At 36.2% G+C, this 72,089-nt stretch overlaps 3 protein-coding genes, 3 long non-coding RNA genes and 1 pseudogene across 8 annotated transcripts in view; 4 read left to right on the forward strand and 3 right to left on the reverse strand.

Moving 5' to 3' along the window:
* LOC113005349 overlaps positions 1-3,401 on the forward strand; it is a 10,344-nt pseudogene extending 6,943 nt beyond the window's left edge.
* Positions 3,402-34,600: 31,199 nt separating this feature from the next.
* Positions 34,601-48,157, reverse strand: LOC105203009 (inosine-5'-monophosphate dehydrogenase 1b). Of its 2 annotated transcripts, XM_026140803.2 has the most exons (3): positions 47,531-48,157; positions 37,626-38,048; positions 35,682-36,926 (listed from the first exon to the last, which is right to left on the reverse strand). In XM_026140803.2, the coding sequence occupies exons 2-3, from the start codon at positions 37,944-37,946 to the stop codon at positions 35,682-35,684; spliced, it is 1,566 nt and encodes a 521-aa protein (XP_025996588.1). In that variant the 5' UTR covers positions 37,947-38,048; positions 47,531-48,157. The 2 variants fall into 2 exon arrangements, with proteins under 2 accessions (XP_039302439.1, XP_025996588.1); XM_039446505.1 differs by lacking the exon at positions 47,531-48,157 and having other exon boundaries at positions 34,601-36,926; positions 37,626-37,946.
* Positions 48,158-51,120: 2,963 nt separating this feature from the next.
* On the forward strand, positions 51,121-53,330 carry LOC105201262. Of its 2 annotated transcripts, none has more exons than XR_851018.3 (2): positions 51,121-51,695; positions 52,165-53,330. It is a non-coding gene; the product is annotated as an uncharacterized LOC105201262 (long non-coding RNA). The 2 variants fall into 2 exon arrangements; XR_851019.3 differs by lacking the exon at positions 51,121-51,695 and adding an exon at positions 51,720-52,070.
* A 787-nt stretch (positions 53,331-54,117) lies between these two features.
* Positions 54,118-55,258, reverse strand: LOC120356798 (putative nuclease HARBI1). Its single transcript, XM_039446506.1, has 2 exons — positions 54,741-55,258; positions 54,118-54,434 (listed from the first exon to the last, which is right to left on the reverse strand). The coding sequence occupies exons 1-2, from the start codon at positions 54,821-54,823 to the stop codon at positions 54,140-54,142; spliced, it is 378 nt and encodes a 125-aa protein (XP_039302440.1). The 5' UTR covers positions 54,824-55,258; the 3' UTR covers positions 54,118-54,139.
* Positions 55,259-58,210: 2,952 nt separating this feature from the next.
* On the forward strand, positions 58,211-60,112 carry LOC113005350. The gene is made up of 4 exons (XR_003269446.2): positions 58,211-58,442; positions 58,510-58,647; positions 58,717-59,243; positions 59,321-60,112. It is a non-coding gene; the product is annotated as an uncharacterized LOC113005350 (long non-coding RNA).
* A 191-nt stretch (positions 60,113-60,303) lies between these two features.
* LOC113005351 lies at positions 60,304-61,672 on the forward strand. Its single transcript, XR_003269447.2, has 2 exons — positions 60,304-61,121; positions 61,198-61,672. It is a non-coding gene; the product is annotated as an uncharacterized LOC113005351 (long non-coding RNA).
* A 9,534-nt stretch (positions 61,673-71,206) lies between these two features.
* LOC113004674 overlaps positions 71,207-72,089 on the reverse strand; it is a 2,256-nt gene continuing 1,373 nt past the window's right edge. Inside the window, exon 2 of the mRNA XM_039447257.1 lies at positions 71,207-72,089. This exon is cut by the window's right edge and continues 557 nt beyond it. The gene's annotated coding sequence lies outside the window, so the exon portion shown is untranslated.

Genomic DNA, 72,089 nt, shown 5'->3' on the forward strand with positions numbered 1-72,089 from the left:
CTTCAATCACTGTCAACATGTGAATTCTACTAAGAGAACTTTCGATTTTTATAAACTTAACAAAGTAGCGAAAATTGTCTCTTATAATTGGGATAAAATGATTGATGTTAATTCTCTGCTACAGGGATGAAATTGTCTTGTGATACTCACAGGTTTATTGATAAGCCACTTAACATAATTCACGTATTATATTTGTATATTGCTGTTTTATAAATTTATTTTTAAAACTAGGTATTAGTGGAGATTAGTAGATGCGTTGATTTTAATGAGATACCCATTTGAAAGTAACAAAGCTAAGGAACTCGACGTCCAAATTTTTAAAATTTTTTTATTGTGGCATTCTAGAAGCAAGTTGCGAAATCGTTACTGAAAAAGGTCCTGATGAGTTATATGAAGGCAGTCCAGTCAGTAAACGTGTATGTTTAAAGTAAATATTTTTCTATTATTCATTATAATAGTGAAGAAATAAACCAAAGTATCTGTGATTTTGTTTGAATCTAGTAAATTTGTTCACTTGCGAAAGTGAGCAATGTTATTACATTTTGACGAATAAAATCGCAGATATCTGCAGTGAATTTCCTCTGGAATTTTATTAAGTGTACGTGAGAAATAATGTTTACAATAATTTTGATCCTCCATTTAAGGATAACTTTATTTCTATTACTTATAAATGACAAATATATCTAAAATGTCATTTGATAAATAATTTTTTAATTTTCTAGAAGCACCCTCCGAGAATAAACATTTTCAGATACAAAGTGGTACAGAGTTTCGACACGATATGATTGAAGCCATTTGTAACGGTAATCAATGTAAAAGAACATTATCTTTACGTTATCATTAAATCTTACTGTAAAATTCAATAAATTATCTTAATAAAAAAACGTGTATAAATTTTATTGTTACTATAATCACACTATTTTTGAATAAATAAGCAGCATACTATACTTACCAGCAGTGAGTGCCGCAATATCTAAATTAGCATTAAAAAGTGCTGTTTGAGCTCTTAAAAAGGCTGTTTTGTATTTACACTGCTGTATTTGTGAAAAGAAGAGAAAAGAAAATAATTGTCAATACTATCTTGATTACAGGGTTGGTCGGGAAGAAGGAAAAAGAAATTGTGTAATTGTGCACTACAGGGGACCCAACTCCAATCGTGTTGACCTTAACATATCTTGTAGAGACAAGGATACTGAACAACTTTTCCTTAAAAATTAATTGGCGCACTCCTAGAGATCATGGGATATATTCAGGGAAAGAAAAAACAGTTTTTCTCAATTATTTTAGAAAATATGCATTTTACAAAAAGATGTGTCAAACGAAATGAAGCTCGTGATAAGCTTTACAAATAATGTTTTATATGTATTTTATGTAACTCTAACACTAAAACCATTTAAAAAAACTTTGATAAATTTGAAATTTTTACATGTACAGAGAACGCGTGAGTGGTGGAGGGGCTTCCCCTGCATCTTCTCCCCGTATTTCTTCTAATCTAACTCACATCGTCTTAATCGGATTAGGTTAAGTTCGGTTATAAAAAATACGGGGAGGGGCGGAGCCCAAGCATTTACATTTCACGCAAAACTACTCAAAATTAAAAAAAATATTTTTAAATACTTTTTACTATAGCAACTACAGTATTGAAGTTAGGTAAAATATGTATATAACGTTTTTTATAGAGCTCATTACGAGCTTCATTTTTCGATTGACACATTTTTTTGTCGAATAAATTTTTTCTGAAATAATTAAGAAAAACTGGTTTTTCTTTCTCCAAGTATATCTCGAAAACTAGACGAGAGCGGCAATAAATTTTTAAGACAAAGTTGTTCGATATCCGTGCCTCTATAACATATGTCAAGGTCAACATGATTGGAGCTGGATCCCTTATAGTGCACAATTACCGAAATTGGTACCCGAGAATTGTAAGGAATAAATGTTGAAAAATTTTGCCAAAAACTGTATTGTTTTTTTTACTTCGTCGGCACTTGTTTCAGTTTTTTACTCAAATCAGATTTAAAAAGTACGTAAATGAAGTATTTAATATTGAAAAAATATTACATTATATTAATAAATTATGAAATGAGAAATGTTTAAATCAATAAAAATGCTTTCACTCGTTTATTTTAATAAGTTTAAGCGTCAATATCAAGATAAACGTTATTTTGTTTTGAATCAAATAATTTTAGTTTATCATGTCAAATAAAAAGTAAGACAATTATATAATCAGGTAAAAATATCAAAAATACTAATACGAAATACATAATTTACGTACTTGATACATATCAGGTTTGTATCGCGTTAAAATGGAGCATTCGAAAATTGTTACGTTTCGCCATTTCTATTTCTTTTGACTCCGCCTTTCGACTCGCGTCGCTATAGTAACGATGCGGCGCAATGGCGAGTAGCGAGTATGCGTAAAAATGGCTTACCGTAGCGATACGTGTAGAGCGCTCCACTTAAAATCATCGTTATATTTATATCGCGCGTGTTTTGAATGGGAAATCAAATCGCGATCGAAGATAATTCTAAGTTAAAGTCTAAACGGAACACTGGCAACAAGCTAAATACCATCCTTCAAGGTTATTAAAGGTCGACAAAGGCGTTTGGAAGAGAAACTCAAGCAAGCTTCGGACATGATGGCACGCGACGTGACGTTTCAAGTAACCTCAGAAAAGTACAAGATATTGATCAGCACTATTCGCTTCTACATAGTCAGAAAGGGCATTCTGCAGAGGAGAAAACGCGCGGCCGTAGCTCCAGTAATCTCAGTATGACTAGTCAACCGAGTAGTCCCATCAGTCTACCATATCAGATGATGAATTATCGTTTGTCAGAGAGCCTACAGTAGCGCTGTACAAAAAAACAGTGAGTTTTTTTTTAGATTTCGGTTTTGAATCGGACAAATTTTTTATCGCCACATCCTAGAGCTGTTCCAGATCGTCTTGTCGATTTTTATACTTTAGCTCCTTTACCAAGTATTTTATTTTCCTTTTTTTTCCATTTTTTAATTCGCGTCTCATTATTCATTCGTACTCGTAGAGGCGCGTTCACACGCTGGTTTACAAGACTTTTATGTTCACATAATTTGGGTTTCGAACAGCTCCGCTCATGTATATACAAAGAAGATACTATATGTAAAAGTTCTGACACATTAAGTTAAGAAACTTGCAGACGATCGTGTCTTACACCATGTTTATGTTAGATTTAGTGCCCTTAGAAATACTGCTTGAAACCCAGTTTTTTTTTAAGTACAAAGATACTGGTTATTATAGAGTGTACTGGAGTACGATCGTATACCCATGTACGGTTTAATAGCTGGGCCAGCGTCGGGCCAACGTTGGACACCAACTCCCGACTGTCGGCCCAGTGTTGGCTGCGATGTCGCGCCGACATCGGCATAATATCCAAATGATAAGACCGGCCCGACATTGCACGCCAGTGTTGAGCCGACACTGGTAACCGACGTTGGCCCAATGTTGTATGCCAATGTTGAGCCAACATTGACATCGGCTTAATGTCGTATGCCAACTATGGGCCGACATCGGTGGCTGACGTCGGCCCAACGTTGCATGCCAGTGTTGAGTCAACATTGATAACCAATATCGGCCCAATGTTGCATATCAATGTTATGTAAATTACATACAATCTATAATTATCGCGGCGCAACACTGATTCAAGCAAGAGGTAGTTTAACTTTAATTTTAGATAAAGTCATACACTAAACTTTTAAATTGTTAAACTTCAGTTAAAGAAAAAAATAAAATTTATAAATCAAAAATATAAATATAATTCTTTTATTTGTTATATTTCTTTTCGAGTTAAAAAAAAACAGTCTTATTATATATATATTAATACAAACAACAGCTTCATAATATATATTAATACAAACATCCTCATAATATATAGTAATACATATATAGTAATATATTATAATATAGTATATAATATAAGTGATACAAATTAACTGAGATACTTCGTACAAAGAAACAAAGAGATTTTATTTTCTATTTTATATATTTAAAAAAAGGATTAAGAGTTTTAATGAAAATATAAATGTGGAAGATGTAGTAAAAAAAAATGTAAAACTTTCTCAACTGTATTAGATATTATTTTTACAAAAATACATGTATGTTTTAATAAATAAATACATTTTAAATAAAAAATTATTTTTTTTTAATATCAAATTATTCAAAATTAATTTAATTGTCATTAGACTATTTTTGCAGAAAATTATTAACCGAAAGATGCAGAACATTATATTGAAAATAATAATTCTTAATAAATTATTTACATGTATAAAAAGCACAGAAAAAAATTAAGTTATTATTAAGTTAAAATACAATTAAGTTCTCGCTAATTTTGAATCAAAGCTTTACTTGATAAAAGATTAATGAAGAGATGCAAAAAGATCGCCTATATCGTAAACTTTGCTCTTTACGCACACAGCTTCTTTTAGAGATAATACATTTGATACCAACCTCACAATACATATCATAACGAAGTTTCTCAGTTAATTTGTATTTATTTAGTTTTCTTCTGTCTCCTGTGTACGATTCGTCCTTCCTTTTCGTTCTCCAGCTCTATCGGATGCCCCCGTAAACCAGCGACTTGTTTTAGAAATTATTTCTTTTTCAGGGACAGCCAATTTTTCGACTAGAACGTCTGTAATAAATTATATTATTTTTCCACACTACATGCGCGCGCGCGCGCACACACACACACACACACACACACACACACACACACACACAAAACAAATATAATAAAAATAAAAAGCACCTTTCATGCATAGAAAAACTCTCGTATTACAAAAACTTCTTTTTTTTTTCCATTACTAGTTTCGCGTCCACAAGCAGAATATTGCAACTGAATTTCTTTAGCAAGAAGAGATGTTAATATTATTCCAATACACTTTGTTACATTTTCTATACCCATAATTTGGCTTGTCATCATGGTTTTCTGTAATATGTAACAATACGCAATATTATATTTTTTTCAATCATGTTTATTTAATGAATAATTCTTATAAAAACTTACAAATGATTTCTCTTTTTCGATGTTTGATAAATGCTTGTCGAATTCTAAAAACTGTTCTATTGAGTTAAGTGGTAACGAAACTGCTAAGCTCTGTCTGCATTCTGTTACTAATGTACCCAATGGTTGATTATTGAGCGCTAATGTATTTTTTATATCATTTATATTTTTATAGAGATCGTATGAGATACTCCTTTTTACACTTTCAATGTGTTGTCGTATTGATATTTCCATTTGTTCAATTCGCTCTAATATTTGCGTAAAACGATCATTATTGTATTTTTTTTCTCTGAAATGTAAGAATTTTATATATATAACTAAAGAATATTATGTATGTGTGAATTAAACTATTTGAAAAATAACTCAAGTTCTTTTTATAAACAAAAAATTTTACAATTTAAAACAAAAATGGAAAATTGCTAATAAAAAAGATAACTATATTCTAGACTTATGTAATTTTATAAACAAAAATGTATATAAGTTTAAAAATACTGCAAAAAAAGTAACATTATTATGTGTGGATATTATTTAATTCTTATTTAACATTATCAGCAATATTATTATTTCCTTATTTACGGACAAATACTTTATATTCGTATTTTACATATTTCTAAATGTTCAACAATTACCTTTTAATGCAGGTACATATGATGGTATATTATGTAAGACAGCTGAACTATCATTCTCTTTGAGAACCACAATGCCAGGATCATTATTTGTATCTGTTTCCTCAGCAGTACTAGTCATAGCTAATAAATTTGTATATGCTTTCTTAAGTCAACGTTTGCCTTGATCATAATTAGCTACAAAAATAACATAAACAAATTTATAATTACATTTATAAACTATATGCTACTATAAATTTAATTGTATATAATTGAAGATATTAACGATATGGCTTCCATTTTTAGCGTACCTGCTTCTTTTAATATTGTAACTTCCCATGACTTCCAATTTTGTTCTGGATTTTTCGATATTTTTGTCCATCTGTCGACTTTAGGCCAATCTTTTTCTTCTGGGAAGTAACACATCCACTTATCCATAAACTTTAACCATAAACGTGGAACTAAATCTACTGATTCTTTAGACAGCGTTCTTAATTTTTCTAAACTGCACTAAACAATAGAGAGAAGGCTGTATATACCATGCGGTCGACAACCGAGATTACAGAGAATGAACGTTCGGATTATCTCGGAGAATTTCGGAGAGCATCGAGCAACGTGCGACGACGTGCAACAGAGAGAGCGACAGAAGCTATATCTTCTCTCTCATCTTCCTTTTATATTTGTCAATAGTCCTAGGCTGCGTTCGGGAATATACACCGAGTGACTTGGAGTGTCGTTTTATCTTTGTTATTTACTAAATGCTAAACAAGGATAAAATGATATTCGGAAGCACTCGGTGTGTATTTCTGAACTCAGCCCTAGCATTCTAGAGAATTTCCTTTGCCTCGAATTGATGCGCGCGCGCAATAAATATATGTTGCACGTGTAATAACATATAACGGATTGAGAGTTAGTTGCCGTCGTAATACCAATATTGGCGCAACGTTGGCCCAACGTTGGCCCAAGAGTCATCGTCGAGCAAGAGTCGGCTAACGTTACCTGGGCCTACGTTGGGCCGCGGTCGGATTGAAAGTCAGTTGCCGTCGTAACACCAGTGTTGGCCCAACGTTGGCCCAAGAGTCGTCGTCGAGCAAGAGTCGGCTAACGTTGTCTTTTTTTTTTTTTTTTTTTTTTTTTAGTTGGGAAACGCCTTTATGGGTCCCCGGTCCTGTGGGGACAGGAACGCGGGGTATGTGAGACTCGTCGACCTGACTAGCCGACATACTCACTAAAACCCAACTTTTTCCGGCATCTGGGCTCGGGACGGATCGCGGGATCGAACTAAGCATGCACCGCGATCCGTCCTAGCCCAAACGGGTCCCCGCCCGAAGGCAGGAACCCCCCTCCGGAGTTAGCGGCCAGAACTCGACCGAAGTCGAGCCCCAGCCGCCCGAACCGGGACGCCGGGAGTGCGTCGGGCCCCCTTGGGAGAGGGCCCTAGGTACGCACTCCCGCGCCCCAAGCCCCGAGGCGGGTCAGCCGGGCAACTACCCCGCCGCTGATTCCGCCCGAGGCGTACCTCCTCAACGGTGGGGAGGGTGGGACCCTCTGTCCGGTCTAGCCGGCGCTGTGAGGGTCCCCCCTTCCCACCGTTCCTTCTCGGCTCGGCTCAAACCCCCGTAGGGGGAGCCATCAGCCGCGCCGGTGGGCCCTCCCGGCGACGACGCGCATGACGCCGCCACCGAGAGGGCCCCCCAGCGAACCCCGGGAGGGCAGGAAAAGAGCGGCGGAGCCAGCCCTGTTCCCACCCCCGTCCCTCCCATTAACGGTGGAGAGGGCAGGGCCCCCTGTTCGGTCTAGCCGGCGCAGTGAGGGTCCCCCCTCTCCACCGTGCCTCCACACACACACACGTTCACATCCAAAACTACAGTCTAAGGGGGAGGAGGAGGCCCCTGCTGCTGGTGTTGCTGCAGGTACCTTCTACGCCTCCCCCCCCTTCTTCGCCTCCTCTCCGGCGGCGCCTCGGGATCTTCCTCCCGTGCCCGCTCCGCTGCCTCCTTCTGCGACATGACAGCGTCGCAGAAGGAGGCCACCGCTGCCCAGTCGTCGACACCGGCGAGCATCCGCCCCACAACATTAGGTAGGTCGAGGCCGACCCCTATTCTATCGGTGAGGGCACGGCGCTCAGCAGCCCAGGCAGGGCATGTCTCCAGAGTATGTTGCGCCGTGTCCCTCACCTCTGGGCAGTGATGGCACCTGGTGGTGGCCTCCCGCCCGACCTTCTCGTGCAGGTACTCTCCGAAGCAACCATGCCCGGAGAGCACCTGCGTCGCGTGGAACGAGAGACCCCCGTGCCTCCTGCCCACCCATTCACTGAGAACAGGGCCAATGGCCTCGACCACCCTTAGGCCCGCCCTGGCGTGGGGCAAGCGTCCCCGCCAGTGCTCGACGACCTCTCGACGGGCTTGTCTCCGTCGGGCCTCCACCATTTCCGGCGTGGCGGGCTCACCCCCGCGGGCCAGTTCCGCCCGCCACTCGTACGTCTCGGCCAGGGAGCAAGCCACGTAGACCCACGGAGGCGAGCACGCCAGCAAACACACCGCCTCCCAGGAGATGGTGCGGTACGCGCGCGAGACCCTGATGGCCATCTTACGCTGCTCTCTTTGGAGCAGCCTTACGTTGTCGTTGTTGGCCACCAGAGCCCCGCACCAAACGGGCGCCCCGTACATCGCGATTGACCGCACCACCCCCATGTAGAGGCGGCGAACCTTCTCTGACGGCCCGCGCAGGTTGGGCATTAGCCTGCTAAAGCTAGAGATAGCGGAACCCAACCTGGCGGCCATCCATTCGAAGTGGGGCCGAAAGCCCCACTTAGAGTCGAGGATCAGTCCCAGATACTTTATCTGGGACTTCACCTCGACCCGTGTACCTTCGATGAGGAGGCTCCTATAGCCCGGGCCCTTCTCGCCTCGGCCCCCGAGCCAAAGCACCTCCGTCTTGCTCAGGGCCACTTTCAGGCCCAGGCGACGGATCCTCCTCAGCATGACGCCGAGCCCGTCCCTCGCGGTGCGTCTCGCCTCGCCCCAGGTTTGCCCCGAGACGACAACCAGGGTGTCGTCGGCATAGGCAACCAACGACACCCCCGCAGGGAGGCGGAAGTCCAGGGCACGGTCGTAGCCAATGTCCCATAGAACCGGACCCACGACCGAGCCCTGCGGCACTCCCCTGCTGACCACTCTGATTAAGTTGTTGCCGTCTCGGTCCCTGCACGCGACCACGCGGTCGCCAAGGTAGGCCCCGATCACCTCCTCTAGGTAGGGAGGGACCCTCTTTCTACGGAGGCCCTCCCTAATCTTACTCCAGGGCAGGGTGTTGAACGCGTTGGCGATGTCCAGACTTATCGCCAGCACCACCCTGCCCCGGCCCACAGCGCGATCGACCAGGTACTTCAACCGTTGGATAGCTCCAACGGTTGATCTCCCCGGTCGAAAGCCGTACTGGACGTACTCCAGATCGGGACCCACCGTTGACATGTGCTTGACGAGGCGCGACGCTATGACCCTCTCGAAAAGCTTGCCCACCTCGCCTATCAGACAGATAGGCCGGTGGGCCGAGGGGTCATCCGCGGGCTTCCCAGGCTTGGGAATTAGGACGAGCCCGGCCTCCTTCCACTGCTTGGGGAACCGCCCTAACTGCAGGCACCTGTCAAAGAGGTGCCTGAGGCGGCTCCCCAAAACACTGAGGGCGATAGCCCATACTCGCCCCGGCACACCGTCGGGGCCGGGAGCGGCGTTTCTCCTCCTCATTCTTTTTATGGCCCTGGCCAGTTCCTCCTCGGTGACCCTGAGGTCTTCCGACCATCGAGTGCGTTCCCTGACCAGGGCCGGGTCTTCGCGGGGGCGGGCCTCCTCTTCCGGGTCCGTCGGGAAGAGGGCGGCGACAACTTCTCTGAGGACGGCTAACGTTGTCTGGGCCAACGTCGCGCCGCTATTGGATAATAACAGTCGGCTTGCCGTCACGTCGCCAATGTCGGCCCGACACTGAGCATCGGGCAAAAGTCGGCAAACCCTACATGGGTACTTACATGTATTATAATAACGCTATGTAGAGCCAGTGGCAAGTGACGCAGATGATATTCTCGATGTAATTCTCGGTTCGCCTCTTGTATGAGATTCGCGAATAGTGAAAACGGATTTGTTTGCCAGTAGAATGATTTTTTGATAAAATCAAAAGACGCGAATCATTACGGAACATGATTATTTCTATAATGCATTATATAAATAAATTGGATAGAATGATAGATGTGAAATGAATAACTTAGTGATACAGAATGGTCGCTTATCAAATAAGAGAGGAAGAAAGCGGTTTTGTTTTTCGATCTTGTCTTTTAGCATAAGTTTATTATTCTTCTAAAACTAAAAGACGTAAACAAATTTGAAAAAAATTTAGTTGTGTTCTTCGGAAAATTTAGAGCTGAAAAAAAGATAGGAACGTCTTTTTTATACTTTCTCCCTAACACGTTAACTTTCTTTGATTTCTTTGATATGTGCTACATTTTCTAAGATCCTCGATTTACTCGGCTGTTTGGAAGGTATTCTATTTTTTTTTATTTTGTTTAAGCGTATTTTTTCGGACAATAAATTTTCGCAAATCTACTGCAAATTGTGAATCGAGAATAGATTTAACTTGTGGAAAATATTCAGTTTTTTTATATTTTAAACAATTATTAACTATTTCCATATTTTGTAAAACGAAACGAATGTACAGATACATTGTAAACATACCTATATGTTTTTATGTGCATATGATAATTATAACATTGATGTTAATTATAAAATTCTGAATTTGTTTATTGCAATACATACGTTTAATTTGATTTCAAGTTATTAGAAGTTTATTTCCATATTTTGTGACACGAAACGAATGTACAGATACATTGTAAACAAACCTATGTTTTACATATTTAAAGTATGTTAAAATAAAATAAATTAATTTCAAATCTACATTCAAAAGTTTTCTAATTTTACCTATGAAGAGGGGACCTTATCTGCGCGAAACGGACGAGATTCCGTCCGACCTGTCCGCCAATTCTCGTTAGAGTATAGATAATTTTTGGAAAAATAATTTGTTTTTCAAAAAAATGTCTTATATAGTTGTATTGTTCAAGAAATAATAAGCAATCTTGGTTTGTGCCTTTAGGAAAAATTATCAAAATCATATCAAAGTTAATTTGATTATTTCAAATAAAACTAAACATTTCTTTCTGAAAATAATATATTTTGTTAGAAATATTTTTTAAAAATAACTTAATATTTTTTCAAAAATTATCTGATTAGATTAAAATAAATAATTCTGTTTATATTATTCTACATAATATTTATTATAACTTGTATATTCACTTTAATACGTAGACCTAAATTCACATTTACATATATTCGTAAATATACAGGGTGTTTCAAACCACCCGTACACCCCTTTTCTCTTCGCAGGATTAGGACCAATCAAAAATATGTTCAGACGAAAGTTGTAGGGTTTCAAAAGATCTATTCAATGATCTTATCAGTTTGACCTTGGATGGCGTCGCCAAGGTCAGATCGAAATCACATTAAGTTTTTTAAATGGAACACCCTATTTTTGATTCCAGATTCTAATAGCTGGTGTCAAGACCTTTCCAAAACACTATAAGAATGTTTATTTTCGTTGACTACTTTCCCAGTTGTGCGGCTTGAAAGTTACACTACCGCCAGCATCAGCATTACTCAAGATGTACCATGTGGTGGTTACTTAGTTGGATTTAATCTTGTGTGTGGGTGTGTGCATACGTGCATGCGTATGTGTATGGGGGAGGAAAAGGGTAGTCAAAGTTTTATGTACTCTGCTTTTGTTTATTAATTGGATTGATTATGTTTGATGATCAATCATGTCCAGATTGACTGTATGCATTTTCCCGTGCTTAGCATTATCCAGAATGAACGACGTGGACGTGACGAGAATTTCATCCCATTGGGGTGCTTGATTCACGTGAGTCCCCTTGCCTCTCACGTTTGGGGTGCTTGATTCACGTGAGTCTCCTTGCCTCTCACGTTTGGGGTGCTTGATTCACGTGAGTCCCTTTGCCTCTCACGTTTGGGGTGCTTGATTCACGTGAGTCCCTTTGCCTCTCACGTTTGGGGTGCTTGATTCACGTGGGTCCCCTTGCCTCTCACGTTCGGGAATGAATGAGTGTATGTTTTGTTAAGCGACTAAATGTTCAAAGTGAGCACCATTCTCTGCGATGCAAGCATCAACTCTATTTTGAAAATCATTGGTTGCTCGAAGAATTTCCTCGGCACGTAAGGATCGAATTGCTTCACTTATTCTACGAATCATATTATCCCTCGTAGTCGGACGTTCATGATAGACCAAGTTTTTTATCCTTCCCCAGAAATAATAATCAAGGACGGTGAGATCTGGTGATCGGGGTGGATAATTGATTGGAGCGTATTTGCCTATCCACTTGTCGGGGAACATAGTATTTAATGCCGCACGAGCAACTCTCGATGTATGAGACGGACATGCATCTTGTTGGAACCACATGTTCAGGCGCAATTGCAGAGGAATATTTTCTAGTAAGACAGGAAGATCTGTCATTATCAAGGCGGAATATCTATCACCGTTTAGATTTTCGTCAAAGAAAACAGGACCTATGATTTGACTTCCAATAATTCCACACCAAACATTGACTTTCCAAATGGTTTGATCTACTTCTCTCAACCAGTGAGGATTATTTTGTGCCCAATAACGAGAGTTCCAAGTATTAACAGATCCATTACTTTTAAGTGTACATTCGTCAGAAAATAAAATTTTCAAGTGGAAATCAAGTGGTTGCTGTCTTATAAAGTTGCAAAATACAAGTCTCTGTCTAATATCGTTATAATTTAACGCTTGATGAACAGACATTCTGTAAGGGTGAAATTTGTTATTTTTTAGAATGCGCCAAACACTGATTTTACTAACACCAGAATCTTGTTCTCGTCGTCTTAAAGAATCATAAGGGTTCAATTCTGTCGATGCAAGAATTTCCACTGTTCTTTCATTCATAATCGGACGACGAATTTGTGTACCTTTGTTATGTTGAGGCTGAACGACACCTTTAATTTTGATTCGTTTAGCCAAACGTGAAAAAACATTTTGCGAGTGAGGAGTCCGATCAGGATAACGTTCCCGCCACAATCTTTCCGCTGCAATGAATGTACCTCGACACTCACCTAAATCTACATCCTATGCAAATAACAATATGTATAAAATCACGAGTTAGACATCGTTACGCAGAAAACCGCGCTCGTTATTGCTCGTGTGCTACCGTTAAAGTAATAATGTAATTACATAATATTATGACATACATATGTATGTGACTATCTACGGTCGCGACAGCTAACTTTCACGATTTTTCATGATCTGTTTTTGTTGGCCCGGCTCGCGTGTTTACTTTCTTTGTGTCGGCTGCACGGCTTTCTGCGTAACGCGTGATTTTATATTGTTATTTACATGGTGTTGGCGGTAGTGTAACTTTCAAGCCGCACAACTCGGAAAGTAGTCAACGAAAATAAACTTTCTTGTAGTGTTTTGGAAAGGTCTTGACACCAGCTATTAGATTCTGGAATCAAAAATAGGGTGTTTCATTTAAAAAACTTAATGTGATTTCGATCTGACCTTGGCGACGCCATCCAAGGTCAAACTGATAAGATCATTGAATAGATCTTTTGAAACCCTACAACTTTCGTCTGAACATATTTTTGATTGGTCCTAATCCTGCGAAGAGAAAAGGGGTATACGGGTGGTCTGAAACACCCTGTATATATGTATATATATATACACACGCACGCACGCACGCACGCACGCGCGCGCGCATGCACACACACACACACACACACACACACACACACACACACACACACACACACACACACACACACACACACACACACATAAGATATACGAAAACTCTCATATGCCCATATATGGTATAAATCATGTATATTTTATATACAAGTAAAGGAGAATTTTATTATGAGATAGGCTCCTAAATATGAGATAGTGGGATTACTAAACTAACAATAAATTTTCCACTATATAGATTTTATAGAAACCCCGTTACCTCAAATTAGAAGCCTATCTCATAATTGGGGATTCTCCTCTTTTTATATAAAAAAATGTACATTATTTTGGAAAAATTTGCATATTTATTTCATATTCTATGTATGTACATTCCAGTATCAAAGTATATACATGGATGTACGTACATGACACATATATACATAGATGTAGTGAAAATCATATCTTATGTACATAAATGTGTATATACGTACGATTTGCAAAAGTACGTACGTGTGGTAACATTTTGCATACATTGCTTATCCCATCAATGTATATTACATAAAAAACAATATACTTACACTGTACATACATGGACGTGTAATATACGAGTACATGGGCGTATATACATTGTATATACTCCGTATATCTTAATGTTTTGTGGGAGAGAGAGAAAGAGAGTGGGAGACAAAGAGAGAGAAAAATTATTTAATAAAATATTAAATATTAAATATTTGATATTAAATATTTAATAACTTAATGAAAGTTTATTGAAATATTGAAAATATTAAATTCATACTAAAATTTATTTGATTTATCCTAATATTTACTTATTGCAGTTATACATTTAAGCGAATAGTAATAGAGTAAACCCGTATAAACGTGCGGGTTGTCTCCCAAAAAGCTATTTTTTCCCTCCCGAAGCTTTCCGTTTTGTTTTTCATCTTTTTACTATAATTTCTTTGGTAAACTTTTACAAAAAGGGAGCAGTCTTTGACGACCTTGACCTTGACATATGTTATCAATGGGAAGATACTGGGTGACATACAAAAGGTTTTATGTAATGTTCACGTTTTATTAAAAAAATATCAGAGAAAGAAAAAATAGTTTTTCTTAATTATATCACTAAATATTTATTTTACGAAAAAATGTGTCAAACAAAAAATGAAGTTAGTAATAAGCTCTATAAAAAAGGTCGTATACATTTTTTATCTAACTTCAATATTTTAGTTGTTATAGTAGAAAAACTGTTTAAAAATAATTTTTTTTTTATTTAGTAGTTTTGTGTGAAAAGTAAATGCTTGGGCGGGGGAGGGTTCCGCTCCTCCCCCGCACCCCCTCCCCGTATTTTTTCTAACCCAACTCACCTCGTCTCAGTTGGTCTACTAATGTCGGGGTGGATATGGGAGGGGACATTCACTAAAAATAAGCAATGTTGCTGAGAATCATATTTCACTGTAGAAATGTACATTATAAAATGAAAGATCGTAAACGTCAAAGAGTTTTACATTACATTTAATTAATTATTTAGTGGATGTATAGAACTCATAATTTGAAAAAAAGTATATTCGTTTGTTATAATCGTACATTTTTTAAAATAAAAATTCTGCAATGTAATGTGTATAATGATAATCTCGCGTGCCGTATCGTGGAATATTTGCTCTTATTTCCCTCCATAAACGTTCGATATTTTGCGTATGAACGCTAGTTTCGGGATCTACAAAATTATTTTTTGTTAACTGACTTATGTCTTAACTCACTTATGATTAACTGACAAATGTATATAATTTTCATTACTCAAAATATTGTAGGCACGCCATTTATCAGTATGGATGATAGAGCCAGGTGCAACATATTTCTTTATGATGGGCAAAAGAGTTTCTCTGGTTCGATTCGGAACGGGCAAAACAAAAACGTTTTTTGTATGGCGTTCAATACCGCCAAAAACCCATTGTCCTTTAATGATACGTCCTTTGTTATATTTTCTTTTGCCCACTTTGACTTCGTCTAATTCCACAATTACACCTTCTCCACCATTTTGTTGACTTGTAATCCATTGTTGAAGTAACTAAAATTTATTTAAATTTTGTTTTATAATAAATATAACTGAATAATATAAAGCAGTATCTTACCTCTCGACAAAAATTTGTCCAATCAATAACAGTTTTGCTAGAAAGCTCTAATTCGTTCAATAAGAAATGATATCGTGGCGGTGCCATCATTAAAAAGTAAGCAATAAATTGACACATTTTTGGAAAATTTAAATGCGTTTGTTTGAATCATGTCCCATAAAATGCACTGACTTTGAAATTACATATAATTCTGTGGCGTTTGCGATTTTTTATTTTATAATGTGCATTTCTGCAGTGAAATATATGGTTCTCAGCAACATTGCTCATTTTCAGTGAATGTTGACATCTTGGACATATTATTTCACTACGTACAACATTTTTATTACAAAAAAAATTCCACCAGCGGTCAATATCGTGAGTTAAATGAATTAACTCATGGAAATGCATGAGTTACAGAAGTCGAACACGAAGTTATTTGACTGACTGTCTGACATACACTAAACCGTAAACGAAATCAAAACAACGTATATTTTTCTATTTATAGACTTTCCATGCTTGTACTAAATAGCTACACAAAACAAGGTCCACTCCCCCCCCCCTTGTTTTGGGAGCGAAACAAGTACACACACACACACACACACACACACACACACACACACACACACATGTAACGGCTACCCCCTCCCGCACCCATTCCAATGTTAGTGGACCGACTGAGACGAGGTGGGTTGGGTTAGAAAAAATACGATGAGGGGGTGCGGGGGAGGAGCGGAGCCTCTCCCCCGCCCAAGTATCTACTTTTCACGCAAAACTATTGAGAATTTAAAAAACTTATTTTAAAACAGTTTTTCTACTATAACGACTAAAGTATTGAAGTTAGATAAAATATGTATATATGACCTTTTTTTAGAGCTTATCACGAGCTTCATTTTTTGTTTAACATATTTTTTTGTAAAATAAATATTTTCTGAAATAAGTAAGAAAAACTGTTTTTTCTTTCTGTAATATTATTTTTTTAATAAGACGTGAGCATTACTTAAAACCTTTTGTATGTTGCTCAGTACCTTCCCATTGATAACATAAGTCAAGGTCAAGGTCGTCAGAGGCTGCTCCCCTTTTGTAAAGGTTTACCATTTTTTTTTTTTTTTTTTTTTTTTTAGTTTTTAATGTGGACGATCACAAGTTGTATGAAAAATATTAGACAACTGTGACACTAGTAAAAATGACATAAAATGTATTTCGTATTTGTTTTGTTTTAAACTTTATGTAAATATAATTCTATGTGTCAAGTGCAAATGCATGACAAAGTACTGCACTTGTTGATATATGTTACGCATAAAAGTAGGTCACTTTGACATTCTTGCCAATAACAATTGATTAACGTAAAATGAAACGAAATGAAATGAAATTCATGCTCTTAACGAACGGTCGCACAGCGGGATACACCTAATGTGTCGACGGGTGCAAATGCATGACTATGTATTGCGTATCGTACTGCATTTTTGCATTTTTTATAGTTGTACAAAAATAATTTTTAAAATTTTATTTGCAAAATTATTTGACGTGTCAATGAGTGCAAATGCATCATGATGCAGTGTACTCGTTGATACATGTTGCATATCAAAGGTGCACTTTTCATGCAGTTGTCATTACACATTTTTATTTATTTTAAGCTAGTATACATTTTATTACTTTTTATGTTCCCGCTAGAAATAATGCTCGAGTAAGGTCAAGCGAGTTATTTCGTCTATTTTTAATAGTGTCTGATAATAATAAAACGTGTTCCTACCTTTCTCAAACGCCGGTATCGCTGTTATCGTATCCATATCGCAGGATCGAAAGACGCTATCAGCTGATTTGCATTTACGTCCGGCCCACACGTGCATTGGTCAAACGTTGCAATAACACGTAAAAAACAGAAAAAGAGCAGCAACTGGAGACAAAGGTAAGAGAGTAGACCATTAATAATTTAATAATGTTGCGGCTGGCGTCTTTACATAAAATGTTATTAAAAATCGAATCACGATGAAAAACTGACGTACACATACGCGCAAATCACACGTACATACACTGACATACGTTACATCGTTTTTATATGAAAATTTATATAATCAAACCGGGAAACTCGGGAGAGGAACTACATGTTTTTCGGTGAGAAATCGCACCTTTCAATACATTTTTATTTATTTAATGTCCAATGGATCTTTGCTTCATTGCTTTTTTTACTGTAATTCAGTTACGAAGTATGTCAAGGGTCATAGTGTGATTCCACTGTTTTGTGATATTATTGTCGAATTTGTGTTTATTATCATGTTTTTAAACGTACAATGTTTACTAAGTAAGCCTCGTTTCGTTCAACAACATTTTACAAAGTTTTCATACTCATGTATACTTGCTATTTCATAAATTTGAAACAGTGGATGTATATAGGTGAAAATTTTAATCGACAGCTTTAGGAACAAACGGGGTTACTATATTCAACATTACATTTAAAAACATTGTAATGAACACAAATTGTACACTGATAATATCACATAACAATGGAATCATATTATCACTCTTGAGTCTCTGCGTAACTGAATTTACAGTGGAAAAAGCAGGGAAACTAAGTTCCATCGGCCGATACTTGAATAAAAATATATTGAAAAGTGCGGATTGTCGCTGAAAACATGTAGTTTCTCGCCTGATGTGCCTGCTTTCACGAGTCACTTTTCACCTGGAAACTTTGAGATATATGATCAATTATCTACATTGTCGTGCTTCCAATGCTTCGTTGGCTTACCTTTGATGAAATTTCCGTTCTTTATCACGTTTTTAAACGTACAATGTTTACTACGGAGGTCACGTTTTGTTTGTAAATATGCACATTATATTTTTTAAACATGTCTAAAGTATAAAATAATGTAAATTGAAAATTTTTTTTTATTGTCCTATACTTTTATTACTATTGTGTAATAATATTTTTAATACTAATATTAAGATATTTGATATTTTATTTTTAAAGTAATAGAATCATTTTTGTACTTAATGTTTTAACTTTATCAAGTACCAAGTGTAGTACCAATTCTATGACTTTAATGAACATAATTTCTCTCCATCCAATTGCACCATCCATGATCCATTTTGCGTCGTTTCAGTTGCTTGTACTTATTTTTTTCATTTTGACAATGTTTGCATCGTCAATGATAATGAATATTAGCATTTTTTTATTTTTTTGTGTTTTTTGTTAGAGTCGGAGAGGGGGTTTGCCCCCTGGACTTCCCCTTCCACGCTCCACACCTCAGACTCCGTAGTCGCTTCACTTCGCTAGCACATCATTCTTTACTATTGTCTTTACTATTTACTATTATGCTTACGTTCACGTTCAATACGACAATATTACTACAAAACATTTTTCTCTGTGTAAAATTCGTTTTGCGGCATACCGCGAAATATCGTATGCTCTCGCTTTCCCTGCAATGCCGCAAAATTATGTATTTCCTTAGCGTATGATATTGTGTGCACCGTCAAGCCGAGCACGTTCTTGACCTCGCGCGCTGCGTTCGATACTCGGATGCGCTACGCGCGTTTTGCTACGCATCGTACAGGTTGCATTGTCCTCGCGCGACAATGACCAAGCTCGACACAGGATACGCGATAAACTATTTTCTCTATACCTATACCCTATACCTATACTTCCGATATCATTGACAACTTCTAACGAGTCCACTTTTCAAGCGATGAGAAACTTGCAATTATTTTCCCAATATTCGATTAACTTAGAAGTATTTTTCAACCTACAAAAAACCTCGTATTTTTATTTATGTATATACTTCCGATTTCTTCAACGCCTCAAAAAAGACACTTCAAGAGGTCGACAACTTAGACCAAAAATTTAATTTTCTTAGAAAGCATTGAAAAACTTTGAAAAATATTATACATTTACACCAAACTAAGAAAAATTTTGCAAATTTCCAAAAAACCCCTTATATCTACATATGTTAATAGCAAAATCCAAAAAAAAAAAATCTAAAAAAGCATAACTCAACTAAGGATAGAACCAGAAACGTCCCCCGTAGGGGTCTGGAGTCGTTCCCGGGCCTCCCGAGGCTGCGGATCGACTCCAGATACAGGAATTGGCGTTCCTGCGGTTCCCGAGCTCGCTAGGGGGTCTGTGGTCTCCCGTAGGCCACAGATTCAGGGATTTCAGCGACCCTGGCGTCCGAGCTGACATACCGTAATCCGTCACGTGCTGAAATTACGTGCAGGACGGACCGGGGGCCTGGGTTTCACCGCCCGGGCTGCGAGGAGTAAACCTCTATAAAAAATCCAAGGGTGGCATTTGGGGCGCGGGATGTCGCTCCGTGTAACAGCGGGGCGGTGTTTCGTGTCTCAGGCGCCAACGTGTTTATTTGGTTGGCAGTTCGCTGCCGAGGTGGGGGTGCCGGTCCGGGGTGGTCCCTGGCGGGTGCTCGCGTTCGTCTGGGGTCTCCCCGGACCGTCTCCCCCACCTTGGATGACTCGTCGTCCACAACGGCCTCGGGCCGACGGTCCCCGGACGTCGGCCTGAGTAGGCTCCGGGGCGAGGGTGAGGTTCCCCTCGTTAAACAAGACCCCACTAATGGAAATTAATGGACAACGGGAATGAGAAATTACCGCGCAGGGGTGATCGGACACCCCAGGGCCGGCAAGGGGGGGCTAGTGTCCCGGGTCCCCCACTGTCGTCATCGATCGACGGGCGGTCGAGCGGAGTGCCCACAGGCTCCGCTGACTACAGGGCTACTGTGGCGACAACCGAGGGCGAACCTCGTAACACCTGTTTGGTGGCGCGCTCGGCGCGTCTCTCGCAGCTGCGGGAGCGTTACGGGCCCGACGTCGAGCAGGCGACACAGGAGGAGCTGAGGGAGTTGGAGCGTATCGACGCCGTGTTGAACGCTGGTACCGACGATGATCTCAGCTTCTCCGACGAGGAGAGCGACCGATCGGGGGACACCTTCTCCGACTCGGAATATGGGGAGCACGTCTCCTCCTCGGACGACGGGTGCGGGGTCGAGCCGGCTCAACGAGCCGAGGCCCCCGCCCCGGATGCCGGGAAAAGGACGGCCTCGCTGCCCAGTGGGCGGACCGTGGTGGAGCCGGTCGTTCAGGTCGTGGCCCCCGTGCCGCTCACTGGAGAGCATTCGGGCCTACCAACCGGCGAACGCCGCGAGGCGGACGTCGGTGGACATGGCGGGGATCTGGGGGAACGCCGATCGTGCTCGCGCTCGCCGATCCGCCCCCGCGGAGGTGGCCTGGAAGGAGAGTGTGGGCATGACTCACCCGATGAACCTTCTCAGGGCACACCCGCGATGACGGATCGGTGCGAGAAGGGGGGAGATACAACCGGGGACCTCAGGGAGCCGGTCGCTCCTCCAGCCGATCTCGTGGAGGAGGTGGTGGTCACCCCGAATATTCCGTGTGTGACAGCCGAATCCCGGGATCGGCCAAGGAGGAAGCGGGCTAGTGGCCGTCCCCGTCTGGACGGGACGGGGCCTTTCAGGTCTCCGTCTCCGCCTTTGGACGCGGCGGACATAGAGGACCGTCTCCAGGGGATGTCCCTGGAACGATTCAGAGCCCGACGACTCAGGGCTAACGTTACACGTAGTTCTGAGTCGGAGGGCGAACTTACACTGGGGGGGTCTGATTCGCGGCCTCGGCAGCGAATCAAGATACCCCCGACGCTGTTTACTCCCGAGCAGAGGCGGGAGTTAGACCGGGAGCTGGAGGTGATCTCCCGCAGCACAACGACCGATTTGGCTGGCTTGGCCGACGGTTGGCTGCGGGAAGTGGAGATTGTCCGGACTAAGTGCACCAAGCTGGGGATGCATGGTGCCTTGTCCGGGCAAATGAAGAAATATACGCATCTCGCCCGAGAGGCCGTGATGACCCTGGCCTATCGGGCCATGGGCCGCCTCGGGCGAGATGACGGACAGGAGGAAGTCGCGGCAGCGGCGCGCGAGGAGGAGATCCGATCCCTCCGCGCCGAAGCCGCGGAACTACGGGGGCAGTTGGGGGTCGCGAGAAGAGCACTCGTGCTCCAATCGGGGCCCTCGGCTGCGTCCCGGAGTGATGGGGGAGGTTTGTCCCGCCCCCCGCCGACTCCGGCAGTTGTCCCTGTCCCCGATCCCTCTTCTTTCGAGGAGAGGGTGCTCGGGCTGCTGGGGCAGCTGTCAGGCTCGGTAAGGGAGATGGAGAAGCGCCTGGCGCGGGTCGAAGAGGGGGTTGTTTCGGCCTCCTCTCTGGCCGGCGCTGGAGCAAAAAGGGCATGGGGGGGACATCAGGGGAATCGGGCTCCGCGGGAGGAGCCCCCTGTCCCCGAGCCCCCCAGCGGCAACACGGATCCGCCCGCTCCAACGCCGTCGACGGACGGACCAGAGTGGGCGGTCGTGGTGGGCCGCAAAGAGAAAAGAAAGGCTGCGGCGGGAGGTGCGCCGGCGAAGAAGCCGGCCCCTGCAGCCTCGAAGACCGGCCAGGGTCGTTCCCTTCCCCGGCCGAGTGCCGCTGGTGCTGGTACTTCGGTGAGGGCGAGTGCGGCGTTGCCGCGCCCCCCTCCTCCGGGTTTGCAGCCCAGCAAAAAGAAGAAAAAGGGAACGAAAGGGGGTGAATCCGGGGGAGATCAGCCGCCGTCGCGGGCGGGGACCGCTACCCCGGGTAAGGTTGGAAGGCGGGTCCCGAAGTCCTCCGTGGTTGCGATCACGGTGGACCCGGGGGTCGCCTCCTACACCGACGTGATACGGAAATCCAGGGCGGCGATTGACTTGAGGGAAATCCTCCCTCAGCCCGAACTGGGTTTCAAATTTAGAGTATCCCAAGCCGGGGGCGTCCTTCTGGAAATCCCCGGCTCGGAGAGCCGACCGGCGGCGGAGCGCCTTGCGGCCGAGATGAGGCGGGTGGCGGGGGGCCCGGGCATCCGGATTACCTGCCCTATCCGTAGGGTAGGTGTCCGTGTGTCTGGGTTCCTTGACTTGACCACGCCAGAGGAGGTGGCGGATGCATTGGCCAACGCCGGAGGCTGCAGCGCCCAGGATATCAAGATTGGCAGCGTAATTAGCGGCCGCCGGGGCATGGGCTCTGTGATCGCACAGTGTCCGGTCGCGGCGGCTGCGAAACTCGCCAAGGTCGGGCGAGTGGCCCTGGGCTGGGCGGCTGCACGCGTGGGGTGCTTAAGGCGCCTCCTTAGCATTGCTACCGCTGCTTGGCTCAGGGCCATATGCAGCACCGGTGTCCCGGTTACACTCGGGCCGGGCCCGGGGCTGCTTTAATTGCGGGGCAGAGGGTCACACTCGGGCTCAGTGCGCGAATCAGCCGCACTGTCCCGAGTGTGCGAGACCGAAATAGGGCAGCCAACCACTGTCCGGGTTGTCCAAGCTGCCCTAAAATCCCCCCCAAGCCAAGGATGGCTGGGGGCCCTCCTCCCCCTGCCCCGGGTCCGGGGAGCGCGGAGGAGATGGAAGTGGAGCGGCCTCCGGCTCCGCCGGACGCCGGCGTTACTCGCGGCGCTCAGGCCGTTGGGGACGACGGTCCGGCGGAGTCGGTTGCCGCCGCGGGGGGTGCGTCCCTAGCGAAGGGGGCCCTTGTCGATGGGACCTCCTCGGCTGGGGACGCTGGGCTGTCGGGATCTTCCTCGGACGCGGAGTTTGGGGTGGATTCCCCGCCGCCCAAAACTACGTGCGTGGAGAGCGTGGTTGACGCGGACGGCGTCGCTAACCGCGCACTGGGGGAGAATCTCCCCGAGGCCAGGGTAATGCTCTCACCCCTCCCCCCCAACTCCCGCAGAGGGAGAGGAAGTGGAGTAGGGCCTCGAGGGAGGAGAGGCCTAAAGGATGTGCGCCCAGTGCGCCCTCCCCGGGGCCACCCGTCCTCGGCAAGAGAAAACGGCGGTAATCGCCGACCCTCGGGTACCTGCCCCCTAGCTGCCCCTAGCGCTCGGGGGATGCAACGGGACTGGGCCCAGGATGGGGTCGAGCGCTAGGCGAGGTTTTCACTCCCCTGGCGCCTGGCCCGGCCACGTAGAGCGCCGTGGACGGGAGTAGGCGGGGCGGGCGGCAGCGATCGCTTGTCCCTGGGCGCGGGGTTCGCACCGGCGATATGCCGGGAGCGGTCCCATGGCCCTAAATGAGCGCGGGGGTGCGTGATACCTCGCTCCGCACCCCCGGGGTTGGGCTAGGCCTTACTGGCTGACATATCTCGGCTGGGCCAGCAAAGCCCGACTCCCAACTCGACGAATTGGCGCGTCGGGGAGCTCCGCTCCGACCCCCTGTGGAGGGACGATGGTGCATACCTTGTATATCTCAGTATATCCCTCCACACACTGGGGTGAGATGGGCTCGGTGGGTTTTTAGTGGGTAGGCGGGCCGGGCCTCGCCTCTTTTCTGCCGCGCAAGCGGTCCGTGCTGGCGAGGAGTACCGCGTCCCGAGTCCCACACTTCCGTGGTCTAGCCAACCCGGGGTGCAATGAGCATTTTCCCCCCGTTAAAAAAAAAAAAAAAAAGAACCAGAAACGTCAAAAAAACTTGCAATATCATAGGAAAAGCCATGAATTTAAAAAGCGAATTCAAAAGCGTAAAAAAACTTAAAAGAACGAAAAAAATACACAAAATACAACAAAAATTATTTCTTTTTAAATCCATGAAAACACTTTGAAAAAATTGAAAAATAAAAGTTACAACTGCAAAAAATACAAGTGCCAGTGTTACAACTGCAAAAAATTACAAGTTTAAAAGTTACAACCTCATTTAACGATGTTCTTCAACAAAGGTTAGAATTGGTTGGGATAGGACTGCCAGAAATGTCAAAAAACTTCCGAGATCGTAAAAAAGCCATGAATTTCTAAACATTCAAAATTGTCAAAAAACTTAATATAACGTGCGACCGCACTCACGAGCGTGGTGCAACTGCGTTAATTGCTCGTGGCGCTAGTTAGGTAGTCAGGGGGTTCGCGAAGTCGCTCACATCAAGTGCGCGAAATTAGACGATATGATTGGGCGCCAGGCACGAGCGAGCGTGCCGCTCTGAAATCGGGACGTGACCGATCTCTCGATTCACGCCCGAAAGGGAACGCGAAAACGCTCTACGTCGTCACGAGCAATAACGGGCTCCCTTAACCGGTAGCTCAGCCACGGAATTGGCAGAGGGGGTGGTTCGCGACGGACGGGGTGACAGAGGAGAGCGAGGGAACTTAGAGAAAACGCTTCAGTCCGATAGAAAAATGAACAATATATTTCCGAGATATGACGCTACTCACAAGGTTCTGCGACGGGGCCTCGCGACCCGGACGCGAGCGGAAAATATCGCGCGGTCGTCGGTACGAGCTCACCGAACGGAGAGAGTCACAATTCCTCTCTGAGCAGCGGCAGACAAACACCGTGCACTCTCGCCACTCTACACACGCACTCTCAGTTCACGCAAAATTATGGCGATTCGGCGCGAAGCAAGCGTTCGGAAGTACGCTGAACAAAACGGACATCGCCCAACAGAAACGCATACATACGCTACTACAGACGACATACAAGAATGTATCACAATTAACGCGACTTGGCTGTGGTGTCGGCGACGCTCTCAATAAACGGAACCGAACGAATCCCGACGCGACTTAATCGGATGAGGCGCACGGCGGCCGAGCACGCGGACAGCACGCGATCACTGGCGTGTTCCCGGCGGAGGATTTTACGGCGAACGATAACTCTAACGGCAGCTACCGCGCGCGCGACTCATCCGACCGGCGAAATCGGTGGCTTTACACAAAAATCGTTCGTCTCACCACGACGCTGGCCTGGCTCGCAAATCGTCCTCGCACGGGGATGTGGCACGTCCTCGGCTCCCGTCGTCTCGGCTCGTGGCAGCGCACTCGCGACGATCCACAGCGAAGTGATCGATAGCGCGAGGAAATTCGGCAGGCGGCACGCAGGATCTCTCGCCCCACGCCCGGGGGTTCGTCGCGCCGCGCTATTGGTTCCGCCTTATAATGCGGTCCTCGCGACCCTCTAATCAGGCTGTCGCGCCGCGGCGCGCAATTCGAGGTAGGTCGGTCTCTTCGGGCAGCTCGCGACTCTTCCCGTGGTTTTCCCGAGGCCGGACGGCTATCCCTACGGACTCTTCGACGTCCGGTGCCCCCGCGCTCGGGACCACGTCAGGAACTTTCTCTCGCTCCTCGTTCGGGGTCTCCTACGCGATGATCGGCGTGGAGTGTCGACTTCCCCTACGCCGGACCTTCCCTCTTTGTGTCCTGCAATTTCAGCGGCTTTACTGTTGCGTACAGGCGCGACGGTAAGAGATAACGTAATTAAAATGAAGAGAGATCACCTGTCGTGCGCGCTACTGCGATCCTGCGCACGGTCCGGAAGGTCTCAAGTGGCGGGAGGTCCTCCTTCTTCTAGTCTGCTCGCCGGGTGAGATTTCGTCGATACAAAAATTGAATATTCGCTAGCCGCCGATCCGCAAAACGTCGCTAAAATTAACGGACGGGCACACGCACACAAAACAAAGACGCGAAATTGCAAGCGCACTCGCCGACACGTCCGACTCCGAGCCTAGAGGACGTACAGCCGCAGCGCGCGCTCCTCGTTCGGATCTTACGATCCTTGTGACGGACAGCCAAACGGAATGTCACGTCACAAACGAAAAATACACAAAATACGACCAAAATTATGTAACAACTCGTGTTTCTTGTATAGAAATTGCGCACGGACGTAGCTTGCCGAGAACCCCAGGGCACGATCTGGGTTAAGGGAGAGAACTAGACTGTGATTTAAACGTGCAAAGTATGTACAGTTTATTTAGAGGGACGAAATACGAAACAACTTAAGTATGTACAGGATCGCTTATGAGTGCGTCACCGGTAATTTTACGTCGTCGGCCGTATCATTTGCGCGGTAGATGTGTTGTTCTATTCGAGCACCGGACGGCGTGTTTACAAACAATGCACCGGACTCGGTGCGCGTATCTTCGGAAGCGCGGTTGCCGATGTTCGCACGATAGGTGCGTGTGTTAGCGTCGCGGACGCTGGTTCGGCGCGACGGGCGGTCCACTCTTTTTTTTCGATTTTTATCGGCTTTTAGGGTCGCGTGCGAGTTTCACGGCTATCGGTGCGCTAGCGGGGTGCGGCGTGGCGTTCTACGGAGCGTCCCTTTAAATGCGCTAGTTTCGCGGCGCGTTATCTTTCGCAGTATCGGGATTCCGTAACACCTTAGCGACAATTCGGTATCGTTAAAACGTCGTTGCTTAGATATTATACATGGTAGAATAGCTGCGCAACGACACGTAACGATATCCTTAGCTGTCGTTAAGAGTGACAGAATACGCCTACTGGTGGGGTGCAACAGCTATGTCGAGTACGCTCGACGGAGGCAAAGACACTTTACCTCGTTTTTCTTTAGCCGCCGCGATAGGACAGGATCGGTTTTAGGAGGCCTGTCGGGCAAGAACGCTTGCCAGAGCCCAAGACACTTGAGCCCAGCTTCGGCGAGGAGAGATGGGTGCGAGACGGGTAGTCGCCGAGAACGCTCGACAGAGGCCAAGACGCTTGACCCCAGGACTACCTTGGGAGACTTCTTCGGTGACTAGTCGGCGGAGTAGCTTTCCGAAATGTCGGCGGAGAAGAAGCGCAGCATCTCGCTGCTTCGGCGCTTTTATACCCGAATCACGAGACGTCGGGAACGCTCGGTGGCGGTTCGGTTCGTTTCGGTGCCAGCATCCCCGCCGCTCGAGATTGGTCGTTCAGAAAGCAAACAGAAGCGAGCGAGCACGCCGATAGCGCGTGCCGGTTTGTGTCGGTGCGCGCGCGCGGCGAGATACTTGGCGCGCGGATGCCTCGTTGCTCGTATAGGCGCGTTTGAAATCTTTTATGGGCGCGTAGCGCCTTGTCTTACGCTCGGCGGTTGTTCAGCCGGCGCTTGGCGGACGATGACTAGTCCGTTGGGGGTTTGCGCGAAGGCGGTTTGTTACAATTATTTATTTCTTAAAGTTCTATGGTATAAAAAATTACAAACTTTAAAGAAAATAATATGAGAAGGGCTCAAAAGTAATAATACAGAAATTAAAGAATATAAACGAGCTAGAGAGCCACGCTGGGTGTTGAACGCAATAATCAAAACAAGTAGGTAAATTCGTGTATACGTTTCGATCTTTAATAATACGGTCTTTTGCAGTACAAACAAACATCAATTCTGTGGAAAGTCTGTAGAACAATAACATCCATTGACTGTCAGTTACAGGTTAACGAAAGAAAATCAAGACTTCTCGGAAACGTGCCGTGACATATATTTCGGAAGCTTGGGCATCGTGAACTGTAGATTCCGAAAAACTGTGTCTTACGAATAGTCATGTCACAGCAATGTAAGATGGCAAACAATGTGTACGCAGACGCGGCTAGTATAATGTCATCTACGTATCTAAGATAGAAAAAAAAGATAAAAAAATAAAAAAAAAATTTTTTTATTTAATTTAATCGTCGTTTTAGTAATCGGTACTCGTCATCGTTGTCTTCGTCGTCTGCTTCATAATTAATGTCACTGTCGTCGTCGTCGCCGTCGTCGACGTGGAGGACCTCGTTATCGCGGAGTGGCGCGAATGCGTCAAAATCCTCCTCCGTCGACGACCGATTTGAATCTGTAACCGTCTCTGTCGTGTCCGTCCCTATGCCTTCCTTGCTTCTTAAAAATTTTCTTGATAGTTTTGGACCCAAATATCTAAATGACATTACATAACGTCCCTCTTCATTTACGTAATGTTTGTATTTTAGAAATTTATTGGCCATCATGTTGATGCGTAATCTGCATCCGTAATTAATAATAAAATCCACACGGATCGCTGTTACATTGTATCTTTCTACATCATAGTTAGGAAAACCTGTTCCCTGAGGTCTAATATTCTTTTGTCTTATATATGTGAAACTGTATCCTCGCTAGAACTTGCGAGAAGGTACCGCTATGCAACGCCTAACGGCAAATTGTTACTGTAATTCAAAATTTAAAAAAAGCGGGAAAAAATATTTTTTTTTAATTGCGAGTGACTTTTATACTCCTCTAGGGAGAATATTACGAGAAAATAATGCAAACGCGAAAAGTAAACGGCCAAAATCCCGTAAACTTCGTTAAGAGTCATTACTCCTCGAGCCCCGAGGAGAACTTTACTCCCGCTAACTCCCCCCACGTAGCTTTCTTTTTCTTTTCTCTTTTCTTAGCAAAATTTTCAAGTTTTAAAAAACCCCTTTTTTATATTATATAAGATGGATACAATTTGCAATTGTTTTCTTTAGCTACTTTTCTTATTCCTTGATAGGTACGTTTCGAAAACTTATATTCGACTAAAACTGAAAGTGCTGCATCGTCCGACAATGTTTTTTCAACTTCTGATGTAAATGCTGTTCTACATATATTTAAACGCTCTTGTTGGGCTAGTTGACGTTACATCCTTAATAATTTTTGACGCGTCTAATTGTCCTGATGAACGAAGATTCATTTGGGTAGCATATGCCAATTCCTCAGTGGTATTGGATGTGCGAAGTTCTGCAGTTTTTCTACGTTTAGATCGTTTACTTAACGCAGAAAATGCTAATGATGGGCGACCTGTCTGCGTTGATTGTGTTGAAATTTTGTCGTCATAAATTATAATTCTGATTGAATCAAATAACCAATTATTGTATTTTTCCTTAAATCTCTTCCGTTCTGTTGCTGCTTTGCCACATTGTTCTGAGTGTGTGGAAAAACTTAACAAGGGTAGGCTTTGTATCTTCATGTATGAGAATATTGCGGCTCATTTCTTCTGTCAATGCAGCTTCCATTTCGATTTGCTTGGATAAGCCCGACTTCAAATAGTTCCGCATCATCATAAATAATTTTTCTTTAGTGCATGTAATTACGTTTCTATCTGATTCTGCAATGAAAGTATGTATAGAAATTACTTGACTTGGTATATTATTTTAATATTATTCGTTGTACGCACAGTATAGTTTCAATTTAATATAATTTTTTAGACAATAGAGAAGCATTCGTTGAAAGCGTTAGATAAGGAAAGATTAAAATAACTTAAAAACAGTAAAATTAAATTCAATGTGGATTTGACCTTGCACACAAATACAGAAATTGTTACGTGCTGAAAAAATTGCTACTGCAATAATACAGTATTGTCGAAAACTTGCTGAATACAAAATTATTTTTTCATCATGCTAAAATGAATCATAAAAACGTATATATTATTTTAAAGTTCTTATAAATAGATCGGTAAAATAGTATCTTTATCGCTGCAAAATCATTTTTTTCTTACTTACAATATTTTGAAAAGTTCTATTTGTCCATTTTTTAACAGTAGCAAAATTTTGGAAATATTTATTTTAATAACAATTATTTTTATAATTATTAAATATTAAATAATTATTAAAATAATTATTTTAATAATTATTTTAATAATTATTTAATATTTAATAATTATTAAAATAATTATAATTAATTAATTAATTATTTTTAAGTTATTATTTTATTACTTTTATTTGAAAAAAATTGGCAATATATTACAATTTTTTACAATGTTTTAAATATTTTTTATGCATTTGTACAATTTTTTGTTCTAACGTTATAGCATTTTTTTAATTTGGCCATTAATCATATGAAAGTCAAAAGTAATTTTTACTTAACTTTTCGACAATACGTACCTGGCTCTTTTATCTAAGATATTTCTTGATAGTACTGTACGATCGTATAATAACAAAAGATCCACAGACAGAACGACTAATTGAATGCAACAGCATCTGTTTATTCTATGCCGCTAGCGATCGATACCGAAACTCACAGCGCAGAGCGCTCGTACAAAAAATTGTCGCAAAACTAGAGGAGCAGATACGGGCAGCTAATTTTTTTTTTTTTTTTCGAAAGAGAAGTATAACCTAAAAGATGGTTCTAATAACATCTTGGAATATGGTGGAATAATACATAACTATTTGGCTACTTGAAAATTGAATTCTTTCAAAATATCTAATTTCTAAAATATCTAGTACTGACTTAAGAGGTTGCTATAGTGACGGGAATTACCGACACATTACAGTGTTCATTAATTTTCTAATTGGCTTTACAGATCACAAAATCCTTTTACAGAATAAAAGTACGCACCAAGACAAAGTGCGGGTTGGTAAATTTTACGAGAAAATCGAACAAAAAGTAAAAAATTTATTTATTTTCGGCTCGTGGATCTGTCAACCGAGGTTAACTTTTGTCATTTACTAACGTTTTGTAGCTCATATGTATGAAATGAGACCAGTCCGCACTTTAGAAAACTCTAACGAACAACACTGACTGTGTGTCATTCCAGTCAAAAGCCCAACAAAAAAGTTTAACATGTAAACAGCTGTACGTGTACAAATTTCGCTTAGCGCACGTAAACAATGGCAAGCAGAGTAGTGACTGTAGTTGATAGGTCTTTTCGCAGATGGCGAAATAATCGAAAAACAAAGACAGATCTATGCGTTGAACAAAGAGCGATAGTCTGGTGTCCCTCGAAAAATAATCTGCAATGCCGACGTCGAGGAAGTTCTTCGGTCACTATAGCATCCTCTTAAGTTCAACTTAAAATCTACTATATATATAATACATATAAAAAGATTTTGTTATTATCGTCTTTTGTTATACTTACCTCCAGGAATAGAATCCATTTTGCAGAATTGAACTTGCTCACTTTGTTTTCGAAATAAGTGCACAAGACTATAGGTATAAAATATTCATTATTCTTAACTGTCACGTCTGTTCGAAGGACAACTTTGAACCGAACTGAAAATTCAGGTAGAGGAGATATAATTCTAGGGTTGGCGACAGTTAATTGGGAATTTAGTTTTCTTTTAGAAAATGTAATGATATTCTCGAAAATTTAAAATTTTTTTTTACTTTTGGCCAGCTTTTTGGGATTTTGGCCCACTGTGAGACAGTCCGATACATTCCCTCCAGGGTTTTTGGTACTGGCTCAGTACTATGCCAGCGTCGGATAACATTGGGCGAACTTTTAACATCTCCAGAGATACGAAAGTCGTCTCCAGACATATAGATCATGAAGAAATAAAGTTGGAATTAGACATAAATGTACATACGAAGTTAACATCCTCACATTAAAAGTCTATAGTTCTAATTATATGTTGAATTCATATAAATAACATGTTAAATTCATATAAATAATATTACTTATTTTTTATATAGATAGATAAAACTTTTTTTTTTCATGCTATCACATTTGAAACTTTTACTTTGATGTTTTGATTGTTAGAATTATAATTTATATAATAATTCTAACTTATTTTTATTTTATAATACAAGAAACAAGTGAAATTTACTTAAATAGTCAAAAGCCGATATATCTGCAGCTTTCAATTCTTCAAAGAGTATTAGGACCTTAACTTAGTTCCCGCCTGAAAAAAGCTGAGAAAAAGCATTTATTGGAAAAAAATTTGTATAAATTATTTCAATGAAAGTATTTTCCATCACTTTCTACAACTTTTTTCCATTTTTCTGGTAACTAAGCGATACCATCTCGATAAAACAATGTCGGTTTTGAAGCAATTCATTCGTCCACCAATTCTCGCACTTCTTTAACATTACGGAAACGTGTACCACTCAAGCCGTGCTGCCTCGATCTGAACAAGTGGTAATCAGAAGGCGCTATGTCTGGTGAGTACGCTGGGTGAGGAAGAGTTTCCTATTCGAGCTGCGTCAGTGTTTCTTTGACGGTTTTTCTAGTACGTAGCCGAGTGTTATCGTGAAGAAGAATAACTTTGTGCCTGTTACTCGTTATTGCTGGTTTTTTTTGCAACAGTTTATCATACAATTTATTCAGTTGACGTTTGTAGACATTGGTAGTAACAGTTTTGTTCGGTTTCAGCAGCTCGTAGTACAGCACTCCTTGCTAATTCCACCAATTTTTCTGAACCCATCCATTTTTCACAAAGCAAAAAAATATTGTTGTTTATGCAAATAATTGTGTATACTGACTAAATGTTATCAAGAAATGTCAAAACTAAGAAAAAGATGCGTTAGTGATGACTATTAGAACTGTTTACATCGCCATCTAAAATTTGCGGGCGGAAACCAAGTTAAGGTCCTAATAATAGGCCAGAATTTTAAAGGGTAAAGAATAAGAATGAATTCTAGATTGCTCTTCTTTGAAAACCGATGTGCTTTTGTAATTGCGCGGGCACACGCATAACAAAAATGAGAAGAAAAAAAGATAATTTCGAATTTGATTTATTGTTAAACATTTTACTATAATAAACATATTTTGTCATATAATTGTAGGACAATTAAATGCGAGCAAGTATAGCGTTCGCGCATTTTAAGCGATTATGCTAAAATGTATCAAAAACTACTATTTTGTTGCAATTTTATTGTAAAAGCAAATATTTATTTCAACTCGATAGCTGTCGGAACTGTCTTGTTTTCGTCTTTAATTGGACGCAATTCAATTTGATATACATGGGTTATTTACTTTTAGTTGATCATCCAAGTAAAAGGCCAGTTTTTGATATATTTTTATGTCTGTTTTATCGATTATAAAACAATTTATTGAACAATATTTTGTACATTACAAGAACTTTTATGATGTATGTATTTTTCTAGGTCCTAACATCATAGATGTATAGTTATCTATGATCGAAGGAACAGGAGCCTTAAAATAAAAAAATCATATTAGGAGTAAATTGAAAACCGCCGTTTTTTGTCAAAATTTGAGGATTGATTGTTGAAAAATGGTTACATACTTATTCTTGAAAGTATTGTCCATCGCTGGCCACTACTTTCTCCCACCTTTCGGGCAGCATACGAATCCCGCGTCGAAAAAACTGCTCGTCTTTTGCGGCGATCCACGAATCGACCCAGTTTTTGGCCTCTTCGTAATAATGGAAGTACTGCTCAGCCAGGCCATGCGCCATTGATCGGAACAAGTGGTAATCTGAAGGGGCGATGTCAGGAGAATACGGCGGATGAGGTAAGACGTCCCATTTCAATGTTTCCAGATAGGTTTTAACGACCTGAGCAACATGTGGCCGAGCGTTGTCGTGCAGCAACATCACTTTTTCGTTTCTTTGCTCGTATTGTGGCCGTTTTTCCTGCAATGCTCGGCTCAAACGCATTAGTTGTGTTCGGTAGCGAGCTCCTGTGATGGTTTCACCCGGTTGCAACAGCTCATAATAAATCACGCCGAGCTGGTCCCACCAAATACACAGCATGAGCTTCGAGCCATGGATGTTTGGCTTGGCCATCGATGTTGATGCATGGCCGCGGTAGCCCCACGATTTTTTTCGCTTTGGATTATCATAACGGATCCACTTTTCATCGCCGGTTACAATACGATGCAGAAAACCCTTCCGTTTTTGCCGTTGGAGCAGCTGTTCGCACGCGAAAAAACGCCGTTCGACGTCTCTCGGCTTTAATTCGTATGGCAGTGTTCATGCTTTTGGATCATTCCCATGGTTTTCAAACGATGTGAAATAGCTTGTTGAGGTACGCCCAATGAATCTGCAAGCTCCTGTTGCGTTTGAGATGAATCTTCATTCAGTAATGTTTCCAATTGTGCGTCTTCAAACTTTTTCACCTGTCCGGGACGCTCCTTGTCTTCTACGCCGAAATCACCACTTTTGAAGCGTTGGAATCATTCTCAACACGTTCTTTCACTAATGGAAGCCTCACCATAAGTTTTTACAATCATTCGACGCGCCTCAGCCGCAGATTTTTTCGAATTGAAGGCAAAAAGCAAAACTTCCCGCAAATGACGCTTATTGGGCACAAATTTCGACATTTTCGATCACAAAAAAATATAATATATAGTATAACGCCGATAAAAATTCACAACTGCAATGATAAGGAATTGTTGCCAGATGCCCAACCTTACATTTAAAATTTTTGATCTAACGTTTGGCGCCAGCATTTACCGCTGGCACCATCTACTGGAAAACGGCGGTTTTCAATTTGTACTCCTAATATTTTACTTATAAACTATATAAATTTAATTAATATTGTATACAACAATAATATATGAGATAAATATCGATTTTTAATATAAAAAAATATGAGGTTTTTATTTAGTTTATATGTAAAACATGTTGGACACTTTTTAATGTAAATCTATTTATTATATGTATGTATATGCGTACATATATAAAATAGGTGGTATCAAGAGCTTTTCAACACACAAGTTATTCTTTATTAAGTACTTTCCGAGTTATAAAGCTTCAAAAGTTAAAGTGTAATGCTTTTGAAACCAGCTATTAGATTCTGGAATAAAAATAAGGCGTTCCATTTTATAAAATCGATAAAATATTTTTAAAAATATCTAATATTTCAATAGATCTTTTAAATAATCTACAAATATACATACAATGTAAATACAATGTCAACCTGAGTTGAATGTTTACGAGTAGAATAAGTCTACATTATGTTTATACAATCCAGGTAATAATATGTCGCCATTCTTGCTGGCACATTGCTTGCATCATATCTATTGTTAGGAGTTGCAGCAACTGAATTTATATTTTTTAGCAAATAATGCTATCACGATATGGCAACCGAGTAGCATTTTGCGGGCAAATCAAAATCGTGTCGCCGTTATGTTACATGATAATTGTAACACAATGCTGCCATATTGGTGACAAAGTGAGGCAACTTATTCATAAAGCATAATTACAACAGTAACCCCTTTCACTTTTTAATCTGCTCTCTCTTTCTCTTAAACTTCAGTCTATTAAAAGATGCTGAAAAAATTGATTTCTTAAAATTTAAAAGCGAAAATATTTCTTTAAATATAATGTATAGGTTAATCCGTATAAATGCATCACACAATATAAAATCTCATGGTCCGTCTAGAATTTAATATCACTTGCGTTGTGAACATAAAATGCACATTAAATTAAAAACATGCCATATGTCCTGCATGCTATGGCACATATTCATTAACGATAGCAATGTAATAAAAATGATTTGATGTGATTTCTCCGCTCGTCAAAAGCAGTTTTGAGGTAAACGAGTCGAATTCTCAAGTCCAAGTTAACGATACGTCTTATCACACATTTGCAACGGGTAAAAGAGATTAACGATTTCTCTTGTAAGTATCTAGCCTTGCAAAATAGTTGCTATTCGATTAAATGCAGGTACCTCTCCGCGTGACGCGTGCCTTACGAGTTAACATTAATCACTTAATAAAGTCTTTTTTCGTAAGAGAACAAGCTGTGCACGTTGCCTTCCTGTTGAGCCGAATGCGTTCTTCTTTCGAACTTCAATTCTCCGCTGTACATCATAGATCGCAGAATGGTAAGCGACTTTGCCCCGATATCTTGACAACCATGCTTAATCCCGCAAGTTAAATAAGGCAAAAATTTATGCACTGAACCTTTATCCATTATAGAGCCGCTAACACCTTGAGCTACTTTTAGTTTGTCCATTTCATTATGAAAATATCTATCCATCGCTGAACCCTTGGCGTCTTTCCTGTTCATGGCTTCCAAAGAACCCATTCCCCTGTACTTTTTAAGTCGAACTCCGTCTCTGAAGAAATACTCGCCCGGAGCCTCGGATGTTCCAGCTAAAAGGGAACCCATCATAACTGTACTAGCGCCTAAACTAAGACCTTTGATAATATGGCCGATAGATTGAATACCACCGTCCGCAATGACGGGTATTCCAAATTTTCTGGCGTATTCGGACACTTTATAAACGGCTGTTGCCTGCGGCCGTCCCACAGCCATTACTTCTTGCGTTATGCAAATAGATCCAGAGCCCATTCCAACGCGTAACGCATCGCATCCTGCCTCTATAAGATTCTTGGCTTGCGCAGTAGTGACGACGTTACCAGCGATCACTTGTAAATTTGGATACTGTGACTTGATATACTTGATCATATTAATTTGGTATATCGAATTGCCTTGCGACGAATCTAATACCACCACGTCTACACTAGCTGCTACGAGCAATTCCAATCGATGTTTATCGGTCTCTCGTGTTCCTATCGCCGCCCCCACCAATAACTGCTTGTTTTCGTCCTTGCTAGCGTTCGGGTAGCTACGGTTCTTCTTTAAGTCAGTTCTCGCCATCAGAGACACAAGCTCGCCCCGATCATTGACAATGGGGAGCTTTCCCTTTTTTGACTTTTCTAATATTACATTTGCCTCCTGCAATGTTACGCCGGCTGGCGCGGTTATAAGATCTTCCAAAGTCGTCATTATGGAACTGAGTGTCTTGCGTTGATAATCGGGCAAACACTCGAGGAAGTCAATGTCTCTAGAGGTGACAATGCCTAAAAGTTTACCGCCGACCTTACCCGTATCTGTAACGGGTACTCCACTAAAACCATGTCCAGACTTTACATTTAAAACATCATTGACCGTGTGATGTGGTGCTAACACAACTGGATCCCTGATGAAACCGTGTTCATACTTTTTTACCTGGAAACGAAAGACAAGCATATTATAAGCACAAGACTTAATACAGGGTGTTTATTTAAATTTTGTAAAAGAGTTTTCAGACTTTTCCAGAAATTTTTTATTTAAAATTTTAAATACGATTAAAGATTTTTTTAAATGCAGCTTTGAAATATTTAAAATGTTTGTAAATATTCTGTGAATGGTTCTAAGAATGGTTCTAAAACGTTGGATGTCTGATTTTAAACTTTCTATAAATATTCTATAAATATTTTCGAATAATCTTTAAATGTTCTACAATTATTGCCTAATATACTAAGAAAAGTGTCTATATTCTAGGATTGTTTTACGAATATTCGTAAATATTATATAATTGTTCTATAAATGTACATCAAATGTGGGATTCCTATTTTGTGTTTCTAGAAAGATTTGTGAATGTTCTGTGAATATTCCCGAATGTTTAAAAAAATATTGATTATTCAGAAATGTTCATGAAACATTTGTAGATTATTCAAAAATATTTATAAATATTTCTAGTTTTATTCAAAGTAAGACATCGCACATTCTTTGCATATTCGTAGAACGTTCTTAGAATATACATGAATATTTTGAAAGAATATTCATGGACTATTTATAGAATATTCCATCCTGTATGGAGTGCGATAAGGCGGAGATTTTCACAGGATTCGAAAAACGATCAAAGAAGAATGTGCTGGCAAGTACCTTGTGCACCTCGTTGGCTTGATATTCGGGAGTACAATTGTGATGTATAATGCCGATTCCACCGGACAGGGCCATAGCTATAGCCATATCTGATTCTGTTACAGTATCCATGGGCGAGGATACGAGAGGCGCCTTTAGCACAATTTTTTTCGTCAATGGTGATACCAGATCGACTTCGTCCGCAGTGAAGTTGATGTATCCCGGCAATACAATAAAATCATCGTAGGTAAGGCCGTCACCCGCAGTAAATAGCTGCGCGGCTGACAATCCATCGTCCGGCATATCCGTTGATTTTATATCGCCCAATATGTAGTCTGTCATAATGTTGTGCTTTCGTCGTAGACTCGTAGACGTTGATTCCAAATGATTTGTGACTATGTTAATACCGTTCCTTCCCCAGATAGCCAAACGTATCTATTTAATCTAAATCAAATAATTGCAAGAATTAAGTTTTTTGTGGTATTATGTTGCCTTTAATTTAATGCAACGAAAATATGTTTTTGTTAATTATGTCAGTATTATGCTGAGTTTTATTGTCGAGCAATGGCGAAACAATTGTTGCAACCAATGTTTATAGCAATTTGATATAGCAGTAATTGAGCAACGATTTTTATTCGTGAGTTGAGAGCAACATGTTGGCAATCGAATCGTAATGCAAATTGTTAACAGAAACATGTGAGTAAAAGATTAAATTTAATAACGGCTTTCCAAGTGGTAGAAAAAACACTAAAGTTTTAAAAAAACTATCAAGAGCCTTTGATACTATTCTAGAAAATTTGAAACGCTTTGCGGCCTACGGCAATAACAAATTTAATGAGAGAAATTCATAATTCAATATAAATAATAATTTTATAGAAAAGAGTATCGAGAAAGAAATAAATGTCCAATGAAAAATTAAAAGATAAACCTGTTATTAATGAAGTGGATCAATATGGAATAAATGTCTTGAACGTAGATTTATAGGAAACGAGCAGCTTTTCAATGACATCAACGGGCTAGATCCAATTAGTTTCAAAGATATTGAAAAAATCTCTGACATGACGTTTAAATTTCTTTTTACGAAAATTAAAAAATACTGTACCAGTCTTAATATTAACGCTCATTCAATACAAAGTAAATTAAAAGATGCCTTAAAATGGGACACCAATAAAGAAATTGTAATAAAGTTTGATTAGGATATTGTTAGTACTGTTACTGATCATAAAGATCCTTCTGAAGAAAATGAAACAAGATAACTGATAGAAATCAATCCGGAATGCATCAATACATATAAAAATTGCATTATTTGCTGTTTTTCTGTTTTAACAACGTACAGATCACATACACTTACTTATGCGAATTTATAAATATGTATTGACTTTATCATGTACACAATGTGAAACAACATTTTCGAAGTTAAAATATATATTAAATCGATTGAGAAATTGTCTATCACAAGACCATTTAGAGGCATTTTTTTAAATATCTATCGAAAAGGATATTCTTTTATTATTAGATAACAATAATATAATTGATATAAGTGCGCAAAAAAGTTGGTATCTTAAAAAATTATTTTTAAAATTACTAAATGAAAAGTTGTCATAATGAAATAAAAATCTGTTATAATTCTTATATTTTTTTTATAAATATTTTATAGTAATATATTTAAACTTCTTATAATAAAATAACTAAAGAGATATTTTAGTTATAAAATACGAAATTAGTTTATTATAACTTATCTCTCTTTTTTCTCTATCTGAAAAAATCCATGTTAAATCGATAGTCGCAGTTTCTCGAAGTTTATTGTTGACGCTTTTCCGTAATGTTGATTGGTTCTCTCGATGTGCTTACTTCGCGAGCTGCTGTCATCGCGGAGATTACGTTTTGACAGTTAATAGACATAACTGTTACATGCATCACGAGGTTAATGGTGTAATAATAATGTGTTGGTTCTGTTTCCTGCGTCGATGAGGACTTTTCTTTTCCGTTTGGACGACTTCACGATTATTTTAGATAAGTCTTATTAAACGTTTATGTTTATGGTTATAATATCATTATAAAAAATTGATACTTTGTGTTATATTTCATTTTCAGCAATTTTGTTCAATATTATTATAATACTGCTATTAAAATGTTATTAAAAGAAAAGTAATGAAATAATGTAAAAAAGAAGGAAGAAAGGAGATTGAATCAAAGGAGTGTAAATTAGTAATAAAATAGAAACGATAAAAAAATTAAAGAAAGAGAAGGTAAAGATTTAAGAAATTAAAAATGTAATTGAACACGCGTTTTAAGGTTTTTTTTTAATAACAAGTGAATATTATGATATTTTGCAATTTTCTGTTATTAAAATGACATTTTCTTTAATAGAACATTATCTCTTTTAGTAAAGAGCTTAAAAAATATGCGACGAAGGTAAAAATTGTGTTTTGACAGTTAATAGACATAACTGTTACATGCATCACGAGACTAATGGTGTAATAATAATATTGTGTTGGTTCTGTTTCCTGCGATAATGAAGACTTTTCTTTTCCGTTTAAACGACTTCCCGATTATTTTAGATAAGTCTTATGAAACGTTTATGTTTATGGTTATAATATCATTATAAAGAATTGATACTTTGTGTTATATTTCTTTTTCAGCAATTTTGTTTAATATTATTATAATATTGCTATTAAAATGCTATTAAAAGAAGAGTAATGAAATAATGTAGAAAAGAAAGAAGGAAGCAGGTTAAATCAAAGAAGTGTAAAATAATAATAAAACAGAAAGAAGAAAGGAATTATAGAAAGCGGAGAAGGTAAAGATTTAAGAAATTAAGAATGTAATTGAATACGCTTTGAAAGTTCTTTTTAATAACAGGTGAATATTATGTTTTACGATTTTCTGTTACTAAAATAAAATGTTTTTTAACCCTTTCTAGACTCTAGATACACATGTGTACCATCAGTTGTAAAAACCGTCTTAAAAGGATTAATAGAACATTATCTCTTTTAGTAAAGAGCTTAAAAAATGTGCGATGAAGATAAAGAGAAGAAAAGGAATGAATACTTTTGTTTAATATTATTATAATATTGCTATTAAAAGAAGAGTAATGAAATAATGTAAAAAAGAAGGAAGGAAGGAGGTTGAATCAAAGAAGTGTAAAATGATAATAAAACAGAAAGGACAAAAGAATTAAAGAAGGTAGAAAAAATAAAGATTTAAAAAATTAAGAATGTAATTGAAAACGCGTTTTAAGGTTTTTTTTAAAATAACGGGTGAATATTATATTTTGCGATTTTCTGTTATTAAAATAAAATTTTTTTAAACAAGACATTCTCTTTTAGTAAAAAGTTTAAAAAATGTGCGACAAAGGTAAAGAAAAGAAGAGAAATGTTATTAAAATGTTATAATATTATTATAATATTATAAATAATATTATAAATAATATTATTATAATATTGCTATTAAAATGCTATTAAAAGAAGAGTAATAAAATAATATAAAAAAGGAAGAAAGGAAGAAAGTTAAATCAAAAGAGTGTAAAATGGTAATAAAATAGGAAGGACAAAAAAATTAAAGAAGGCGGAAAAGATAAAGATTTAAGAAATTAAGAACGTAATTGAACACGCGTTTTAAGATTTTTTTTAATAACAGGTGAATATCATATGATATTTGTGATTTTCTGTTATTAAAATAAAATTTTCTTTAAGGATGTTCTAGCTATACAATCCTGGCTTTACAAAATATTACTACAAATATTTTTTTTATTTGTTATAAATATTTACGTTAATATTTTTGTAAATATTCTTCATTGACCATAAATATTTTAGAAAATATTTAATAGATATTTTAACAATATTTTGGATAAATATTTTTATAATTTTTTCCGTCATATATATAAAATATGTATAAAATACTTCTATATTTCTAAAAAAAAATTATGTAAAATATTTATTAATATTTATAATAAATATTGTGTGCTATCTGGGTATAACATACATATTTCATTGAAATATATTAAAATACATAAATATATAATTTTAATCAATTATGATGTTACAATTTCCTTATATTTGGAGGAAATATTATAACAAAGAATTGTTGAAAACTATTTATAACAAGTTATTGAAAATTTTATACTAATAAGTTCCGTACACTATTGTCCTTCAATTCCTAAGAAATAGTTTCCTTCCGATTGCCTTTAGATAGTCTTATTTAAAAAGATTAGTGTCTGCGATATATCAACGTGACTGCAACCGAAAGAAAATTTGTAATTAGCAAGTATTTCTTCTTTTGTGCAAAGAATGCATTGCTATTTGGGTAACTTAAGACAAACACCATATGTATTCGTATCATGTATAGGATTAATGACTTAAATAATGTCAGTTAACGTGATATTTGGCACTACAAATAAATATATTTGTATGTATATTTTGCCATTTTTGCGATCGTCGACAAAAAACTTTTGCACGTAAATTTTATCAGAAATCAACTGTAAGAAATGAAAAAACTAGACGCATATTGATAACATTTAATGCAATTTAATGTATATCAGATATCAAATAAAACTTAAAAATCCATAAGATATTTAAATAAATTACATTAACATAATATTTGCTCTTCTAGCACTTTATACAAGTCAAAGTAAAAGGTGGTCATGTAGTATGATTACGTAGCTCATTCGAAAATTTGACATTTACTAAAATTTTGCGTTGTTTTATCATTGATATCTTAACAACGAGTTAGTAAATCAATATAAACTTTTTTAGAAATATTGCTCAATATTTTATTTACTCTTAAACAAAGTTTCAGAATATTGGCAATGTTATTTCTTTATAATTTCGTTGATATAAGTGGAAATGTACTGCTACACCATAAAAATACATGCAAAATTTAAAGTTGAATAACTCGTGAACCAGTTAGAGGATCGAATTCAAATTTTAAACATGTGTTCAGATAATAAATAGAAACAATTTATAAAATTTTCAAGGCATTGTCAATGTTAGACGTTACCGCCAGTACATCCTTAATAAAACATTATCTTTTTTAGTAAAGAGTTTAAAAAATGTGCGACAAAGGTAAAGAAAAGAAAAGAAATGAAGTAATGTAAGAAGAAAGAAAGGAGGAAGAATTGAAGAAGTATAAAATAGGAAATAAATAGAAAGTAGACAGGAATTAAAGAACGCGGAGGAAGTTAAGAATTTAGAATAGAAAGGATGAAAGAAATTTAAGCGTGTAAATAAACATGGGTTTGAAGATTTATTAAAATAATGGTTAAATATCACATGATATTTTGACATTTTGTGTTCTAAGAATAAAAATATCTTTTCTTTGAACATTATCTCTTATCGTAAGTATTTTCAAAAATGTGCAATAAAGTAAAAAAAGAAGAAAAATTCATTAATTTAAGAAGGGAGAAAAGGGAAAAAATTGAAGGGAATATAAAACAGGAATAAAATAGAAAAGCGAAAGGAATTTAAGAAGATGGAGAACGTAAATACTTTTAAATCCTGAATATCTCAGGTGATATTTTGACATTTTGTGTCGTAAAAATAAAAACTTCTCCAATAGAATATTATCTGTTAATAAAGTTTTTTAAAAATGTAAAGTAAAGATATAGAATAGAAGAGGAATAGAATAATATAAAAAGGAAGGATTAAAGAAGTGTAGAATAGAAATAAAATTAAATGGAGAAAAGAACTGAAGGTGTTGTAGAAAGTAAAGGTTTTTAAATAAAGGATAAATGGAGTTAAAACATCAATTAAACACCAGAGTAAAGGGTTTTTTTTTAACATGGGCAAATATTACACGGTATTATATTTTGTGTCATAAAAATAAAAATTTTTCTAATGGAATATTATGTATTTTTGTAGTAAAGTTTGTTAAAAATGTAAAATGATAAAGAAAATAAAGGAATAAAATAATATAAAATAGAAAAGAGGGAGGAAGAAGGATCGAAAGAGTGTAAAATGGAAACAAAATTGAAAGAAGAAAGGAATTGAAGATGTTGGAGAAGGTAAAGATTTTTAAATAAAGAATGAATAAAATTAAGACAGCAATTAAGTACCAGTTTAATGGTTCTTTTTAATAATGGGCAAATATTACATGATATTTTGATGTTTTGTATTATGAGAATAAAAATTTCTGAAATAAAATTTTAACTTTTTTAGTAAACCTTTTCAAAATGTGAAATGACAATAAAGAAAAGAAGAGGACTAAAATAATATAAAATAGAAGGTAGGAAGAAGGTAGGATTGAAGGAGTGTAGAATGGAAATAAAATTTAATGGAGAAAGGAATTGAAGGTGTTGGAGAAGGTACAGGTTTTTAAATAAAGAATGAATACGTCAAGATCAATTAAAAACCAGTTTGAAGTTTTTTTTAAATAATGTGCTAATATTACATATTTTGATATTATGTGTTATAAAAATAAAAATGCCTCTAATAAAATATTATATATTTTAGTAAAGTTTTTAAAAATGATTGAAATGAAGATATAGAAAAGAAGAAGAATATAACAATATAAAAAGAAAAGATCGAAGGAGTGTAGAACGGAAATATAATTGAATGGAGACAGAAATTGAAGGTGTTGTAGAAGGTAAAGATTTTTGAATAGAATAATATAAAAAGGAAGGAAGAAAAATGGAAAGATCAAAGGAGTTTAAAATGGAAATAAAATTGAAAGGAGAAATGAATTGAAGGTGTTGTAGAAGGTAAAGATTTTTAAATAAAAGATGAATAAAGATAAATAAAGACATCAATTAAACACCAGATTAAAAGTTTTTTTTAATAATGGGCGACTATTACGTGATATTTTGATATTTTGTATCATGAAAATAAAAATTTCTCTAATAGATTATTATTTATTTTAGTAAAGTTTTTTAAAAATGTAAAATAAAGATATAGAAAAAAAGAGGAATAAAATAATAAAAAAGAGTAGGAAGGAAAAAGGAAAAATCAAAGGAGTGTAGAATGAAAATAAAATTAAAAAGAGAAAGGAATTGAAGGTATTAAAGAAGGTAAAGATTTGTTGATAAAATATTATAAAAAGGAAGAAAGATAGGAGGAACGATCAAAGGAGTTGAGAATTGAAATAAAATTGAAAGGAGAATGATGTTGGAGAAGATAAAAATTTTTAAATAACATAATATAAAAAGGAAGGTAGGAAGGAAAGAGGAAGGATCGAAGAAGTGCAGAATGGAAATAAAATTCAAAAGAGAAAGTAATTGAAAGTGTTTAAAAAAGTAAAGATTTTTTAACAGAATAATAGAAAAAGGATGGAGGAAATATCAAAGGAGTGCAGAATGGAAATAAAATTGAAAAGAGAAAGTAATTGAACGTGTTTCAGAAGGTTAAGATTTTTAAATGAAGCATAAATAAAAATGAAGACATCAATTAAACACCAGTTTAAAGGTTTTTTTCTAATAATGTACTAATATTACATGCTATTTTGATATTTTGTGTCATAAAAATAAAAATTTCTCTAATATAATTTTATCTATGTCATCTGTTTCTTTTATTTCGATAGATTGTTTAATTTATTACGTGTATCCGGATTCTGCAATATAGACTCTAATCTAACATGTGTTACGTAGATCGTATTTCCAGTTATTATTCCCATATAGTCAAGTTAGTCATTTATTTTAAACTATTTATGCCTGTTTATATAAACACAAAAATCTCTTAAAAATTTCTGTAGTAATTATCTTCTTAAATATTTATTGATACAATTAATATTTAATATTTTAAAATATTAAAATTATTAAAAAAAGTTTGTAAATAATAAGGCGCAAGCACACAAATGTATTAATAAAATTCTAGCTTAATGAGTTCCAAAAACACAAAAATATAAATGGCAAATTTATAAAATCTAATTGAAGAGAAGTTCACCTCTTTAAAGACAATAAATATTTTTATCTGTATCTTAGAAAAAATTAATATGCTATTTTAACTTGCTTAAATTAATTAAAATTTTATAAATTTGTAATTTTTCTACAACACTCAATATGTAAAATAAAATAATCTTTGAATACCTATATTATAATTAAAAGTAAAGATTTGTAAATAAAAAACAAAAGAAATTAAAAATACAATTGAACCTGAGTTTCAGGATTTTTTTAGTAATAAATAAATATCATATTACATGTTATGAAGTTTTGTGTTAAAGAAATGAACATTTCTTTAATCGAACATTATCTCTTTTAGTAAAGATTTTAAAATATGTGCAATGAGGGTAGAAAAACGAAGAGACATGAAATAATGTAAGAAGAAAGGAGAAAGAATTGTGAGAGTGTAAAATAAATAAAAAATATAAAGCAAAAAGGAATCAAAGAAGTATCCTGTACAGGTGACACGCAAAGCGAAGACAGACCGACTTCTTTTACGCAAGTCAGCGAGTTCCATACATGCGAGATTATCAGATCTCAGTAACGGCTGAATCAATCTAGTTCTGAGTAGTCTCAAATGAAAGCTTGAGTAAAATGGCATAATAAAAGTTAGTTCAACACTACAAAATTCGGACAAATTTTTTAATCATTTTCTATGAAATCTTGATAAAATTTCTACAAAACCTTTATGAAATATTATTTCAACAAAACTAGTGTGACGTTTTAATTTATACTCTCTAATACTGTCTCTGTCTATAGCAAGTATTCAAATTATAAGTATTAAAAGTAAAATGTTAGCTTATTGTATTCAAAATCTTCAAATTTTTATCACGAAATAACTCTAATTTTAATTGTTAGTTTAATTATTATTGTTGCAGTTCAATCCTTGTATCCTTGTATCCTTGTATCTTTCACATTTTCGTTCTATAAATACCATATAGATTTCGTTACAGAACTTGAGTCAGTATCCAGTGTCTATATATTAAAGTTATTTATACAGAAAATTACTTACGTTCAATAGACAAAATAGATCAGTGATGCTGTATTATGATTGGTTTCGACACATAGATTCAGCGAAGAACTAAATGTAAAAATCAATGATGTTAAAGAATCACTAAGCTCTCACCAATCTGTTGAACACAATATGATACAGATTTTATATGATACAGATTCTGTAATGAGATATCTATATAGTATTTATAGAAACGAAATTAAGGATTAAAAATTCTTTTACCTATTGTTTATAACATGTTGACAATTTAAAGACACAGTATGTTGCACGTTAGTTGTTCATAAATTGCTGAAAACTGTTGCCATCAAATTGCCTACAGATTTTCTACAAGTCCTTCCATTGTTTACAATATGAGGGCAACCTAGCAGCAACACTTGTTTTATACCCATTGTTTGGATTTTGTGGACTTTTTGTTGCGTGCCGTTAGGTTGCAGAAAACTCAATTTAAAGTATATTGCCAATAGATTGTTGGGAAATTGCTATTATTATATTCAAAAAATTTTTACTGACAAAAATGTATTGAAAAGAGGATATTCCCTACAATTTACAATCATTTGGCTATCTGAGTAAAAAATAAATATTTAAAAAATATTAAGTAAACGTTATATAAATGTTTACTAAAATCATTTTTTCTAATGTAAAATTAATGGCGAAGAAATGTTAACATAATGTTAAATAAACGTTAAAAAAATGTTTTCTAAAATTGTTTTCTCAAATAAATAATTAAAAAAATATATAAAACGTGAAATAAACGTTTAAAAAATATTAACTGAGATCATTTTCTGAAATGAATAATTCATAAAAAATTAAATGTTTAATAATATTAAATAACGTTTTTCAGAATCATTTTTAATGAATATTTCATGAAAAAAGAAAATGTTAAATGAATATTTTTTCTCAAAATAATAAATTTTAATAAAAAATGAACATTTAAGAAACATTTCTAAATATTGTCTATTGCTTGAAAAGTTGCAACGTTACGGAAAAAAAAATAATTTTAGAGAAAACGAAAAATAAAATGTTAAATATCTAACCTATACTTACATACACTCGTAAGCGAGATTATAGCGGAAAGTCTGTCCCGATTTACAAAGAGAGAGAAACTTAAGTTGCCAGGATGGCTAGTCTTCTCTGTATTTTATTCTGGATACGGCCTAGGGATTCGACCTTGATCAAACATCGACTTCTCGACGACAGGAACTTGCTCCGACCACGTGCTCCGGCTTATGTAATATGGCGGTACTCCAAGAAGAATGTCCTGCCACGTGCACTGTGAATACTGAGTCAAGTGAGAAATTACTGTACTGTATTTTATATGTGAAATAAATCAGTCTTTATTTAATACACGACACAGCCTGCTTTTCTTTATACTACACGACTAAATGATTCGATTACGATTAAGTTCTACAACGCGACAAACTCGCATGGAACTGATCCGCTTTGCGTGCCTTCACAAGGGAGAATGACGACCGCATTCCTTCCCTTCGTGGTGCGGCGCGAAAAAGAGCCTGTTCGAAGGCTCCAACTATTCTCGAAGTTGGAATATTTCCGAAATACGGCACGCTCTACAATCGTAGCGAATTCGATTGGATGTTCTAGTGCGCACTGGTACGCACTGAGTGCGCCCTCTTCTAGTGTGTTGCATTCGGTTGGCCTGCACTCCACTGGTTCAGAAACTATGGTGTGTTCGATTGATAATGCACTGAAAAGGTGCTAGTAAAAACGTGTTCGATTGAATTGCATTACTCTAGTTCAGTGATACCTTTATGTTAGATTGAACGCACTACACTAGTACAGAATGCACTGAACCGCACCGAGATTTTCGGCAGTGCGGTTCAGTGCGTTCCGTACTTATAGTTTAGTACAAAATTGATACAACGTATATAATAGCAGGAGATGGCAAAAATATGATAGAAAAAATATTGTTATTAGACGAACTATTATATAGTTCAAGCAGTTTCGGCGATGAAGAAATAATGACAATATTAATGAAATGTGAAAATATTCCAAAAGTGAAAAATATTATGGAAATTATTAATAAATAATCTGACAAGGAGGTATGTTGTACGAAATTTCAACATATTTTAAATGTTTGTTATTTTAGATTTAAAACATTTGTTAATAGTTTCAGCGACATTTTCGTTTGAAACGAAGCACGTTCGATATATTGAATAATATGTATTTAAATTTGGAAATTTATAATACAACAACAGAGCATGGTAGGCGTAAAATAATAAATAGTGATGTACACCTATGGAATTTGATTCTGTCCATGGGGAAATTTTCTAAACTGAGAAGTCATCACTTTTTACATACTCGCAGTTTATGATTAAGGTAACGACTAGAGCTTATTGGTCATTACGTTAATCATAAACTGTAAATATGTAGAAAGATAGCGACTTCTTAGTTTGGAAAATTTTCCCATAGACAGAATCAAATTCCATGGGTGTACACCCAAGGACTTTGATTCTGTCTATGGGGAAATTTTCCAAACTAAGAAGTCGCTATCTTTCTACATATTTACAGTTTATGATTAACGTAACGACCAATAAGCTCTAGTCGGTTCATTAATCATGAACTGAGAGTATGTAGAAAGTGGTGACTTCTCAGTTTGGAAAATTTCTCCATGGACAGAATCGAAGTCGCTGGGTGTTTACGATAACTAATCGGATCTCGGATTGGATTGAACAATGGTACTCAACGTAAGTATAGAAAATTTCCCTAGGCTAATCGGATTGACGATTGCTGTCTCAAATGTAATCCGATTGATGATGAAAGCGTGGAGACCGAGAAGCATGCTTGAAAAGTAAGTCTCTTTATTTTTTTAAATAATAACACAAAAAATCAAAGATTAAGTTAAAAAGAATGATTTGAATTTAGATTTATTGTAATTTTTTTTTGTCTAAACACTGGATTTCGTTTAAATTTCTGTTTGTAAAAATTAATTAATCTATTCTAAAGTTTGTGGTTATATCGGAAACAAATCAAAATTAATAAAACAATTATTAATTATTAGGTACATATTAAAGCATATAATATTTCAAGCATATCATATAGAATTCCTGTTTATTATAAACTTAGTAAACATAACTTTGAAATTATTTTTTCAACTACATTATACATTAATCAATATTAATTTATATGTTAAAAATCAATAATGTTTCTAAAAATGTTCTTTTTATTCTTTTCCAAATCGTAAATAAACTTCAATTCCATGAATAAATAAAAATTACTGGAAAATGGATTTATATGAAGAGGGCATTATTGAACAATATCAATTTGTGCTAACTTAAAATTTGTAAAATCTACTTTTCTTTATTAGTTGTTTATTAGAGAGTAATAATATAAAAATGTAATATACGCATCATATATGCATACAATTATTTTAATTTTATTTATGTATATTCCGTTCTTATATTATTACTCTCTAATGAACAACTAACAAAGAATAGTAGATTTTACAAATTTTAAGTTAGCACAAATTGATAATGTTCAATAATGCCCTTTTCATGTCAATCCATTTTCCAGTAATTTTTATTTATTCTTGGAGTTGAAGTTTATTTATGATCTGGAAAAGAATAAAAAAAACATTTTCAGATACATTATTGATTTTTAACATATAAATTAATATTGATTAATGTATAATGTAGTTGAATAATTTCAAAGTTATTTTTACTGAGTTTATAATAAACAGGAATTCTATATGATATGCTTGAAATATTATATGCTTTAATATGTACCTAATAATTAATAATTGTTTTATTAATTTTGATTTGTTTCCGATATAACCACAAACTTTAGAATAGATTAATTAATTTTTACAAACAGAAATTTAAACGAAATCCAGTGTTTAGACAAAAAAATTACAATAAATCTAAATTCAAATCATTCTTTTTAATTTTATCTTTGATTTTTTGTGTTATTATTTAAAAAAATAAAGAGACTTTTCAAGCATGCTTCTCGGTCTCCACGCTTTCGTCATCAATCGGATTACATTTGAGACAGCAATCGTCAATCCGATTAGCCTAGGGAAATTTTCTATACCTACGTTGAGTACCATTGTTCAATCCAATCCGAGATCCGATTAGTTATCGTAAACACCCTTTGGGTGTACATCCGATAAAAAACATACCATAAGAGGGCTAATAGCTGTACACCCAAGGACTTTGATTCTGTCCACGGGGAAATTTTCTAAACTAAGAAGTCGCTATCTTTTTACATACTCGCAGTTTATGATTAATGAAACGACTAGAGCTTATTGGTCGTTACGTTAATCATGAACTGTAAGTATGTAGAAAGATAGCGACTTCTCAGTTTAGACAATTTTCCCAATCCGAGATCCGATTAGTTATCGTAAACACCCTTTGGGTGTACAGCTATTAGCTCTCTTATAGTATGTTTTTTATATATTTATGTGATTAATATGTATATACATAAGTATTTAATAATATTTACAGGTTTGCAGGAAACAAATGTGTGATACGGGACATTGCATCTAGATTTAATGTAGCAGAATCTACTTTTCATTCTATCATAACAAATGTTATAAAATATTTTAATTATATTGCTCCAAATATGATAAAAATGCCAGATACAGAAGATAGAAAAAGATTAGTTGCTCGTGAATTTGAAGATGTGCGTAGTTTTTTTATGTTTAAAAAAATGCATAACAGTTGACTGATAATTTATTAGTGGTAGTAATCAATAGATCAACTAATAATTATCAATATATAGCAATAGTTATAGTTCAAGTTACCAGTTGTACTCAGTTGGGTCAGAGTAAATAACTTCACCTAGGTTAATGTAAATACCCGCACTCAGGCCGGTATTCATAGTCGAGTCTCAAGTCAGCACTTAAGATCGTCTTGGCGAAGATCGTCTTATTCGAATAAGATCGTCTCAATAGTAGTACATTTCGTAGTCATGACTTGAGGCGAGCTTGGCGAAGAAGTTCTTGCTCAAGTTGTGCTTATTTGATATAAGATCGTTTTCGCGAAGCAATGCTCAAGTTAATGCTTATTTGTGAATCGGCTGTTTCCGTGATATTTCCTATAAAACCTCCAATGAGAACATTGCATATATTGAGCTAAACGGAACAGACTTAATATTTTATCGCATCTGTTACATTTAGTTAATTACTACGCATTAAGTGTATTAATTTATAAGTTTAATAGTTTAAATTATTAAGACTAAAAGAAAAAATATTCAGGTATGAAACGTTAATTAGAAAACGACATATCCGGAGATTGCTCATTTTTATAAAATTATTAAAATCAGTGAACTCAAGTATTATAACCTCAACAGCAGACTCGAGAATCTCGACTGTCTAACGAAGTTCGTTATCCTAATTCTCTCACACAGTGTGAAAAGCATAAAAATTAATTCTGGAGATTTAGTAGAAATAATTTTTATGTTTTTCACATTGCACAAGAGAATCGGGATAACGAACTTCGTTAGCCAGTCGAGATTCTTGAGTCTACTGTTGAGGTTATAATATAGATACAGGTACTTGAGTTGGTTTATTTTTAAAAGTATCAAACATCTTAAAAAAGAAAGATCCGTTTTTAATTTACTAAGTTTTAAGGTTATATATTTTTAAATATATTTTATTTGGATAAGTGAAAATTTTATTTAAATTATTTCATTATTTTTTTAATTAAATATTGTATTATTTACAGAATGTCACGCAATGAAAAGCCTCAAACATCCAAAAACAAGCACTATACATTGATCGAGAGAAAAATATTTTTACAAATACTTGAGAAATATAAAAATGTAATTGAAGTTAAAGTACACTTAAGGAAAAGTACAAGCAAGCAAGTTCCTCCAAAGGTACCAATTAAAAAAAGAAAGCATCAAGAAGTGTCTTATCAAGAAACAGAAGATAATTTACGGGTACAACGTATTTAGCAAGTAATGAGTCAAGAGCAAGATTTAGCGACTGTCAAATTAAAACACGAACAAAATATGAATAAAATGAGAGAAGAGCATTTAAAACACATGAACGAAATGGAAGCACTGCATAAAAAAGAAATAAATAAGTTAGAAAGGGAAATTAAAATAACAAAACTGAAAATTTTACAAAGTCAACAAAGAAAATATTGATTTACAATTGTAAAACTTTTCCTAGGAAACGTGAAAAGTAATGAAAATTTTTTCCATTAATTTTAGTGGTACAAATTTTTACTTTTCACATTTTTACCTTAGGAAAAATGTTACTCCGTTTTGGTGTAACATCTTGCTCTTGGCCTATTACGCGCACAACAATTTTTTTGAGGATGTTGGGATCAATACTTTTTTTTTGTTTTAAATCAGTGCCATCCAACATTTGAATGAGTACATCCTAATTATAGTTTTTACTGTTTGACAGATAAGTGACGGCTGTTTGTATTTCTCATATATCTCGCTTCATGCAAGTTGGATGACTTTTTTATTTTTGTTTTAGACTTTGAATTTAAATGTATTAGTGTTTATGTCTATTGTTAATGTCTAATACTTATTTTTATTTTATAACTGTTTTGTTGTAGTGCACAACGTTTAGTCTTAGGTATGGTACTACTTTAGAATTATTATAAGTTTTTGAATGTTTTATTATTTTTTGTATTTATCTAACAAATGGCTTATCACACTTGGGAATTGAAAAATTTATGATTTTTGTTTTAATATTTTTATTACTTTCACTAACAAGTAGCCAAAAGGTTGGCAAATATTTTACGTAACAATATGTAACATGTAAGAACACAGTGTACAAGTGTACTATATTTTTTAAGAACAAAGTGTACAAGTGTAAATATATTTTTATAATTATTGAAATATATGTAATTAAAGTTACATTTAAAAACGACTTCACTCTTTCAGTTATAATATCACAAAGTTTGAATTTCACTCAGATTCTGCCAAAAGAATTTTGCTTTATACGATATACGTTAATATACAATCGCTTTCAAATTGAAAATAATATCCAAATAATTTGGAGCAAAATATGATGGTTGATTATTATACTGTTTGATTGTTTAAAATAACACAAGATTTAACATATCAAAATTACAAGATAATAATTGAGGCCGAGTCAAAACATTCCGATCTTATTTCAACAAAATATGAATGTGATTGTTGTATAAACTTTGTTTAAAGTTTACGTATCATTTACTAATAACTTAAATTTTATTCGAAGTTTTGTTAATTTATGCGTCAAAAATTAATTATAAATTACGTATTAAATATTGTATAATTATATAATAATAAATAAATAGCACGTATCTGTAATAAATATTTATTATATCTAATTTAATTACACATACTTATGGTAATAATTAATATAATTATTGTCTTAAAAATTAATATAATTAAAAAAGAAAATTGAATTGACAAATTTTTATATATAACGTTGGAAAGATTGATCAAATAAAACATTCAAAACAATAATTTTTTTAATGAAGAAGATGAAGAAGATGAAGAAAAGGAATAAATACGTGCATCAAAACGTTACATTCGTGATAAAGAAAATCTATTCAAATTTTTTAACAAACAAGAATGTAAAAAAAAAATTTCGATTTTCAAAGGATTCCGTAATACATGGTAAAAAAAAATTAAAAAAAATTTTTTTGAATGTTTTTAATATATAACGTTGGATTGATTTGCCTTTTTCTTTATTTATCTAAAAAGCCGTTCAATTAAAGCATTTCTTATGATGAAACCATCCCCAGGTTGCCAATGAGGTTGAGGAACTGGAACATCGTCATTCAAATTTTCTACTTCTTCGTCATCATCTTCTAATTTATCGTTCAAAATTAACGATAAATTATGTAAAACAGCACATCCCACAATAATTGTTGTAGATGTCAATAACTTTGTGCTCAATCCTTTTGATAAGCACGGAAATCTACGTTTCCAAACACCAAAAGTTCTTTCCACAATTCCTCTTGTTCTGTTAAGGATTATGTTGTAACTGCAAAAAAAATGTGTATTCATAAATTCTTTGTGCATGCATATGTGTGTGTGTGTGTGTGTGAATAAGGTGTGTTTGTGCAAGACATTAATACATCAATATTTAATATCATTATTAATCATGTTTACCAACTAATTATAATTATATAAAAAAAAAGATAATGCAAAATGATAAGATTAACGTGTTACTTCATAACATTTATTTACTTGTATATATGTACTATATATATATTTTTTTTACTACTTTGTAATATATAATCATGAACTATTTAGTACAATATTATTATTGTTATAAAAATAAACAAACCTTATTTCTTTATCAGTAACAGGATTGTTAATTGGCATGAGCAAAAATGACAACGACGGATATTCAGCATCACCAATAAGCATTCCATTTAATTGGCGCTCTGTATATGCATGAGTTTTGGAATATACGGCTATCGTATTCACTTCCAGGCCATTCTGGTACAATGTCCAATATTTCGTTACGCGGTCCAACAACAATCTATAAAAAATAAATAAGCTATAAGCATACTCTTCAAGTTTTCACGGATATTTGCTTTAAAGTAAATTGCTACGCGGGTTATTTTCATATCTTTGACAAACATTATAGTCCACTTTATTTTGGTGAAAGATAGCTTGATAAACTAAGTATTAGGCTGCTCTCGCTCTAATGGAATTAACTGTAATGTTTACGAAACGTTGATATTTTATGATGTCTTAAAACACAAAGATAACTCGCAAAACAACTTACTCTTTTAAATTACAATGAGAAAAAATATACAGTTTTTACATTTAAAAAATAATTTAAAATATTTAAATGTTAATATATAGTTTTTTGTATTGCTCAACTTATAATATTATACCTGAACATTTAAAGAAAAGTATCCTTTTCGATTGCGATATATTTCATTAATATTTTGGAACCTTGTATGAGTTAATCTAATATGTGTGCAATCTATCGCTCCATCAATCGAAGGAAGACCTATCCCTCCAGGGCCATATCCAAGTTCTTTAAATAAGCGTCTATTTTCAGTGCATGCTTGATCAGATGTTGGCATTTTTATATATCTCCTGATATTACTTGCTATTAAATAAGAAACTCTAAAAATGATGCGTGATATTGCTGTGAAATTTGGACCACATCACCCATAACAAGCTGTAAAAATAAATTGAATATTATTTATAATATATTCATATTATTTAAAAATTGATAATTTAAAAGTACATTTATAGAAATAATTAAAAGAAATATTTATCGAAAAAGATTTATACATTAATATTTTAATATACAGGGCCGTGCAGGTAAATCCGGAAAAATTTACTGAAAGAAAAAAATAATTATATTATCCCCAAAAATTTTTTTACATGCACACAACTTGGCAAAATGAAAGTACTCACCACATACGTTAATATTACTCTATATAATCCCTGTTCGCCTCAACGACCTGCTCCAGCCGAGACCTGAATCGCCTACACGCCCGAGCCAGCTCCTCTCTGTTCATATTGGTCATTACCGCCGTAATTTTTTTACGTAGCGCGTCCTTTCTGTTATGAGGTTCATTGTTCACCTCTGCCTCTACTACGCCTCACACGTAGTAATCCAGCGGATTGCAATCTGGGCTGGAGGGCGGCCACAAGTCCGGCGACCAATGATAAGGAACATTGGTATGAAGCCATGCTTGCGTGACTCTCGCCTTGTAGGCTGGCGCAGAATCCTGTTGGAAGACGTATTCACGTCCAACGGCCACACGGTCCATCCACGGTTTAACGACCGTCTCTAACACGTGGATGTACACCGCCGCGTTGATTTTGAGTCCCTGCTCAAAGAAATACGGCGGCATCACGTCTCCGTCACTGCTGACGACGCCCAAAACCATAACCGACGCAGGGAACTTCGTATGCATGACCGTCGGCACATCGGAAGCGTCCTCGCAAATCCACCTATCGTTTTGGCGGTTGACCTTTCTGTCCTGAATAAAGTTTTTCTCGTCGGTGAAGAACCGAAGATGATGGGCGCTCTCGTGCTTAATGTCGTTTAGCAGTGCTTGGCATTTGATTTTCCGGTTGACTTTCATGGCGTCCGTCAGCAATTGTCGCCTCCGTAGTACATACGATTTATAATATAGATCCTGGTGAACTGCACGACTCACTGTTGCACGATGTACGCCCATATCTTTGGCCAACTTTGCCATACTGGTTCCAGGACTCTGGTCAATCCGATCCTTTAACTGATCGATGAATTCACCAGTCCGCTTCCGGTCAGATCGCTTGCTGTGGCTTGCCCGGTCCGAAGTAACGTCGTCCTTGTTGTCCGCCTCTCGATAGGTTTTGGCTATCTCGTAAACTTGCGTTTTTGAGTAGCCAAACCAATCCACAATTTCCTTGGCAGTCTTCCCGGCGCGCAGTGATTCCAGGATCGCAGCTCTCCTGTCCTGTTCTTTGCTCATCTTTCCACTTTCACTTTATACGTTGTTTCACTGTCAAAGTACGCTTCTTAAGCTTTAATTAGAAACCTAGAACACAAAAATCCAATAACACATCACTTCACTATACCTATCTAAACTTTTTCCGGATTTACCCTCACGGCCCTGTATATTTACTTGTCACAATAAAAGTTTTTATAAATTATTTTTTTAAATAAAAGTAATACACTAACCTGGAAACTTCTTGTTGCATAAAATCTTAAGCAGATCAATAATTGTAAAACTGGAGAGATTGGTAAACCACGATTATTGATTTTTGCTAGTCCTTCCTCTACTAATGGTAAAATACCGTGTATTATGGACTCCTTCGAAAATCGAAATCTTTTTTTAAACTCTCGTTCGTTAAAAAATTCGAATGGATTTTCTGTATCACGAATGTAACGTTTCGGTGCACGTATCTGTTCATTTTCTTCATCTTCTTCAGCTTCTTCATTAAAAAAATTAATGTCTTGAAGGTTTAGATCTGGTAATCCACTTTGTTTACACAATTTTTTTTCTTCTTTTACACAATTTTATTTTCTTCCCTGCATGGACAGAAATGTAGCTTAGCGCATTACAATTTCCAATTTTTTAATGTTAAGCTCCGTGAAAAACAAAATACTATTCTAACCTCAAATTGTAAGATTTACGAATCTAAAAATATTATATTTACTATATTTTATAACACAAATCTGATTTCTATATCAGAAAATTATCCGTAAAAAAGTGAAGTATGTATTTTTTATTATATTAAGCAATAATAGAAAACATTTTTTAATTAAAAATTAATTTGAGGTTAGAATAGTACTCTGTTTTCCGTAAGTCACTTTGTTAGGAGCCTAGCCGTTAAAAATTAGGAAATTGGAACCTTCACTTCTGTTACTTTTTCGAAATGCCGTTTTCCGAAATTCTGACTGTCACAAGACATACCTTTACGATCCTTCAGCTCCTTGATGATTATACTTTCCCTTTCTCGTAGGCTCTACAGCTTTGCTTAAGTCGACTTCGACCTCGACTTGGCGAAGATCGTCTTGTTTAGCTGCACGTACGTCATACAAGACGTCTTATTACGACTATGAATTCATGACTAATAAGATAGTCTTAAGTCTGTTCTTATTTCAAATAAGATCTGTCTATGAATCGAGACAAGACCGAACAAGACGTTTCCAAACAAGATCGTCTTGGACAAGTCTTGACTTGAGATTTTACTCAAGTATTTGCTTGATTCATGACTATGAATCTAGAGGGCAACTTAAGACCGTATTTAAGACGATCTTGAAAATAAGTCACGACTATGAATACGGGCCTCAGTTCAGTATAAAAATACACACTCCGAGCAAGTGCGCCTAGTAACAAAAAGTTACCAGTCACTGGAACGGGGCGAGTGCACGCCAATCGAATTCGCTATCAGTCGTACGCTCTACACTCAATCGTACGCTCTACACTCAATTGTACGTTCGCACGACTGTACGCTAGCGTCATCAGTCGGCTGTCTCGCCAATTACATAACTCATACAACATGATAATGAAGTTTTAAAACGGAGGTAAGTCTTAAAACAGTAAATCTATAACAAAAAATTTTAGTGTATTTATATAACAAACTTTTTTTAGCCAATTATGAATACTTCAGAATTTTCACTGATAGTAGAAAATAACGTAAACAATGACAATAGAACGCTAATGCCCTCCAATTTGGAAAATTACAATATTTGCAACAAAATAATAAATAATAAAAGTCGAGATACAGAAGTAAGTCTTAAAACAGTAATTCTATAACAAAAAATTTTAATGTATTTTTATGACATAAATTTTTTTCAGATTACTTCTTCATGTATAAATTTAGAAAAAAATAAAACTCATTGTAAAGGATGTAAACAGACAATTTAAAACAAGCCTTAGTTAACAATGAAACGATAATCATTTCTAATGATGTAATGATAAAATATAATTTACCTTCTGATAAAATTGAATTACATTTTTATGAATTGATAAATATTCAAAAAAATTCTGAAATTTTTTTAACTAAATTAAAACAGATGATATTAAATGTAATAATTTTAATAGAATGAAAGTTAGAAAAGCATAACGTGTTTTTTCTAATGACTTGAGTAGCTCTTTTCAGTTATTAGCAGATGAAAATGATAAGCCTGAGTATGTCACTACTGCCTGGTTTGTTAGAATTGTATCTAAATGGTTTTCTCGTGTAACATCCAGACATTGCAAATTAGCTCTTGGCACAAAAAATGAAAATGTTTATAATAAAAATATTAATTTTTTAAATGAAATTATTGATATTTTTGCAAAATTAAAAACAGGCAAGGGAGATTTCAAACCGGTACAAAGAGGTATTATTATTAGTACAAAATTAATAATAGATTTAACGCAATATCTTATTAATCATAAAAATTTTAATTTATTTTAGTCGGTTCATTCAGGATTGTGTGAACGTCTCGGTTCATTCAGGATTGTGTAGAAAACCTCTTTTCACAAATTCGCCAAAAAAATATACCAAATCCGTTACAATTTACGAATGATTTAAAATTAATCTCTATCGTAATGTATATGAAACTATATAATAAATAATAGTAATTATGAAAATAATGATCAAGAATATCTTTCAGGATTTATTGAATATTCATCAGGAAAACAAGACAATGAACATGTGGTGGAATCGAATAATAATAACACTGTAGTTGATATTGATACAATTTTACCTTATAAAAGAATACAATAAAAAATTTCACAAGCGTTGAGTTAAATTCACTGTATAACATTGCTGAATATATTATAAGATCAATTATAAAAATATGTAAAACATGCATTGATTGTATAAACTCTGTAAAATCAGAATCTTTATTACAATATTCTTTTACGAAATATGTTCAATTTGAATGTTACAATAAGAGTTCATTATTTTTTGTAAACATTAAGACATTCAAAGCATTTATAATATTAGAAAAGATGTTCCGACATTATTGTAAATATTTTGATAATAACAATATTGATTAGAAGAATTTTTTAATTAATAAATTTAGTCAGGTTTTCGCAGATCATGTATTAAATTGTCATCAATTAGTTTTTAAAATAATTAAAAGATTTATATTATTCAGATTGAGGATAATGAACAAAAAAATGTTGATAATAATTGTAAGCGTTACGATAGTAAATCTATAGCTGTACACACATCTTTTAAATAAATTTTGCAAATTTGAAAGTGTTTGTAATTTCAACAATTATTTTTTTATTTTTATTTAAATATTACTCAAAATAATTTTTCTCTTAATTCATAAAGAGAACATTAAATATAAAAATTATTTCAACGTATATTATTTAGATTAATATACAAAACGAATTTGTAGTATTTTTTATAATATTTATTGATAAATATTACGTTTATTTAAAACAAAAAGAATAACTACAGTTTGAATTTAAGCGGGAGTTGATGAAAAATTTTAATCCAATCATAAGTGGCCCCTTGCTGGCCAGTCTCTTATTCTAGAGTCTCTACTTAACCCTTATGTGCACTCCCGGGTACCTAGGTACCCACCGGCGCACATTTCTTGAAAATTGTTTATGTTTCAGTGGAAATTTTTTTTTAATCAACCTGGATCGTTGCGTTTTGGCTATTTTTCTATTTAAATATGCTTCCAGATTTTATTTTTTTTATTAGAAATAAAGAAAATTATTGCTTCAATTTAAACAATTCGACAGGGACTCTCGGGGTACCCCGGTACCCATGCATAGAATTGTGTGATTTCTGTATAATTTCTTATTCAATCGTACAATTTTCATTTAGTATCATGACAGTGATGTTAAATAAATAAGAACACTTGTTTTTGAAACAAAATATTTAAATTTTTATTGAGTTAAGCCTGCCGCAGACGATACGTTTTTCCTTACTGGATTTCTAACTGGATTTCCTTACTTGCTACCATACGGGCAGCAGTACTGGCAGCGCTACTGGCCGTGGCTTCACACGATGCGAGATTTCGTGCGGGCTAAGCAATCGGAATTTGTTTGACAGAATTATGAATGAGATGGATGAGGTGGATGCGATTATTGCAACAGTGATACATCGTCGATAAAATTGCTCTTACATTATTTTTAGTTAGTGAAAAATTGCGACAACGAAATCAACATCGCCGACGTTTATGGAGTCGACAGTGGCTGCAAAGACGAGAGACTCACAATAGTGTTCTTACAATGTTATTTGAAGAATTTGGGTGAGTATAAAGTTTTGAATTTTTTCTAATATTTATTTTTATTATCTTATGTTATATTTTTATTCCTTGTTTATAGACCTGAAGATCCGAGATCTTTTCAAAATTTTACCAGAATGCAAGAAGAGGTTATGGAGGAGCTATTAAATCTTCTCATTCCATATATTGAAAAGAAAAACACCCCTGCCAGAAATTCCTGATAGATCCAAATAAAAAAAAACGTATCCGAATCTGTTTGGTTCAATATGTGCTTTTGAAATCGCAATTCCGGATACGTACAATCAACATTTGTACTGGAGCATACAAATACACAAGATATACGCAAATTCGGGTATAGTCACACTCATAACCTATCCGCATTAGCAAATAACGGCAAATATAAAAAGTATCCGCATTTATGCGTAATTACGATTTCAAATGCACATATTGAGCCTAACAGAAACGGATACACGAAATGTACGCAGATCCGAGAATATTCACATTCATTACCTATACGTAATTACGAATTACTACAGACATGAAAAGTATCTATATGTATATGTAATTACATTTTCTAATCTACCAAAAATTCCTATTAGAAACCGATAAATATGGATATGAAATTCACGCATCTAACATGCATATATATCAAGATATATTAGCCTATATTAAGAAATACGAATAGCCAATAGATGAGAATTCATCGTAATGAATTAGAAGGACCAGTATTTATTCGCATTACTTAATACATTACTTATACGCATTTGTACGAAAGATGTAGGTTTGTATCTGCAATGTACGACAAAAGCTTTGTCTGGATTTATTTGCATATACGTAATATATTGAATGTATTCTCTTGTCGGTTACTCCAAACTATTTATCAGGATTTATACGCATTTACTAACAGTATCCATAAGCAAAAAACTACACATTACATCGAGTATTTAAATCTATATACTCGCATTTCAAAAAACTTGTTTCGTACAAAATTTACTGGGACAGTAATAATTATTTTTCAATATATTTTTCTCTGAAATATGACATTAAAAGTGAGAGTACAATTGCAAAGATAACGCCAAAAGTTTTTTCGTCAAGTACGAGCGATCGAGAATCTGCTGAAATGGTCAGCAAGCGGAGGACGGCACCTCCCTATGCAGAAATTAAGCGCCTTATAGTATCAATCCAATACAACGTGACAAGGATTACCCACCTATGTGAACTTGTTGCTGCAAAGGAGATCTATGGCGCACTCTGCTATATCTACTCTTTGTAGTAGAAAAGTGGTTCTCAAGATCATTACTATATAGCAATATATAAACTCGTTTATGGTTACAACTTTTACTTGACGTCACCTTGATCAACATCTTTGTGATATTTTCAATTATTTATTTAAAGAAATAATTTAGAATAGTTGTAAAATATTCACAAAGTACAAGGAGTCTTCGATCTTTTAACGCTATCTAAGCTTTTTTCTCGTTTTTAACATCTACTATGCATGTGCAATAAAGTTATCTAAAAATCTGACGGATAAGTCAAAAGAAATCATTCAATCAATACTGATAAATGCTGAAATAACTGAAGCAACATCGGACTCAAATTTTGATATTGATTTCCGAGATATCTTTTTCTCTCTCTCTCTCTCTCTCTCTCCCTCTCTCTATTTGAAACAAAAGAAAAAAATTTGTTTAAAGATTTTACTTTCTAAATTATTTTTTACGTTTTTCTTTTCATTTATTTACTTCTACTTCGAAGTACACAACATAAAATTACTTTATTTTCTTTATTTTTTTTTTAAATAATGTAATGTAACATATATAACATAAAAAATATAACATATATAACAAAAAAATAACGCCCGTGTCACCTCCACGCGGTACACCTTGGATAACGCGCCGGCGATACTTAACCCTTAAACATATAAGTGGGTGTGTGTGTGTGTGTGTGTGTGTGTGTGTGTGTGTGTGTGTGTGTGTGTGTGTGTGTGTGTGTGTGTGTGTGTGTGTGTGTGTGTGTGTGTGTGTGTGTGTGTGTGTGTGTGTGTGTGTGTGTGTGTGTGTGTGTGTGTGTGTGTGTGTGTGTGTGTGTGTGTGTGTGTGTGTGTGTGTGTGTGTGTGTGTGTGTGTGTGTGTGTGTGTGTGTGTGTGTGTGTGTGTGTGTGTGTGTGTGTGTGTGTGTGTGTGTGTGTGTGTGTGTGTGTGTGTGTGTGTGTGTGTGTGTGTGTGTGTGTGTGTGTGTGTGTGTGTGTGTGTGTGTGTGTGTGTGTGTGTGTGTGTGTGTGTGTGTGTGTGTGTGTGTGTGTGTGTGTGTGTGTGTGTGTGTGTGTGTGTGTGTGTGTGTGTGTGTGTGTGTGTGTGTGTGTGTGTGTGTGTGTGTGTGTGTGTGTGTGTGTGTGTGTGTGTGTGTGTGTGTGTGTGTGTGTGTGTGTGTGTGTGTGTGTGTGTGTGTGTGTGTGTGTGTGTGTGTGTGTGTGTGTGTGTGTGTGTGTGTGTGTGTGTGTGTGTGTGTGTGTGTGTGTGTGTGTGTGTGTGTGTGTGTGTGTGTGTGTGTGTGTGTGTGTGTGTGTGTGTGTGTGTGTGTGTGTGTGTGTGTGTGTGTGTGTGTGTGTGTGTGTGTGTGTGTGTGTGTGTGTGTGTGTGTGTGTGTGTGTGTGTGTGTGTGTGTGTGTGTGTGTGTGTGTGTGTGTGTGTGTGTGTGTGTGTGTGTGTGTGTGTGTGTGTGTGTGTGTGTGTGTGTGTGTGTGTGTGTGTGTGTGTGTGTGTGTGTGTGTGTGTGTGTGTGTGTGTGTGTGTGTGTGTGTGTGTGTGTGTGTGTGTGTGTGTGTGTGTGTGTGTGTGTGTGTGTGTGTGTGTGTGTGTGTGTGTGTGTGTGTGTATTCAATTGTCTAACTCATCCTCCAAAGATGCTGAAACATAAACGATGAAAAAATTATTTACATATGTATACCTTATCAGCGCGTAATAATATTTAATATTGCATAATATACTAGATACATTCTTAGAATATTAAATGTAATATTCTAATTATTATAATATTATATTAAATAATAATAAATAATATTCTTTAAATATTAATGTAAATAATAATTTATATCTTGATTAATATGTTCTGCATAATTTATGTCTTGATTATAATGTTCTTCACAAGTTTCTATGTCGATATCTTGATTAAAATGGGATTGTTTTGAATTGCCAGAAAATCCAGCGAGTGTGGGTGATGTGTTCTCATTTGTAAGTTGTACTTCTACTGAACATATGTAACGTATTAATAAAATCTATACATATATGTAATGCTTTCAATTTGTATAATAAGTAACGAATAAAATAAATGTGATATGATTCGATATATATTTTTATTACTTTTGAAATCTCTTTATGCTTTACTATCCTTCTTTACTGTATCATTATTACAATTGTACAGCATGTTTATTTTATACCTTTTGCGTTATTCGCACATAACTTGGTCCACCTCCAACGCGTAGCAGAAGAAACCATTTTTTTTTTAAATGTAGAACTCAAGAACAACTTGTTAATTTTTTTCTGTGGTCTTTCATCAGAATTGTCGAGAATTTCGACCTAGCAAGCAAATTAGTCTGAGGTAATAATTAAAGACTTTCTGCGCAATACAAATAATATCGACGAAAAGTTCATGAGTATCATAACATTTTTCATGTACTGAAAGTGCGAGTTTCTTGCACGTTCAATGAAACACTCGCGACTTGATGGGACCGTATAGTAATATGGAATTTTGAAATTTCTGGAAACGTGCTTAAAAGTGCGCACTAGTTCTTCCAATGAAAAACGCTATCAGTGTCGGATTAACTTGTTTGGGGTTATTTTTCAACCACTTAAAATATTTCGAACTGAATATTTCGGGCTGAAGTATTTCGAACGCTCTCTTACACATGATTCATCTGAATAAACTTTTTTTAGAAGTTATCTGTATTAGATTAATATAAAAATTAATTTTCTCGAGATTTTATTTTTTAAAATATCTTATTTATTTTGACTCGTGTACGAAAAAACAAAAATACGAAAATTGAAAGATATAAATAGAAGATATGAAGAGTATCTCAAAATGTTTTTTTTATACATTTTAAAGCAGAAAATTAATCGATAATATCGTTGTAATTTAAACTGGACTATAATCCGTTCAACCCATGCTTTAATCTGGCACTACTTGGCATGTTCAAAATGTTTCATATATTATTATAAGGTTTTCAATTCCTATTTAAATAAATGGTAATCAATCGGTAAACGGCCGCAGTCAAAGAATCGGATTGAAATTCATGTTTATGATTTTTAAATGTGGTTTTTATTTTCAAACTTTTTATTGAAATTTACATTTTTACATTTTAATATTTAATTAAATAATTTGTAATTTCACATATTTTACCCATTCGGAAACTTTCCTCGATCCATTTACATTTAACGATTTTTATACATATTTGGTTTTGAAATTGTGCTTTTATGTTTTTTACAATTGTCTCATCATTATCTTCTATAAAGACATGCGTAATGGAATTGTCAATTTTATATTTAATTATACCAGCCATAAATCTGAATTTAAATTGAGCATAACACGACTGATTTTGAAAGAATCCAATTATTCCTCTAAATATTGAATAAGGCGATGTACCTCCAAATAATGCCTTATCCATTTCTTTTTTCTGCTCTATGGTCAACTGCACCGCATTCTAAATAATTTGCAAAATTAAATTAGTACGATACTTTTTTTAAATTTTTTCTTTGTTTTATTAAAATAATTCTACTCGGTTTTTTAAATTTTTTGAAAAAACGGAATTTTTTTCTGCAACGTTGATATTCTATAACTAAAAACAAATTCTGCCTTAATCCGGCACTAATTGGCATGTTCAAAATTTTTCATATATTATTATAAGGTTTTTAATTCCTATTTAAATAAATGGTCGCCTCTAAAAATTTGCCGCCCTGGGCTATAGCCCATTCAGCCCATGTCTTAATCCGACACTAATTGGCGTGCTTGAAATATCCCATATATTATTAAGGTTTTTAATTCCTATTTATAATTTTTTAATTCCTATTAATACGATCTAATTTATTTAAATAAATAAATTAGATTGTATTATGATTTTCTATTCTCTATTCTCGTTTTATATTGTTTACTATATAATTTGTAACGAAACGCCTAGATAGGCGCGAATTGTCGTCGACCAGTACAGCTGTACTCGATCGACCTCGGTACATCGACGCACTCGCTCGCCTGCCGGCATCGGTATTAACCGCGCTGCGGGCGGATCCCGATAGCACACGGGACCAATAGCACACCACCACTCATAGCGGCCGATGCCTAGAGTTTTTCCGTTAGTTGGGTTAGATAAGTCAAGATGATTGGTTGGTGGGCTATCGCACCGTGAGCTATCGGAGCCCGTCCACGCGCCGCGCAACGAAGAACGACGTACGGATCCGTACCTCGCGACTCGCTGCCGCTATGCCCGCGTGTGCCCCCGCCGGACCAAGAAACTCACGCGCGCCTGCCGACGAACCGTAAACACCGAGTAAACAAATACGCGAGAATCGCTAGCCGAGGATTAGCTAATCCACCTCGCGATAAACACCAGCGCGCCTCTAGGCCAAGGACCGAATCCCGCGCACTGAGATTCTAATTCAGCCCGCGAATTATGCAGCACCGCCATCCGTATTCAGTCGTAATTGTCATCGTGTGGTCGAAACCGCTCCGCGGTCCGTATTTGTTGTCCCGCCGGAATTAAACGCACACCGTAATTTGTCCCGTCCGTCGTGTGCAAGTCTCCGTCATCTCTCTAAGATACATCGATTAAATGACTCGTCTCGTTCGCCGTATGCAAGTTTCCGTCATCGTTGTAAAATACGTCGATTCAATTCTTGTTATGCTTTTTCTCTAATAAATTCTATTCAGTTCTTTTCCACCAACAATGCTCGTCTAACACTCTCTCTGCGATCCTTCACTCTCTCGTCCTCCGACCGACCCCGTCCATGCGCGAAGCGGGGTTGTTTTTCAAATTATTGAAAAAAAATTTTTGTTCAGATTTAAAATAATATTACTATTTTACTAACCTTGAACTGTTTTTTTCGAGGTTCATCGTCGGTTGATTCCGCCGATGTGGCCGACTGTAACATCTTTTTTGGTGGAATTTTAATTCTTGTTTCTGACATTCGAATTTTTAGTTCTTCCTTCGATTCTGTAAAGTATAAAATATATAAATACATGTCAAAAAAAATTTCGAGTATTATATTTTTCACAAATGTTGTGACGAGTAATCTGAAGTTCATAATATTTTCCCGTTGAATCGATTGGCGCAATCAGTTTTCCTCTACAATTAATTTTTAATAATTTTTTTATAACAATTATAATTATAATATTGACTTTTACAGCGTAGTCTTCATGGCAATAATGTTTTTTCATGCTCCGGTACTATTTTTAATTGTTATTTTTTTAATATCTTTACTAATCTGGCCATGAACACAGGAACAGGTTTTAATTATTAATATAAATCTTAGGTTATTTTTATAAATCTCAGGTTATTTTTTATTTTAGTTATTTTTTTAAATCTTAGGTTCGAATCCCGGTGCCAATGTGTTTTCAAAAATTTGTAAAATAATGCGTAAAAAAAATAGAATCTTATATGTAAAACAGTGAATATAGATTAAGCTAGAATAATAAAATCTGTTATAATAAAATGTGTTCCTTTTTTGAAAACCGCATTTGATCAAATATATGCCAACTCTTATTGAATTTATTTGAAATTTAGTGCAAGGCTGTGTCCATAATAAAACATTTCACAGCGCTCACAAATTTGTAATTATTATTAATAAAATACTTACCTCCTGTATTGGTGATAATTGCCGAACACATCGGAATGCAGCCACACTTTATAAAATATTTTTGCCATTTTGGCTTTTTCTTACTAAATTTAACTATTTTATCCGTATGCACGACATCGTGCTGTTTATATGTTTTGCATGATGATGACGTGAACACGATGGACGCGTACATTTTTACAATTATCACTTATAAAATTAATCCGCAGACTTTTCAGATATATCTGAATCGTTGCTCTGTGTGCGCGGTGAATGTAGTGCTGATTGACATCTGTTTCACGATTCACGGTTTATCTCGTTTCCAAGAGCCAGTGCTGTAATTAAGGCTGCGTTCCAAAATTTACTGTCAGAAAAATTGCAATTAATATTGCCTGACAATAAAATAGAATAAAATTTAAAAGTGAAAAAAAGAAAGCAAAATTAAAGAATCACTTCTTCTGACTCCAAAAAATAGGCGTAATTCAAGAGAGTGTAACTTAGTAAAAAATAATCGTGAAAAAATGTCAAAAAAAGCATTTTAAAGCTTAAATTTGTTACGAATTTTGCGAGTTTATTTGACGCGAATTAAAAATCGCACGCAAATGCAATTTATAGCGTTTGAAAGCGTGAATCTTTACCTTTAATTTGCGCACTTGTTGAGCATGATACAATTTTTATTCAACATTTTGCTTATAAACGCATGTAAGTACGGAAGATCTGTTGTATTTTGCGAATAGTTTCAAATAACGGACATCCTCTATCTTTGTACAGGTAAAGAAAGAAAAATCACGTATTCGCGAATGCTGATACGGTTTGCAACATCATAAGTGCGTAAAAATGCGGGTCAACTTTGTGTACGTACATTCGAATGTACGTACAGATCCGTGTAACAAATCGCCTATGTAATTGGCAGATTTACACTCATACATTTCCTGTAAATAAACGCATATAAATGCGGACATAAGATAAACGCATATAAGTACGGATAGAAGATCTGTTGTATTTTGCGGATGATTTCAAATAGCCGGAATCCTTTATCTTTGTGCAGGTAAAGAAAGAAAAATCACGTTTTCGCGAATGCTGATACGGTTCGCAATATCATGAGTGCGTAAAAATGCGGGTCAACTTTGTATTCGAAGGTACGTACAGATCCGTGTAACAAATCGCCTATGTAATTGGCAGATTTACGCTTATAAATTTCCTGTAAGTAAATGCATATAAATGCGGATAAAACATAAACGCATATAAATACGAATAGAAGATCTGTTATATTTTGCGGATGATTTCAAATAGCCGGAATCCTTTATCTTTGTGCAGGTAAAGAAAGAAAAATCACTTATTTGCGAATGCTGATACGGTTCGCAATATCATGAGTGCGTAAAAATGCGGGTCAACTTTGTATTCGAAGGTACGTACAGATCCGTATAACAGATCGCCTATGTAATTGGCAGATTTACGCTCATAAATTTTCTGTAAGTAAATGCATATAAATGCGGATAAAACATAAACGCATATAAGTACCGATAGAAGATCTGTTGTACTTTGTGGATTATTTCATGTATTTGACAATGTACCGCATTTACAGAGACATACCCACATATTCTTTATTCACAAGTATCAATAAATACCAGTACACCCAATTTATACGAATAAATCCGGACAAAGTTTCTGTTGTAAATTGCTGAAAAAAATAAACCTAGATTTATCGTATAAATGCATATTTATTTTGTGTTTGGTAATGCGTATGCGTGCACATAATTCCGACTGATTATGATAAAATCTGATAGAATATCTATTCGCATTTGCAGATAGATCTCTTTACTGATAGATGCGAATAAAAGCTTACAGGATTTTGTACCGACATTTTTCTCGATGCGGATATATCCTAACATATGCAGGTTTATTCTCATAGATACGGATAAATTTCATATCCGTATCATTCAGTTGCAATCAGTAATTTCCGGCAGGGACAGTAATGAGAGAAGCAATTTCTCCTCGGATGAGACTGATTGCTACGCTTCGATATTTGGCAACTGGCAATTTGTTTCAAGATCTTGCGTACTCTACAAGAATTGCCCCAAATACTCTGTCGCAAATCATATCAGAAACTTTACAAGCCATTATTATAGTGCTGGATAAAAAAGTAATACCCTTTCCATCTAAGCCTGAAGAATGGGAAATTGTAGCTAATAGATTTGAAACTATGTGGCAATTTCCTCATTGCGTAGGTGCTGTAGACGGAAAACATATTTTATTTCGTCCTCCACGCTCTGATGGATCTAAATATCGTAATTACAAGGGAAAAGACAGCATCATTCTTTTAGCTTTAGTAGACGCAAATTATAAATTTATTTTTGTAGACGTTGGTAAAAATAGTCGCTCACATGACTCTGCTGTATTTCGCGAAAGTTTGTTAGGTGTAAAACTAAAGGAAAACACTTTCAATTTGCCACAACCAAAGACTCTATTGAATTTTAATTTAAAAATGCCATATGTAATTGTAGGAGACGATGCCTTTTCTTTGCATACAAATTTAATGAAACCATATCCTGATCGTAGCTTGACAGAAAACAGACGAATATTCAATTATAGATTAAGTAGAGCACGAAGAATTGTTGAGAATGCATTCGGCATTCTGGCGAATAGATTCAGAGTTCTTCTAAATCCCATACCACTATCTGTAGAAAAAGTAGAAACTATAACATATGCATGTGTGCTTCTTCATAATTTCCTATTAAGTAACGTTATATACCCTCTGAATATAGATCAGAAAATTCAAAAACACCTGAATCAGGATTATGTAGTGTGAATCAACAAAGGAGAAATCGTTCATCTGTTGTGGCTGGAGAAATAAGAAACATGTTTACTGAATATTTTAATACAACTGGTGCTGTCCCATGGCAGTACTCTGCTATAGAAAAAGGAAATTAATTATTTTTAATAAAAAAATCTGTAATTGTGTCGAAAATTGTAAAAATATTAACTTAAAATTACGTAAAACGATATTTAAAAAATAAAATAGACATTTTTCTTCCCTTGAAATTAATTCCACTCCGAGTATGACATTTCCAGGCAGTTTTTAACAAAATAGTTTTTTTCGAAATTATCTTATTATTTATAAAATTATTTTATTAATAAGGATATATACATTTGTTCAGGACCATCATATCTTTATATCTGATATTATCATCATATCTGATATTTATTTGAATAAAAAAATACATATATATTACACACATCTTTTAAAATAACACGTACATTAGAAAAAAAATCTTTAAAAGGAAAACATTATTCAAAAAAAGAATTATCTTTTGCTCCCAAATCAAATAATTTATAAATTACGCTGTGGTCGCACGGTTATTAATATAAAAATAAATACATAATCGGTTTACGTAACATTCAAGACCAGAGGAGAACCAATTACATCTTTAATTTGCGCATTTAAAAATCAACATTCACAGCTAAATGTCGTTGTATTTGTTCCTTATATACGTAAGAAAATCGATGCGACGATAAAAGTAACTATTTCTCAATTGTAGAAAATTTTCCGCCGACAATTCGCAATTTTACAACAAATATATAGTTTACGACTTTGCAGGAATAAATTGATAAATAAAAATAAAAATATTATTATCATGACATCTTTGCTAGAGGTATGTGAATCAAGCATTTGTGAAATTGAATTTTTGATAACATATGTATTGAAAACAAATAAATTTTTTAGAGAATTATCTTTTGCTCTCTGTAAATAACACATATATATTAAAAACAAATAAATCTTTACATATACATTAGAAAATCTTTAAAAAGAAAACATTATAAGAAAAAAGAATTATCTCTGCTCCCTGTAATCTTCAGTGCTAGCATTTATAACAATTTCAACCAACTTATTCATTACTTGAAATTGAAAACTTTCATTTTTAAAACGTTTTAATATTGATCTTATAAATGCCATGCACGTATCCACAGGATCTAACACATTTGAAGTATTATTTGTTGGGGTTTCTGTTCGCTGTACTGTTATGGGTTGCTTAATCGATTGTGCTAATGCTTCAATAGCTCCAGCATAAACTGTGTCAGTATCTACTTTACGCTTCTTTGTGGTTTGGATTGTCGGAGATGGACTGATAGAAGATGGGCGAGTACGATTGTTAATACCTAATGAAGATGCAATAGA

Source organism: Solenopsis invicta, chromosome 3, assembly GCF_016802725.1.
Source record: "Solenopsis invicta isolate M01_SB chromosome 3, UNIL_Sinv_3.0, whole genome shotgun sequence".
Lineage (NCBI taxonomy): Eukaryota > Metazoa > Arthropoda > Insecta > Hymenoptera > Formicidae > Solenopsis > Solenopsis invicta.

Coding starts and splice junctions, on each gene's coding strand:
- LOC105203009 (XM_039446505.1), bottom strand. CDS start 37,946: ATGACAGACTACATATTGGGCGATATAAAATCAACGGATATGCCGGAC. Junction 36,927..37,625: donor AAGCCAACGAGGTGCACAAG/GTACTTGCCAGC, acceptor TTTCGTTTCCAG/GTAAAAAAGTATGAACACGG.
- LOC120356798 (XM_039446506.1), bottom strand. CDS start 54,823: ATGCTTATTGGTGATGCTGAATATCCGTCGTTGTCATTTTTGCTCATG. Junction 54,435..54,740: donor GTTACTGATAAAGAAATAAG/GTTTGTTTATTT, acceptor TTTTTTTTGCAG/TTACAACATAATCCTTAACA.